This window comes from Triticum urartu, chromosome 3A (assembly GCF_056163025.1).
Source record: "Triticum urartu cultivar PI428250 chromosome 3A, HENAU_Tu73, whole genome shotgun sequence".
In the NCBI taxonomy this organism is placed as follows: Eukaryota; Viridiplantae; Streptophyta; class Magnoliopsida; order Poales; family Poaceae; genus Triticum; species Triticum urartu.
This window is the reverse complement of record NC_141875.1, coordinates 729,125,878-729,197,966: the sequence shown is the minus strand read 5'-3', so window position 1 is coordinate 729,197,966 and position 72,089 is coordinate 729,125,878. Positions and strand designations below refer to the sequence as shown.

The following is a 72,089-nucleotide window of genomic DNA, read 5'->3' as shown; positions in this document are numbered from 1 at the left end:
TACCATAGACCTTTGGGTCCATAGTTATTAGCTAGATGGCTTGTTCTCTCTCTTTGGATCTCAATACAATGTTCTCCTCGATCTTCTTGGAGATCTATTCGATGTAACTCCTTTTGCTGTGTGTTTGTCGAGATCCGATGAATTGTGGGTTTATGATCAAGTTTGGTTTGTCCTACTAGATTGATCTTTCTTGCAATGGGAGAAGTTCTTAGCTTTGGGTTCAATATTGCGGTGTCCTTTCCCACTGACAGCAGGGGCATCAAGGCACGTATTGTATTGCTGCCATCGACGATAAAAAGATGGGGTTTATATCATATTGCTTGAGTTTATCCCTCTACATCATGTCATCTTGCCTAATGCGTTACTCTGTTCTTATGAACTTAATACTCTAGATGCATGCTGGATAGCGGTCGACGTGTGGAGTAATAGTAGTAGATGCAGAATCGTTTTAGTCTACTTGTCGCGGATGTGATGCCTATATACATGATCATGCCTAGATATCCTCATAATTATGCACTTTTCTATCAATTGCTCGTCAGTAATTTATTCACCCACCGTAATACTTATGCTATCTTGAGAGAAGCCACTAGTGAAACCTATGGTCTCCGGGTCTATCTTTTATCATATAAATTTCCAATTTAGTTTGCTATCTTTACTTTCAATCTATATTATAAAAATACCAAAAATATTTATCTTATTATCTCTATCAGATCTCACTCTCGTAAGTGACCGTGAAGGGATTGACAACCCCTTTATCGCGTTGGTTGCGAGTTTCTTATTTGTTTGTGTAGGTACGAAAGACTTGCGTGTAGTCTCCTACTGGATTGATACCCTGGTTCTCAAAAACTGAGGGAAACACTTACGCTACTTTGCTGCATCAACCTTTCCTCTTCAAGGGAAAACCAATGCAGTGCTCAAGAGGTAGCAAGAAGGATTTCTGGCGCCGTTGCCGGGGAGGTTGCACCAAGTCAAGTCAAGATTTGATCTCCCGTCAACAAGCCATTTCTGGCGCCGTTGCCGGGGAGATCTACGCACAAGTCAAGACATACCAAGTACCCATCACAAACTCTTATCCCTCGCATTACATTATTTGCCATTTGCCTCTCGTTTTCCTCTCCCCCACTTCACCCTAGCCGTTTTATTCTTCCTCTTTTTCCTTTCGCCTCTTTTTCGTTCGCTTCTTGTGTGCTTGTGTGTTGGATTGTTTGTCATGATGGCTCAAGATAATACTAAATTGTGTGATTTTTCCAATACCAACAATAATGATTTTATTAGCACTCCGATTGCTCCTCTTACCGATGCTGAATCTTGTGAGATTAATACTGCTTTGCTAAATCTTGTCATGAAAGATCCGTTCTCTGGCCTTCCTAGTGAAGATGCCGCTACCCATCTAAACAGCTTTGTTGATTTGTGTGATATGCGAAAGAAGAAAGATGTGGATAATGATATTTTTAAATTGAAGCTATTTCCGTTTTCATTTAGAGATCGTGCTAAGGTGCAAAGGTGCTAAGAAGAAAGATGTGGATAATGTGGATAAAGAAGAAAGATGTCCTTGCTTAAAAATAGTATTCATTCTTGGAACAAGTGCAAAGGTGCTTTTATCTCTAAGTATTTTCCTCCCGCTAAGATCATCTCTTTTAGAAATGATATTATGAATTTTAAGCAACTTGATCATGAGCATGTTGCACAAGCATGGGAGAGGATGAAATTAATGATACGTAATTGCCCTACACATGGTTTTAATTTGTGGATGATCATACAAAAATTTTATGCTGGATTGAATTTTGCTTCTAGAAATCTTTTAGATTCGGCCGCAGGAGGCACTTTTATGGAAATCACTTTAGGAGAAGCTACCAAAATCCTAGATAATATTATGGTTAATTATTCTCAATGGCACACCGAAATATTTAGTAGTAAAAAGGTTCATGCTATAGAAGAAATTTATGTTTTGAGTGGAAATATGGATGAACTTATGAAACTGTTTGCTAATAAGAGTGTTTCTTCTGATCCTAATGATATGCCTTTGTCTACCTTGATTGAGAATAATAATGAATCTATGGATGTGAATTTTGTTGGTAGGAACAATTTTGGTAACAACGCGTATAGAGGAAACTTTAATCCTAGGCAGTATCCTAGTAATTCCTCTAATAATTATGGTAATTCCTACAAAAATTCTTATGGAAACAATAACAAGATGCCCTTTGATTTTGAATCTAGTATTAAAGAATTTATTAGTTCGCAAAAGAGTTTCAATGCTTTGATTGAAGAAAAATTGTCTAAGATTAATGAGTTGGCTAGGAACGTGGATAGAATTTCTCTTGATGTTGATTCTTTGAAACTTAGATCTATTCCACCTAAGCATGATATCAACGAGTCTCTCAAAGCCATTAGAATTTCCATTGATGAGTGCAAAGAAAGAACCACACTAGGATGCATGCCAAAAAAGATTGCTTTATAAAAGCGTGTTCTTCTAGTTTTGATGATAATAAGGATGAAGATCTAAAAGTGATTGATGTGTCTCCTATTAAATCTTTTTTTTGCATATGAATCTCGATAATTATGGGACTGGAGACGAGTCAACTTTAGTTAAAAGGCGTCCCAATGATTCAGAGTTTTTAGATTTTGATGCAAAAAATTAATAAAAGTGGGATTAAAGAGGTCAAAACTTTACATAGTAATGAGCCCACTATTTTGGATTTCAAGGAATTTAATTGTGATAATTGATCTTTGATAGATTGTATTTCCTTGTTGCAATCCGTGCTAAATTCTCCGCATGCTTGTAGTCAAAATAACGATTTTACCAAATATATCATTGATGCTTTAATGCAATCTTATGAAGAAAAACTTGAATTAGAAGTCTTTATCCCTAGAAAACTTCATGATGAGTGGGAACCTACTATTAAGATTAAAATTAATGATCATGAATGCTATGCTTTATGTGATTTGGGTGTTCACGTTTCCACGATTTCAAAAACTTTGTGTGATGTGTTAGGTTTCCGTGAATTTGATGATTGTTCTCTAAATTTGCACCTCACGGATTCCACAATTAAGAAACCTATGGGAAAGATTAATGATGTTCTTATTGTTGCAAATAGGAATAATGTTGGGTAACGTAGTAATTTCAAAAAAAATCCTACGCACACGCAAGATCAAGGTGATGCATAGCAACGAGAGGGGAGAGTGTTGTCTACGTACCCTCATAGATCGTTCGTGGAAGCGTTATATCAACGCGGTTGATGTAGTCGTACGTCTTCATGTCCGACCGATCCAAGTACCGAAAGCACGACACCTCCGAGTTCTGCACACGTTCGGCTCGGTGACGTCCTCGCCTTCTCGATCCAGCAAGAGGGGCAAAGTAGTAGATGACTTCCGGCAACACGGCGGCATGGTGATGATGTTGGTGAAGAACGATCTCCGCAGGGCTTCGCCTAAGCACTACGAAAACTATGATGGAGGATAAACTAGAGGGGACGGGGTTGCCGGCACACGGCTTGGTGTTTCTTGATGTGTCTTGGGTGCTAGCCCTACCCCTCTATTTATATGTTGAGCCTTGGGGTCAAAACTTGGAGTAAAAGCCTCCACAAAGTCGGTTTCACCCGAAAGGAAACAGTCCTTCTCGGACTCCAGGGCCAGATGCCAGGGTTCCCGGCGTCTGGACCCAGACGCCAGGGACCCTGGCGTCTGGCCCCTGGACTCCGCAAAACTTCCTTTTGCGCTTTCCAAAAACCTTGTGGGATTTCCCCTTTGGCCCAAATAAAGTGTTCTCGTACCCAAACATTTCGGGAAACATCCGGAACCCCTTCCGGTGATTTCCGGAACCCTTCCGGTGACCAAACACTATTATCCCATATATCAAACTTTATCTCCGGACCATTCCGGAGTTCCTCGTCATGTCCGTGATCTCATCCTGGACTCCGAACAACATTCGGTCATCAACATACATAACTCATAAAGTACTATATCGTCAACGCACGTTAAGCGTGCGGACCCTACGGGTTCGAGAACTGTGTAGACATGACCGAGACACCTCTCTGGTCAATAACCAATAGCGGGACCTGGATGCCCATATTGGCTCCTACATATTCTACGAAGATCTTTATCATTCAGACCGCATAACAACATACGTTGTTCGCTTTGTCATTGGTATGTTACTTGCCCGAGATTTGATCGTCGGTATCTCAATACCTAGTTCAATCTCGTTACCGGCAAGTCTATTTACTTGTTCCGTAATACATCATCCCGCAACTAACTCATTAGTTGCAATGCTTGCAAGGCTTATAGTGATGTGCATTACCGAGTGGGCCCAGAGATACCTCTCCGACAATCGGAGTGACAAATCCTAATCTCGAAATACGCCAACCCAACAAGTACCTTTGGAGACACCTGTAGAGCACCTTTATAATCACCCAGTTACGTTGTGACGTTTGGTGGCACACAAAGTGTTCCTCCGGTAAACGGGAGTTGCATAATCTCATAGTCATAGGAACATGTATAAGTCATGAAGAAAGCAATAGCAACAAACTAAACGATCAAGTGCTAAGCTAACGGAATGGGTCAAGTCAATCACATCATTCTCCTAATGATGTGATCCTGTTAATCAAATGACAACTCATGTCTATGGTTAGGAAACTTAACCATCTTTGATCAACGAGCTAGTCAAGTAGAGGCATACTAGTGACACTCTGTTTGTCTATGTATTCACACATGTATTATGTTTCCGGTTAATACAATTCTAGCATGAATAATAAACATTTATCATGAAATAAGGAAATAAATAATAACTTTATTATTGCCTCTAGGGCATATTTCCTTCAAATAATGTGCGCATAGATTTCATTGTTCTTGATATTGATTGCAATCCTACGTGTCCTATTATTCTTGGTAGACCTTTCCTTAGAACGATTGGTGCAATTATTGATATGAAAGAAGGGAATATTAGATTCCAATTTCCATTAAGGAAAGGCATGGAACACTTTACTAGAAAGAAAATTAAATTACCTTATGAATCTATTATTAGAGCCACTTATGGATTGCATACCAAAGATGATAATACCTAGATCTATTCTTGCTTTTATGCCTAGGTAGGGGCGTTAAACGATAGCGCTTGTTGGGAGGTAACCCAATTTTATTTTTGTTTCTTGTTTTTTGATTTTGTTTAGTAATAAACAATTCATCTAGCCTCTGTTTAGATGTGGTTTTATGCTTTTAATTAGTGTTTGTGCCAAGTAGAGCCTTTGGGGAGACTTGGGGGAAGTTTTAGCGATCTTGCTGTAAAAAGTAGAAACATTAGCGCTCACGAGATTTGCTTCCATTTTTACTGGAGAGTGCGATTAGGTTTATTATTTTTGCAGATGATTAATAGACAAATTCCTCACTTCCACAAATTTATTTCATAATTTTTGGGGTTACATAAGTATTCGAAACCTACAGATTACTACAGACTGTTCTGTTTTTGACAGATTCTGTTTTTCGTGTGTTGTTTGCTTATTTGATGAATCTATGGCTAGTACCGGAGCGTATGAACCATAGAGAAGTTGGAATACAGTAGGTTTAACACCAATATAAATAAATAATGAGTTCATTACAGTATGTTAAGTGGTGGTTTGTTTTCTTATACTAACGGAGCTCATGAGATTTTCTGTTGAGTTTTGTGTTGTGAAGTTTTCAATTTTTGGGTAAAGATTTGATGGATTATGAAATAAGGAGTGGAAAGAGACTAAGCTTGGGGATTCCCAAGGCACCCCAAGGTAAAATTCAAGGACAACCAAAAGCCTAAGCTTGGGGATGCCCCGGAAGTCATCCCCTCTTTCGTCTTCGTCTATTGGTAACTTTACTTGAGGCTATATTTTTATTCACCACATGATATGTGTTTTGCTTGGAGCGTCTTGTTTGAGTTGAGTCTTTGCTTTTTAGTTTACCACAATAATCCTTGCTGTACACACCTTTTGGGAGAGACACACGAATTGGAATTTATTAGAATACTCTATGTGCTTCACTTATATCTTTTGAGCTAGATAATTTTGCTCTAGTGCTTCACTTATATCTTTTAGAGCATGGTAGTGGTTTTATTTTATAGAAATTATTGATCTCTCATGCTTCACTCATATTATTTTGAAAGTCCTTTAGAACAGCATGGTAATTTCCATCATTGCTAGCCTCTTCGGTACCGTGCATTGCCCTTTCTCACCTTGAGAGTTGGTGCGAACTTCGCCGGTACATCCAAACCCCGTGATATGACACACTCTATCACACATAAACTTCTTATATCTTCCTCAAAACAGCCACCATACCTACCTATCATGGCATTTCCATAGCCATTCCGAGATATATTGCCATGCAACTTCCACCGTTTCATTTATGACACACTTCATCATTGTCATATTGCTTTGCATGATCATGTAGTTGACATCGTATTTGTGGCAAAGCCACCATGCATAATTTATCATACATGTCACTCTTGATTCATTGCCCTTCCCGGTACACCGCCGGAGGCATTCATATAGAGTCATATTTTGTTCTACTATCGAGTTGTAGTCATTGAGTTGTAAATAAATAGAAGTGTGGTGATCATCATTATTAGAGCATTGTCCCAAATAAAAAAAGAGAAAGGGCAAATAAGAAAAGGGAAAGGCCCAAAAAAAGAAAAAGGAAATAAAAAGGGACAATGCTACTATCCTCTTTTTCCACACTTGTGCTTCAAAGTAGCACCATGATCTTTATGATAGAGAGTCTCTTGTTTTGTCACTTTCATATACTAGTGGGAATTTTTATTATAGAACTTGGCTTGTATATCCCAACAATGGGCTTCCTCAAATGCCCTAGGTCTTCGTGAGCAAGCAAGTTGGATGCACACCCACTTAGTTTCCTTTGTTGAGCTTTCATACATTTATAGCACTAGTGCATATCTTTCTTGGAAATCCCTACTCCTTGCATTGACATCAATTGATGGGCATCTCCCTAGCCCGTTGATTAGCCGCGTCAACGTGAGACTTTCTCCTTTTTTTGTCTTCTCCACATAACCCCCATCATTATATTCTATTCCACCGATAGTGCTATATCCATGGCTCACGCTCATGTATTGCGTGAAAGTTAAAAAAAGATTGACATTACTAAAGTATGAAACAACTGCTTGGCTTGTCTTCGGGGTTGTGCAAGACGAGAGCATTCTTGTGTGACGAAAATGGAGCATGATCAAACTATATGATTTTGTAGGGATGAACTTTATTTTGCCATGTTATTTTGAGAAGACATGATTGCTTAGTTTGCTTGATGTATTATTATTTTTATGTCAATATTAAACTTTTGTCTTGAATATTTCAGATCTGAATATTCATGTCAGAATAAAGAAAATTACATTGAGAATTATGCTAGGTAGCATTCCACATCAAAACTTCTGTTTTTATCATTTACCTACTCGAGGACGAGCAGGAATTAAGCTTGGGGATGCTTGATACGTCTCCAACGTATCTATAATTTTTGACTGTTACATGCTATTATATTATCTGTTTTGGATGTTTAATGGGCTTTATTATACACATTTATATTATTTTTGGGACTAACCTACTAACCCAAGGCCCAGTGCAAATTGTTGTTTTTTTGCCTATTTCAGTGTTTCGTAGAAAAGGAATATCAAACGGAATCCAAACGGAATGAAACCTTCGGGAGAGTTATTTTTGGAACAAACGTGATCCAGGGGACTTGGAGTAGACGTCAAGAAAGAAACGAGGTGGCCACGAGGCAGGGAGGCGTGCCTGCCCCCCTTGGGCACCCCCACCCTCGTGGGCCCCTCGCAGCTCCACCGACCTACTTCTTCCTCCTATATATATCCATATACCCCAAAAACATCCAGGAGCACCACAAAACCCTATTTCCACCGCCGCAACCTTCTGTACCCAAGAGATCCCATCTTGGGGCCTTTTCCGAAGCTCCGTCAGAGGGGGAATCGATCACGGAGGGCTTCTACATCAACACCGTAGCCTCTCCGGTGATGTGTGAGTAGTTTGCCACAGACCTTCGGGTCCATATTTATTAGCTAGATGGCTTCTTCTCTCTCTTTGGATCTCAATACAATGTTCTCCTCAATCTTCTTGGAGATCTATTCGATGTAACTCTTCTTTCGGTGTGTTTGTCGAGATCCGATGAATTGTGGGTTTATGATCAAGTTTATATATGAACAATATTTGATTCTTCTCTGAAATATTTTATGTATGAATGGTTATCTTTGCAAGTCTCTTCGAATTATCAGTTTGGTTTGGCCTACTAGATTGATCTTTCCTGCAATGGGAGAAGTGCTTAGTTTTGGGTTCAATCTTGCGGTGTCCTTTCCCACTGACAGCAGGGGAAGCAAGGCACGTATTGTATTGTTTCCATCGAGGATAAAAAGATGGGGTTTATATCATATTGCTTGAGTTTATCCCTCTACATCATGTCATCTTGCCTAATGCGTTACTCTGTTCTTATGAACTTAATACTCTAGATGCATGCTGGATAGTGGTCGACGTGTGGAGTAATAGTAGTAGATGCAGAATCGTTTTGGTCTACTTGTCGCGGATGTGATGCCTATATACATGATCATGCCTAGATATTCTCATAATTATTTACTTTTCTATCAATTGCTCGACAGTAATTTATTCACCCACCGTAATACTTATGCTATCTTGAGAGAAGCCACTAGTGAAACCTATGGCCCCCGGGTCTATCTTTTATCATATTAGTTTCCAATTTATTTTGCAATCTTTACTTTCAATCTATATCATAAAAATACCCAAAAAAATTATCTTATTATCTCTATCAGATCTCACTCTCGTAAGTGACCGTGAAGGGATTGACAACCCCTTTATTGCGTTGGTTGCGAGGTTCTTATTTGTTTGTGTAGGTACGAGGGACTTGCGTGTAGTCTCCTACTAGATTGATACCTTGGTTCTCAAAAACTGAGGGAAATACTTATGCTACTTTGCTGCATCACCCTTTCCTCTTCAAGGGAAAACCAACGCAGTGCTCAAGAGGTAGCAGTGAGCAGATGTGATATGTTCGTGGCAGCTAGGGTTAGGAGACACCGCACACTTACATAGGCGCAGCAGCGTGGAGAGACATGGGCTCGACCCACGTTTGAGTCCGTGACAGCCCACGATCCGACTTCTCAGATCATGGCCCAGCTGTCAGAAACTCTCTGTTAGTGACTGGCAAAAATAAGCGCGTAGGTGTGGCCTCGTCTCGGCTCAATCCCGTAACCCGCGGTGCGTCGTGACGAGGCGTGGCGGGCAGCGGAGGAGGAGTGCGCGAGGGCCTCTTCTATTCTCAAGCTCCAATAGCATGTAGAAGATAAACCCTTATAAAGAGGTCCAACTCCTTCTCCACTAGCGGGGTGGGACTAAACTTCCCACTACACCTAGTGCCATATAACCCACATGGGCCCTTAGAGATTTTTCAGAAATTGCTAGATGGGCCTAAAGCCCACCCCAAATTTCAGCATCTCACACACTCCATTGTGGTGGGGATGGCTAACCTCCCTTGGTACGCACTAGAGCAACATTACCAAGACGCACAACATAACGTGATAAACCTATGGAAACAAATGCTAGACCTAGAGAAATAGATTTGGGGACACACCTGTAGGATCGAAAGTATGTCTATAGGGGGGTGATTAGACTACTTGACCAAATAAAAATCTAGCCTTTTCCAAATTTTAAGTCTTGGCAGATTTTAGCAACTTAACACAAGTCAAGCAATCAACCTACACATGCAAGTCTAAGAGTGTAGCATTGGAATGTAAAACTTTGCACATGAAGGTAAAGGGAGGACTTTGGAGGGAGCAAACGCAATGTAGACACGGAGATTTTTGGCGTGGTTCCGATAGGTGGTGCTATCATACATCCACGTTGATGGAGACTTCAACCCAAGAAGGGTAACGGCTGCGCGAGTCCACGGAGGGCTCCACCCACCAAGGTTCCACGAAGAAGCAACCTTGTCTATCCCACCATGGCCATCGCCCACGAAGGACTTGCCTCACTAGGGTAGATCTTCACGAAGTAGGCGATCTCCTTGCGCTTACAAAATCCTTGGTTCAACTCCACAATCTTCACGAAGGCTCCCAAGTGACACCTAACCAATCCAGGAGACACCGCTTTCCAAAAGGTAATAGATGGTGTGTTGATGACGAACTCCTTGCTCTTGTGGTTCAAATGATAGTCTCCCCAACACTCAACTCTCTCTCACAAATTTGGATTTGGTGGAAAGATGATTTGAGTGGAAAGCAACTTGGGGAAGGCTAGAGATCAAGATTCTTTTGGTTGGATTGGAATATCTTGGTCTCAACACATGAGTAGGTGGTTCTCTCTCAGAAAATGACTGGTAGAAGTGTAGGCAGGTTCTGATAGCTCTCTCCACGAATGCAGAGTGGGTGGAGGGGTATAAATAGTCTCCACACAAAATCTAACCGTTACAAAAAATTTATCAAACTCGGTGGGACCGAATCATGAAACTCGGTCAGATCGATTTAGTTCAATATGTGAACGTTAGGATTTTCGATGGGACTGACATGTCAACTCCGTGAGACCGATTTCATTAGGGTTAGGGCATAACGTAATCTCGGTGAGACTGATCACATAAACTCGGTAGGACCGATTTCTATAATAGGCAAACAGAGAGTTGGTCAGGCAAGCTCGGTGGGACCGAATCGCTGATTTCAGTGAGACCGAAACGTTATGAAAGGGAAACAGAGAGTTTGCATTGCGAACTCGATGGGACCGATCACTCATCTCGGTTGGACTGAAACGTTACAAAGGGAAACAGAGTGTTTGCAATCCCATCTCAGTGAGACTGAGATCCCTATCGGTGAGACCGAAATGACTAGGGTTTCTGGCAGTGGCTATGTTAAGAGAACTCGGTGGCGCCGGATAGATAATTTCGGTGGGGCTGAGTTTGTCTTTTGGTTTGGGACATATGTGGATATGAGAAAGTGGTTGAGGGCTTTTGGAGCATATGACTAAGCATTTTGAGCAAGCAAGCCATTAAGCAACACCTCATCCCCTTTTAATAGTATTGGCTTTTTTGAGCTTGAGCCAATGTGTGTCCTTAGCATTTTGAGGGGTCCACATTCCTAATCCATGACATGCCAATCCTTGAACTTTATGAAATGATCATCTTGAAATAGCATTAGTTCAATGGGCTACATGTTTTTAGGAATTACCAAAACCACCCAGGGATAGTTGCATTTCAATCTCCCCCTTTTTTGTAATTGATGACAACATACAGATTAAAGCTTTGACAAATGATAATAAGATTGAAATACATTGTCGCTTTGAGAAGTATGTGATAAGCTAGAGCTCCCTTTAAATTTGTCCATTATCTGATATTTGCTTTTGAATGCAAATGCACAATTGATTAGGATCATGGGTTACTCTTCCATGTCACATACATCTTGGTGGAGCGCTCAAAATGATATAAAGTAAAAACATGCACTCATCACCAAGCAAAGTGAATGATCATATATGAGATATAAAAGATAATATCACCCAAAAAGCATTAAGGTATGATATGATCAAACACATGATCATACAAGTATATCCCATACAAACATAAAGAGTATTAAACAAGCGCACACAGAAGTATCAACCAAATAGCAAAAGACCAAAGAGGCAAAAACACTCTCTCTCGAAGCCTATTATCTATACATTTCTCACCTTTGGCAACAAGTTACCAAAAAGTTTGAAAATGCATAGTTCTATGCATCTCTAGGCTTGGTCTTCGGGAGGTGGTGCTGAGAGGACTCCAAGGACGAAAGCATCTGTAGACGTTGTTGGAGCTGGTGGAGTGGCAACTGGAGGTGGCACTGAAGCTGTAGCTGTTGGTGCTGAAGTAGTAACTCTAGTGTCAGCGATGGGCACTGCAGTAGACCTCTGGCCTCTGGGAACTATCTGAAAGGCATCTGTGGTAGCACTACTAGGGAAAACCTTATACACATAACTTTAGTAGTAAAAAAGCACGCTAGTGCTAAGTAGCAGTAGCGCGTTTGCGTAAACAGCGCTACAGATACAATTGCAGCAGTAGCGCACCTGAAGATAAAAGCGCACACTACTAGGGAAAACCTTACCAGTAGCGCTGGTTTTTGAGCTACTGGTAGCACGGGCGCCAGCGTTACTGCTACGGCGCTACAGCTATTTCATAGCAGTAGCGCTTGTTTAGGCCAGCACTACTAGTAAGTTCAGATAGTAGTAGCGCGACACTGAAGAGCACTACTGGTAAATGAGCGCTGCTGGTAATATTTTGGCCCGCGTCACTGCTAAAATTTATGTTTTTTAGCATTTTGGCGTTGTACATGTTTAAACAGATATGTCTTTTATACAATAACAACTCATCATGAACTACTCTGTTTAAATAACATATTCATTACGAGTTGTCATCACCACCAAACAATGTTCGTCAATGAGACATCATATAACAAGTTGGTCACTAGTCATAATCACAACTCCTCCTCCTCATCATCATCAACTCTAACACATTGTAGCACATAATAACACATTCTAGCTACGACCTACTCCTCTCATAGGACCTACTCTACCCTCTCTTGGGTAAAATATCATAAAACAAGATAGGCATTGACTCTCCATTAAGGAAAATTGACTCTCCATAATAAAGAATGGAGATCATCCTGTCTCCAAGTCTTGGCCTACGCACAATGTTGCTTCCAAGTAGCTCTCTACGATGGTACAAACATTTTTTGAAATCATTTATTATCATGGCTTCCTCGCTTTTAGAAATCTGGTATGGACAGGAGTGATGTGGATACTGCACCTGACGTGGCCGTGGTGGCCCTAAGCTCATAACATCAACGTAGTAATAACATAGTAATAACTTTGTAGTTAGCAATGTAGTTTAGTTTTAGAAGAATTTATGCAAAATATGCACGGATGCCGTAATAGTAGAAAATCTTACCATGCTATCTCCATTGATGTTACCGTAGTTCAACACGTGCACTAGTGGCACGTCTTGACCATAATGTGGAGGATTTTTATAATAGCTATTATAATTCTCAAGATTAGTAAAAATGTGATAAGACCATCATTCTCCTTATAAGTTAATTGTGCTTCATCAAAGTAGTAGTAGGTTCTGTCTACCATTTTCCGTACATTTTTTGAAGAATGAAAATAAGTTGTCAAATATTTTGAAATAAACAATATAAATTACTTAATAAATATGTTTGAGAAACTCACACAGCGGTAGAACTGGAAGCGTGTCAACAAGGATCCAAATGGTCATATTATTTTCGTCGATGTTAGGATCACCAAGATCGAAGGTGAGAAGCATAGCCTCATGAAAATCATACGCCTTGCAAAGGGCTTCCCAATTCAGGCAACCAAAATTGGATGAGTTCACAGAATTTTATAGATTTACAGCAAAATCATAACCATGATGGGTCCTTAGTTGAATTATCTTTGTCTCCATCCTTTCATGATCTTCAAAACCCATCTTCTCCAAGACATAGCATCTTGCATGGCATGGGATAAGCTAGTCGAATTGTAAAAGACGGAAATTACACGTTGAAGAAGCAGACCTTGGAGCTTCATGCTGAAGCGCCGACCTTGGAGCTTCATGCTGAAGCGCCGACCTTCTACCAGGTGAGGCCTGTCGCACAGACCATGCTCATCTTCGCAGTACTCGCACATAGCAAATTCCCTTTCATCGTCAGTCATTTCCTAATAGGTAATTAATAATCCATCATCGAATACATATATAGTAGTTTGTAGCAAAGATCATCATATAACAACTAAAACACCTAAAATTTGTAGTTTGTTGTAGTTTGTAGCAAAGATCATCATCGAACCTAGTTTGTAGCAAAGATCATCATATAATCCATCATCGAATACATATATAGTAGTTTGTAGCAAAGATCATCATTTAATATGACTAATACATCTCGAATAATAGCTCATCTAGGTTTAGTGGGCCGCGGTGGACACCCAAAGAGAAGGAACCATCACTGGATCATAGCTCCGGTGAGATCCCCAAAGAATCTACCAGGTATTGGAGAACTGGCCGTTTGCCAACGCAACCATATAGCGTTGGACGTGTGCGTTCTCCTCCATGACACGGTGCTGTACCACCTGCGCGGGGGACTCAAGCCTCTACACCGATGCAGGCCCACATGACTGCCACCAAAGAAGCTCCGGGTCGATGACGGGCTGGCTCCTCACTAAGCTGCGCTCACCAGAAGGTAGCACAACCCAGTACCAGCCCGGCGGAGCCCATTCCCGGACATGGCCCCTCGGCTCAAGCAGGAGTCCTCCGCCGAGTCGACGACGAGGATGCGGGATAGCATCATCGACGTCGAGAACAAAATGCTTAATTATGAAAACAAAATTAATAAACACTTAGCAAAATTCGGCATGACCTTTGCTAAAAGCAGGACATATCGAGTGCCTGAAATTTGCCAGAACGTAAACGAATCGACATTTCTGGCAAAATATAGGCCACTCGGAAAAATATGACATGTTCAAAATATGACATGTCCACTGCAAATTTGCATATAACAGGAAAATTTGCTTTAACTAAAAAAATAACAACAATTGCTTTAACTAAAAAAATACCTAGAATTCTGTTAACTACACCTAAAACAACTAAAACAACTAAAATTCCATTAACTACACCTAAAACAACTAAAACACCTCAAACTCTTTTAAATACACTTAAAACACCTAAATTCTGTTAACTACACCTAATTAAAAACCTAGCTAAATTTCTGTCCTAACTTTAAAACCTAGCTAAATTTAAAAACCTAGGCTTCATACGAATTAACTACGCTTCATACCTAATCTGTCCTAGCTAGGGTTCGATCATAACCTACATTATTCTAAGAACCTACATTTTTTCAACTATATAGGATTCAAACCACCATCGCCCGACGCCCGCCGCACGCTCTCCCGTCGCTCTCCGCACACCCTCAACGCCGCCCCCGACCGTGGATTCGACGCCGCCCCCGTCCCCGACCTTGACGCCGCCCTCCGCCGCGCGCCCGAGCCCCGAGCCCGATGTCGGTGTCAAAACCGGCGGATCTCGGGTAGGGGGTCCCGAACTGTGCGTCTAGGCCGGATGGTAACAGGAGGCAAGGGACACGAAGTTTTACCCAGGTTCGGGCCCTCTCGATGGAGGTAAAACCCTACGTCCTGCTTGATTAATATTGATGATATGGGTAGTACAAGAGTAGATCTACCACGAGATCAGAGAGGCTAAACCCTAGAAGCTAGCCTATGGTATGATTGTATGTTGTAGTTGTTGTCCTATGGACTAAAACCCTCCGGTTTATATAGACACCGGAGAGGGTTAGGGTTACATAGAGTCGGTTACAATGGTAGGAGATCTAAATATCCGTATCGCCAAGCTTGCCTTCCACGCCAAGGAAAGTCCCTTCCGGACACGGGACGAAGTCTTCAATCTTGTATCTTCATAGTCCAGGAGTCCGGCTGAAGGTATAGTCCGGCCATCCGGACACCCCCTAATCCAGGACTACCTCACCCGACCTCGATGCTGCCAGCCCCTCCTTCGTCGCAGGCACCCGAGGTGAGCACGCCTGCTCCTCCCCCTCCCCTACCTCTGCCTAGGGTTCTTCAATTTTTAATTGCATCAAATGAGTTATGGTTCATCTAGGGGTGGAAACGAATCGGATGCGGATCAGATAGTGCTCTGACCACTTCCGTTTTGATATTTGCAAAACGAATACGAATGCAAATACGGATGTTATCGGATACGGATGCGGCTCGGATGTTTTCTTTATTCGGAACGGGTACGATTAATAGCGACATATTGCTTAAGTGTATTAGTCAATAGCTAGCTATGTGACATGAAGTATTCAACTAGTGACATATAATAAGTCAATGATAAATAGGTTTGTGAATAAACACTATTGTAATGCATAATAATTTCTAAGATTAATCATAAAAAGAGTAAAATTTGACCACTTATTTGACTTTTAAGTTGGATAATTGGAATATCCGATCTTGTATATGCTGCTCACTGTCGTTTTGGTCGTTTTTCTTTTTTTTGTTGTTACGAAAAAGGGAGGTGGAAAGTTAGTGCCAAATGCATGGCAATCCTTGGTCGAGCTTATTTATGATTTCGTGCTGAACCTGGTAAACGAACAAATAGGTGGTCTTTCCGGAAATGTGAAACAAAAGTAAATACGAATATCAGATATTTCGGATTATCCGCTATCACTTTCCACCCCTAGGTTCATCAAATTAGATGGTAATTAGGGTAGTAGTTCCTAGGTACTAATTAGTTAGCAAAAACTAGGTACTAATTAGGCACTAGTTTATTTTTATTTATAGTAAGTTTATTTTTAGTAAGAAGTAGTTGAATTAATAGAGCTAGTTGAACATGTCACATTTGTTGTTATTTTTTAGTTAAAGCAATTATTCCCACATCGACGTCGACGATGCCTATCCGGCAACCTCATCGTTGACTCGGCGGAGGACACCTGCTTGACCAGATGGGCCATGTCTGGGACTGGGCTCCGCCGGCCTGGTACTGGGAGGTGCTACCTACCGGGGGCGCAGCTTGGTGAGGAGTCAGCCCGTCGTTGACTCGAACCTTCTTTGGTGGAGGTCGCATGGGCCAGTGACGACCCAGAGGCTTGAGGACCCTGCGGAGGTGGTACGTCACCTTGCCAGTGAGGAGGACGCGCACGTCCGTCGCTACTTGGTTGCGTTGGAGCACAGGTTCTCCAGGGAACTCACTGGAGCTATGATCCTGTGATGGTTCCTTCTCTTTGGGTGACCACCGCCGGCGCCGATACCCGTCGTTCGCTAGGGTTTTAGTTGTATTAGTGATGTTATATGCATGATACTATTCGGGATGTATTAGTGATAATATTTGACGATGTATGGACGCAAGAGATGATTTACTTTTGCTTATTGAACGCATGCTAATTTGAATACTTCTTTATTTTACGATTTGGTTTTGCTTATTGAATGCTCATGTAACAATATGAGTCCAATAAGATATTTTGAAATGTATATCTTGTGTTGCTCAAATAGGATATGTGCTTTCCCAAGTGGCCGGTCATGTTTGCAGGTTACACCTCCGAGTGGCCTATGTTTTGCCGGAGTGTTGATTCATTTCCGTTCCGGCAAATTTCAGGCGCTCGATATGTCCTATTTTAGCAAAGGTCATGCCGGATTTTTCCGTGAATTTTGGCATGACTTGTGCCAGAATATGTAGGAAATATCAAGTGCCCCGGATTTGTGTGTTGAGTATCCTGGTAGTTTCCTTCGATCGATTTTCAATTAATGTTTTAACTATGAACATAGGAAATGTCTGACGACGAAAAGGATTTCGGTATTTGCGAATACTGCGAAGACGAGTGCAGCCTGTGCGACAGAATCTTCCTAGATGATGATAGGCGCTTCAACATCAAGCTGGACGAGAACTTCAAAGTGGATACAGTAAGTCACAATGACAAGTCTTTTTTCGTAATTAAGCATGACATCTGCTTCATTTGCTTCAACTTTAATTTAAATTTTTTTACTATTCTACTAGCGTATCCCCTGCCATGCAAGAGTTTTTGTCTTGGATAAGATAGGTTGCAGTCCTATGAAAACTACTATGGAGGTAAAGAGAGTTTACTTGAAGATTGAGCATGGTTATACTTTCCACAAAAAATTATACAACGCAAACACCTACACCTATTTTGAATGCAAAACTTGGCAAGCATTCTGCAAGACTTATGCATTTGAGCCTGATATGGTTATCACCTTTTATATTCGTCCGAAAGATGAGATTGAAGGTAATATTGACATCTGGGTCGATGTGCAGATGCCTCCAGTTATACTATTATGTGAGTTTCTCAACCATATTTATGTCTTCGATATTGTTTATTCAAAAGTAGTTGACAACTAATTTCTATTAACAGCTTATTTACATTCAAGCAAACATGTTCGGTGCTTGGTAGGCATGACCGTCCACTGTCCTGGGGCTGAACTAAACTGTGAGCAGATAGGTCATTATGTTTCATGGCTTGAGGATCTTCATCCTGTCAAGAGAAATTATTTTCCTGGACTTAAAAATCTTAGTACTCAAAACATGTGACCAATAGTGTTCGTATTGAACTACGGTCACATCTATTTAGGAAAGATGGTAAAATGTTTACTATTTGTCGTCAGTGCATCTTTTGCATACATTATTTTTTAAGCTAAACTTCATTGCTAAGTATGTCACTATGCGATGTTCTTCAACAAGGACTCCCGATGAATGTTGTGCCTCATTGGATCGAGACTAAAGGTCGCATGAGAATGGTTAGCTTATGGCCAAGACATCCTACAATGCACTTTAGTGCATTCAAGATTTCTAAAAGCGAGGAATGCTTAATAGTGAAGGACTGGAGCAAAATTGTGAATGATCGCAGAGAAGTACTAGGGGCAGTAATCAGAAGCGCGGCCAACGATTAGGAGACAGGTTCATCTGCATGCTCCAACATGATGAAGTGGGAGTGCTACACATGTTTTATGCTTTTTTACCTGAGAGAGGGGAGAAGGAGTGATTAGCTAGCTAGAAATGAGTTTGAAGATGATGATGTGCTACACTATGACTATGATGATTAAATAGCTAGTGTTGGTGGTAATGACTATGATGATTATTAGTAGCTAGTGTTGGTGGTGATTAGATAGCTATCGCAGCTAGTGTTGGTGGTGATTAGCTAGCTAGAATGAGTTTGAAGATGATGATGTGCTACACTATGACTATGATGATGAAATAGCTACTGTTGGTGGTAATGACTATGATGATGATTAAATAACTTGTGTTGGCGGATTAGATTCAAGTGGAGGCAACATGTGGTGCACATCGAAAGTACTACGAGTCCAAACTAGATCAAGTTTGGATTAGTAGTATACTTTTGACATGCACCACATGTTGCCTCCACTTGAACCTAATCCACCTTCATTTGACACACTGTTATGGACATAATGATATGACAACATCATAATTGGTATTGTACCAAAATTTGTATAACGGCGTATAAATACACTAAAAATGAAAAAAAAATACTAGTAGCGATGGAGAGTAAACATGCTACTACTAGCTATATTAGTAGTAGCAGCGCGGGAGTGAACAAACGCTGCGGCTATATGTCTTAGCAGTAGCGTGTGTCTCACGCGCTACTGCTAGGGAATAGTTGTAACACCTTACTAGTAGCGCGGTGTCCCGCGCTACTAGTAGGCATTAAACCCGTGCTACTACTAGGGTTTTCCCTAGTAGTGTAGCCTGCCCTTTCCTCTCCTCTGCTTCCTCCTAGAGCTGCTCAACAGTTGTCTGCATCTCAGTCACTTTTAGATAAAGATCATAGAATTTAGTTTCAATGATCCTCTTCAAACTCTCCTCATTTTTTTTCAGGGTGGCCAAGCCCTTCTTAATCCTCAAAGTTGCTTGAATCATATAAGCAAACTAATCTTGTTTTGACTTTAAGAACACTTCAGATGCCTCCTCAACACTTGGCATCTTTGCAGCCTTCTCATCCTTTGCCTTCTCTCTCTTTTCTTGTGCTTGCACAGATGTGGGATCATCCTCATTCATCACAACAGTGTTGTCCTCAAACTCTGGTCCCAAAGGTAGATGCTTGACGGTGTCTTGGACTAGGGGGTACTCACCATGTCGTCTCCCGACTAGGTGGATAGGGACGAGGACCCCCATGGCGGTTTACTCATGGGACACTTCGGGAAATCCATGCCACATACAAGGAATATTTCACAAAACTTGATGATCAAGATAAGGACTCATCTCCACCGACGTATTCGACTAGGACTCTTGTTATCCTAGGCCTCCGGTACATTATATAAGCCGAGGCCAGGCTAGTCGATAGAGGAGGATGACATTATTCACCATACCCTTAGGTTCTATACCACAACATATGATCTCGAGGTAGATCAACTCTGTGCTTGATACTCCATCAATATAAACAAGAGCAGGACGTAGGGTTTTACATCCATCAATAGGGCCCAAACCTGGGTAAAACATTGTCTCCTTCGTTCCTGTTACCATTGATCCAAGAATCCACAGCTTGGGACCCCTACCCCGAGATCTACCGGTTTTGACACCGACAATGGTGCTTTCATTGAGAATTCCGCTGTGTGATCGGCAAAAGATCAATGGCTCGCCTACAGATCAACTGCAACGTCGGCGTCTTCGTCATCGGCTCGACTGGTCACCTTGGCTTGACCGAGGACTGTGCCCTGCCTCCAATCGTCATGTTCGGACGAGGGACTTCATCAACATCAACTCTGATCTCTATCATGATCATGGAGTAATCATCCATGGAGCTCGGGGGCTCAACGTCAACATTGCCCTCGGGCGACCGTGCTGTTTTTCCGAACAACGAACTTGTATCCGCTACCACCACCTCCTTGAGAATCTCTTTAATGATTCCTTCGATGAAATTGTGCGGAACTGAGTCTACAACAACACTGTAAACTTTCGTCGCGTTCCGATGGACCAATCTCCACCGATCTCCGATATATTGTAGCCCTATCGAATCTAGACGGGAATCTGGATGAGTTTGGAGCATGGTGTCCAACATCTAGCTCGGACTTCCTTTGGAAGATCCAACCATTGATCGGCTGCGGAATTCCTATATCAACCACCCCTCAAATTTTCAGTTTGATCCGACCGTTCAAACTCCAGGAAGCCTACGATGAGCGCATCTATTTTCATATATGTTTTCTGCGTGAGAACGAATCCGACCCGAGTTCATCTTTTTTTAAATGAACGGGATTTCTGATATCCTTTTTGAAGGAAGTTTTGTCTGGGGTATTGTGTTTTGTTCTCAAACACATCCCACTAATTTTAAAGTCTTTTCCAATATAATATTCGCCATCGCCACAGTGTCAAACTAGCCCGACAACGTTGATGCATGGCTGCCGACCTTCTCCACACGGATCATCCCTTCATCGACCGAGCCCAATCTTATCAGATCATCATCTCAGAAGCCGAACAAGAGTTTGGGATCGTGAAGGCTAAATCATCACCAACATCATCGCCAGACATCGCTGCATGGTCACTTCAGCAAGCGAGCATCGACCGCGTCACAAGATCCGGCCTGCGTCGGCATCGCCGCACTATTGCTTCCTCAAGCCTGAATGCGACCTTTATGTCCAAAGATCGGGAGTCAATTCCGGCCGGACTCACCTCTCTTGTCCTGAATCCATCTTCAAGTCTGGACGCGACTTCGGCGTCTGAACACCAAGAGTCAACCCTGGCCGGGCTCGCCCCTCGCACCATCGTACCGGAGGACGACTCCGAAGAAATTCCGGATACTTATTCGGCCAACCAAGCCGATGTCCACCACGCTGACCTGCTTCGACACCTCGTCCAGCATGGTGCTGCAAACATCACACTATTGATCTGCCCCGTCACCTCCGCTAGACCAGGGGCTTCGCCATCTCTTCATCAACCTACTCCGGTGACTTCGACGTCACCAGCCGACCAGCTTCGTCACGTTAGCTGGACCGAGGGCTTCGCCTCGCCACATCGACTGTGCGGCATCCCCACCTCATCAAATCGAGCTCCTCGCTCGGCCACCTCGGGCTTGGGGGCTTGGACCTTGGCTGGGCTACGGACAACGTCTTCGTCCCGGCACGAGCTCGGACCTCGTGAAGAATACCGAGTACATTAACCAGCTAAGTCGCCTCCATGCTCAATTTTTTTATTTTAATTTATTAATTTTTGTTTGGTTCAACCAAAAATTATACTTGTGTTAAACAATAAAGTAGTTCGTTCAAACATTGATTGTTGAACACTTCTTTTTTCTTCACCTCGGTCATGAGGGTTTTCGTCACCTCGGCTGCACCAGGGGCTTCAACTCGTCACATCGACTGTGCGGCATCGCCACTTCATCAAGCCGAGCTCTTCGCTTGGACATCTTGGGATGGGCTTGGAGGCTGGGACCTTGACCCACTGCAAGTTCAACCTGCGTCATCAACGCCGAACACATTAATCAGCTAAGTCGCTTTTGAAGGAAATATGCCCTAGAGGCAATAATAAAGTTATTATTTATATTTCCTTATATCATGATAAATGTTTATTATTCATGCTAGAATTGTATTAACCAGAAACTTAGTACATGTATGAATACATAGACAAACAGAGTGTCACTAGTTTGCCTCTACTAGACTAGCTCGTTGAATCAATGATGGCTATGTTTCCTAACCATAGACATGAGTTGTCATTTGATTAACGGGATCACATCATTAGAGAATGATGTGATTTACTTGACCCACCCGTTAGCTTAGCACGATGATCGTTTAGTTTTTTGCTATTGCTTTCTCCATAACTATACATGTTCCTATGTATGTGAGATCATGCAACTCCCGAATACCGAAGGAACACTTGGTCTGCTACCAAACGTCACAACGTAACTGGGTGATTATAAAGGTGCTCTATAGGTGTCTCCGATGGTGTTTGTTGAGTTGGCATAGATCAAGATTAGGATTTGTCACTCCGATTGTCGGAGAGGTATCTCTGGGCCCTCTCGGTAATGTACATCACTATAAGCCTTGCAAGAAATGTAGTTAATGAGTTAGTTACAAGATGTAGCATTACGGAACGAGTAAAGAGACTTGCCGGTAACGAGATTGAACTAGGTATTGAGATACCGCCGATCGAATCTCATACAAGTAACATACCAATGACAAAGGGAACAACGTATATCGTTATGCGGTTTGACCGATAAAGATCTTCGTAGAATATGTAGGAACCACTATGAGCATCCAGGTTCCGCTATTGGTTATTAACCGGAGACATGTCTTGGTCATGTCTACATAGTTCTCGAACCCGTAGGGTCCGCACGCTTAACATTCGGTGACGATCGGTATTACGAGTTTATGTGTTTTGATGTACCGAAGGTAGTTCGGAGTCCCGGATTTGATCACGGACATGACAAGGAGTCTCTAAATGGTGGAGATGTAAAGATCGATATATTGGAAGCCTATGTTTGGACATCAGAATGGTCGAGACGTAAAGATCGATAATGAGCGCCGTCAAACCCAGACTAGTGTGATCCCTAAAGGAGTCGGATAAACACTGGGTCGAGGAACTCGACTCCGTACTCTGTGGGATGTGGACCACGCCCAACCGCACGACCGGATACACACCATTCTTCATGGTGTACGGTGCAGAGGTTGTCTTGCCCTGCGACATTATTCATGATTCACCTCGAGTGCGCATGTATGAAGAGAGAGAGGCCGAGCTCGATCGGCAGGATGACTTAGATGGCCTGGAGGAGGAGCGCGATGTCGCAAAAGCCCGTTCCATAATCTATCAACAACAAGCTCGAAGATACCAAAGCAGAGAAGTGCGGGCAAAGACTTATAACGTCGGTGAGCTCATTTTACGCCTCCCAGAGAAGAAAACGGACAAACTCAAACCAAAATGGGAAGGTCCCTTCATTATAGATGAAGTTCTCACTGGAGGAGCCTACCGCCTTCGCGATGTGTCAGATAATCATCGCGAAGGTTTCATTCCTTTTGGAATCCGTTTGGTATTCCTTTTCTGTGAAACTCTAAAATAGGCAAAAAAACAGAAACTGGCACTGGGCCTCCGGTTAATAGGTTAGTCCCAGAAATAATATAAAAGAGCATATTAAAGCCCATTAAACAAAAACAGATGATATAATAGCATGGAACAATAAAAATTTATAGATACGTTTGAGACGTATCAAGCATCCCCAAGCTTAATTCCTACTCGTCCTCGGGTAGGTAAATGATAAAAACAGAATTTTTGATGTGGAATCCTACCTAGCATAATTATCAATGTAATTTTCTTTATTGTGGCATTAATGTTTAGATCTGAAAGATTCAAGACAAAAGTTTAATATTGACATAAAAATAATAATACTTGAAGCATACTAACAAAGTAATCATGCCTTCTAAAAATGACATGGCCAAAGAAAGTACATCCCTACAAAATCATATAGTTTGGCTATGCTCCATCATCTTCACACAAAATATTCAAATCATGCACAACCCCGATGACAAGCCAAGCAATTGTTTCATACTTTAGTATTCTCAAACTTTTTCTACTTTCACGCAATACATGAGCGTGAGACATGGACATAGCACTATAGGTGGAATAGAATGGTGGTTGCGGAGAAGACAAAAAGGAGGAATATGGTCTCACATCAACTAAGCATATTAATAGGCTATGGAGATGTCCATCAATAGATATCAATGTGAGTGAGTAGGGATTGCCATGCAGCGGATGCACTAGAGCTATAAATGTATGAAAGCTCAACAAAAGAAACTAAATGGGTGTGCATCCAACTTGCTTGCTCACGAAGACCTAGGGCATTTTGAGGAAGCCCATTGTTGGAATATACAAGACAAGTGCTATAATGAAAATTCCCACTAGTATATGAAAGTGACAAAATAAGAGACTCTCTATCATGAAGATCATGGTGCTACTTTGAAGCACAAGTGTGGAAAAAGGATATTAGCATTGTCCCTTCTCTCTTTTTCTCTCTTTTTTTGTTTGGCTTCTTTGGCCTCTCTTTTTTTCCTCACACGGGACAATGCTCTAATAATGATGATCATCACACTTCTATTTATTTACAACTAAAGGATTACAACTCGATACTTAGAACAAAATATGACTCTATATGAGTGCCTCCGGTAGTGTACCGGTATGTGCAATGAATCAAGAGTGACATGTATGAAAAAATTATGAATGGTGGCTTTGCCACAAATACGATGTCAACTACATGATCATGCAAGGAAATATGACAATGATGGAGCGTGTCATAATAAACAAAACGGTGGAAAGTTGCATGGCAATATATCTCGGAATGGCTATGGAAATGCCATAATAGGTAGGTATGGTGGTTGTTTTGAGGAAGGTAAATGGTGGGTTTATGGTACCGGCGAAAGTTGCGCGGCACTAGAGAGGCTAGCAACGGTGGAAGGATGAGAGTGTGTATAATCCATGAACTCAAAATTAGTCATAAAGAACTCATACTTATTGCAAAAATCTACAAGTCCTCAAAACCAAGCACTACGCTCATGCTCCTAGGGGGATAGATTGGTAGGAAAAGACCATCGCTCATCCCCGACCTCCACTCATAAGGAAGACAGTCAAAGAAACACCTCATGCTTCAAATTAGTTACACAACGGTTACCATACGTGCATGCTACGGGACTTGCAAACCTCAACACAAGTATTTCTCAAATTCAAAACTACTCAACTAGGATGACTCTAATATCACCATCTTCATATCTCAAAACAATCATAAGGAATCAAACTTCTCATAGTATTCAACGCACTTTATATGGAAGTTTTTATTATACCCATCTTGGATGCCCATCATATTATGACTAGTTTTATAGCCAAAGCAAATTACCATGCTGTTCTAAAAGCCTCTCAAAATAATATAAGTGAAGCATGAGAGATCAATAATTTCTATAAAATAAAACCACCACCGTGCTCTAAAAATATATAAGTGAAGCACTAGAGCAAAATTATCTAGCTCAAAAGATATAAGTGAAGCACATAGAGTATTCTAATAAATTCCGATTCATGTGTGTCTCTCCCAAAAGGTGTGTATAGAAAGGATGATTTTTTTAAACTAAATAGCAAAGACTCAAATCATACAAGACGCTCCAAGCCAAACACATATCATGTGGTGAATAAATATATAGCCTCAAGTAAAGTTACCAATAGACGAAGGCAAAAGAGGGGATGCCTTCCGGGGCATCCCCAAGCTTATACTTTTGGTTGCCCTTGAATTTTTCCTTGGGGTTCCTTGGGCATCCCCAATCTTAGGTTCTTTCCACTCCTTATTCCAAAATCCATCAAATTTTACCCAAAAACCTGAAAACTTCACAACACAAAACTTTAACAGAAAATCTCATGAGCTCTATTAGTATAAGAAAATAAACCACCACTTTAAGGTACTGTAATGAGCTCATTCTTTAGTTATATTGGTGTTAAACCTACTGTATTCCAACTTCCATATGGTTCATACCCCCCGATACTACTCATAGATTCATCAAAATAAGCAAACAACATGCGAAAAACAGAATATGTCAAAAACAGAACGGTCTGTAGCAATCTGGAGGTTTCGAATACTTATGTAACTCCAAAAATTCTGAAAAATTAGGAAGACCAGGATAAAAAGTATGTTGATCTACTGAAGTTGGAATTGTTATTTTATCGCTCTCTGGTAAAAAATGATAATTATTTTCGTAAGCGCATACTTTCTATTTTTATCAGCAAGATCAAATAACAATCACCCAAGAAGATTCTAAAGGCTTTACTTGGCACAAACACTAATTAAAACATAAAAAACACAATCATAACAGAAGCTAGATTAATTATTTATTACTAAACAGGAACAAAAAGCAAGAAAAAAATATAATTGGGTTGCCTCCCAACAAGCGCTGTCGTTTAACGCCCCTAGCTAGGCATAAAAACAAGAATAGATCTAGGTGTTGCCATCTTTGGTACTGGGGAAGAAAAGAGAAAATTTCTTATCTATAGCATTTATCTTTCTGTTTTGTGAGAGCACATGGCCATTGATAGTGGAAGAAAGATTAAGTACGTTAAGTATCGATGGCATCCCCTCCAAGAAAACCGCTTTCAAAAATAGAATCCAAAACTTTCTTAAAAGAAGGGGGCAAAATAAAAGCTCTTTAAGTAAACCTCAATTTGATATTGGGGCACATAGCTGGCTCGAATCTTCAACAGCCGATCCCAAGCGTCCTTCAAAGATTCATCAAGCAAATAGCAAAAAATTCCGGGATCATCTTCCTCAAGATTGAAATCCTCCTCAACTGTCCCAGTAAGTTTTTCCATAGCATCATTATTTACGAGCTTGGAAAGGATAGATGGGTTATCCAAGATACTTGGTCCTGAGAGAAAACACAAAGTTCCTCTAGATTCGGCCATGGAGAAAGAGATAAATAAAAAAGGGAAGCAAGGGCAAAGAGAAGGCAAAGGTTTTCAAAAAAAATTTAGAAGTGGGGGAGAGTAAAACGAGAGGCGAATGGCAAATAATGTAATGCGAGGGAGAAGAGTTTACGATGGGTACTTGGTATGTCTTGACTTGGCGTAGATCTCCCCGGCAACGGCGCCAGAAATCCTTCTTGCTACCTCTTGAGCATGCGTTGGTTTTCCCTTGAAGAGGAAAGGGTGATGCAGAAAAGTAGCGTAAGTATTTCCCTCAGTTTTCGAGAACCAAGGTATCAATCCAGTAGGAGACAACGCACAAGTCACCTAGTACCTACACAAACAATCAAGAACCTTGCAAGCAACGCGATAAAGGGGATGTCAATCCCTTCACGGTCACTCGCAAAAGTGAGATCTGGTAAAGATAGTAAAGTAAATATTTTTGGTATTTTTGTTGTATAGATTGGAAAGTAAAGAATGCAAAATAGTAAACGAGATGCGAAATAAATAAAAGAGATGCAATATAATAAGAAAGAGACCTGGGGGCCATATGTTTCACTAGTGGCTTCTCTCAAGATAGCATGTATTACTGTGGGTGAACAAATTTTTGCCGAGCAATTGATAGAAAAGTGCATACTTATGAAGATATCTAAGGCAATGATCATGAATATAGGCATCACGTCCGTGTCAAGTAGATCGAGACGATTCTGCATCTACGACTATTACTCGACACATCGACCGCTATCTAGCATGAATCTAGAGTATTAAGTTCATAAGAACAGAGTAACACATTAAGCAAGATGACATGATGTAGAGGGATAAACTCAAACAATATGATATAAACCCCATCTTTTTATCCTCGATGGCAACAATACAATACGTGCCTTGCTTCCCCTACTGTCACTGGGAAAGGACATCGCAAGATTGAACCCAAAGCTAAACACTTCTCCCATTGCAAGAAAGATCAATCTAGTAGGCCAAACTAAACCGATAATTCGAAGAGACTTGCAAAGATATCAAATAATGTGTATAAGAATTCAAACAAGAACCAAATGATCATAGATGATCTCGTTCATAAACCCCTAATTCATCGGATCTCGGCAAACACACCGCAAAAGAGTACTACATCAAAAAGATCTCCAGGAACATCGAGGAGAACTTTATATTGAGAATCAAAGAGAGAGAAGAAGCCATCTAGCTAATAACTATGGACCCCGAAGGTCTGTGGTAAACTACTCACGTTTCTTCGGAGAGGCTATGGTGTTGATGTAGAAGCCCTCCGTGATCGATTGCCCCTCCGGCAGATCGCCGGAAGAGGCCCCAAGATGGGATCTCACGGGTACAGAAGGTTGCGGCGGTGCAAAGGTGGTTTTGTGGCTCTCTGCGGTCGATCTAGGGTATAAGAGTGTATATAGGCGAAGAAGTATGTCGGTGGAGCTATGAGGGGCCCACGAGGGTGGGGGCGTGCCTACCCCCCTGGGCGCGCCCTCCTGCCTCGTGGCCGCCTTGCGGAGTTCCAGACTTCAACTCCTAGTCTTCTGGATTGCTTTCGGTCCAAGAAAGATCATCGCGAAGGTTTCATTACATTTGGTATTCCTTTTCTGCGAAACACTAAAATAGGCGAAAAAACAGAAACTGGCAGTGGGCCTCCGGTTAATAGGTTAGTCCCAAAAATAATATAAAAGAGCATATTAAAGCCCATTAAACATCCAAAGCAGATAATATAATAGCATGGAACAATCGAAAATTATAGTTATGTGGGAGACGTATCAAGAGGCAAGTGGCAAATAATGTAAATTGCGAGGAGATGAGATTTGTGATTAGGAACCTGGTATATGTTGAAGATCCTCCTCGACAACAACGCCAGAAATTATCCTTGATGGCAGCTAGAACTACGTCGGTATTTCCCTGGAGAGGGAGGGATGATGTAGCACAGCGACGATAGAGTATTTCCATCAGTTATCTAACCAAGGTATCGAACCAGTAGGAGGACCAATCAACACAACGTAAACAGCACCTGCACAGAAATAACAACACCTCGCAACCCGACATGTTAAAGAGGCTGCCAATCCCTTTCGGGTAACGGCGCCAGAAATTGGTGCGTGACGGTAAAAAGTTTGTAATAGATTGGATAAGTAGATCGCAAATAAAATAAAGTGCCGCAAAGTATTTTTGTATTTTTAGTTTAATAGATCTAAAAATAAAACCAAGGAAAAAGTGGATCGCAAAGGCAAATATATGAGAAATAAGACCCGGGGTCGTAGGTTTCACTAGTGGCTTCTCTCGAGAAAAATAACAAACGGTGGGTGAACAAATTACTGTTGGGCAATTGATAGAACTTCAAGTAATTATGACGATATCCAGGCAATGATCATTACATAGGCATCACGTCCAAGATTAGTAGACCGACTCCTGCCTGCATCTACTACAATTACTCCACACATCGACCGCTATCCAGCATGAATCTAGTGTATTAAGTTCATGAAAAAACGGAGTAATATAATAAGAACATGACAGTAAATATAGATCTCATCTTTTTATCCTTAGTAGCAACGATACATACGTGTCGGTTCCCTTTCTGTCACTGGGATCAAGCACCGTAAGATCGAACCCACTACCGGGCACCTCTTCCCATTGCAAGATAAATAGATCGAGTTGGCCAGACAAAACCCAAATATCAGAGAAGAAATACGAGGCTATAAGAGATCATGCATAAAAGAGATCAAAGAAACCCAAATACCTTGTCATATGCTTTTTCAAAGTCAATTTTGAATACTGCTCCACTCATGTTTTTCCGGTGCATTTCATGAACGGTCTCATGCAGGATTACAACCCCATCGAGTATATTCCTACCTTGCATGAACGTCGTTTGATATGGTCAGAGCACATGTTCAGCCACCGAGTTTAACCTATCCGTGGCCACTTTTGGTAAAAATCTTAAAGCTACCATTAAGGAGGCATATTGGTCTGAACTGTTGGATCCATAACCTTCAGCAACAAGACAATCTCGCCAAAGTTAAGTCTTGATAGGTCAAGTCTGTCGGCATGAAGAGAACTGAGTAATTCCAAAAGGTCAGTATTGATGATATCCCAGAAATTTTGATAGAATTCTGCGGGGAAGCCATCGGTCCTGGAGCTTTGTTGTGTTCCATCTGGAACAACGCCGCTCTCACCTCCTCTTCTGAGAATGGTGTTGTAAGGATATCATTGTCTTCTGTCATGACTTCTGGAATATCTTCTGTCCGAGTCTCGTCAAGGGTGATGTTCCCTTCAGCCGTCGCCCCGAACAGAGATTTGTAGTATTTTGTGATATACTTTTGGAGCTCTTCTTGACCTTCGATCTGCCCCTCATCTTGTTGGAGACCATAAATACATTTCTTCCTATGTCGCCCATTGGCAATCAATTGGAAGTATCTTGTATTATTATCACCCATCAAAATGAAGTCAGCTTTGGATCTCTGGTAGTATTTGATTCCTCTTCTCGCAAAAGCCTAACCACCTTCTCATTAGATTGATTTTTCAATTCAATCTCTTGTTGAGATAAGGTGCGCGTCTCTGCAATCTTGTCGAGGTCATCAATAATGGTGGAGAGCCTTTGTTTTTCTTTTTTATATATTCGTTCGTGTGTTTCTCCCATCCAGTGAGGTGTTCCCTCATGGCCCTTATTTTAAAGTTCCATCTCTGAATAGGTGTACGACCACTGGCAGACCACTCCCAAACATTCTTAACCATGTCCACAAATCCTTCCCGATGCAGCCATCCCAATTCAAGTTTGAAGGGGTGATGCCTCGCTACGCTCTAGGGCAGGCATAGTTATGAAAGAAAATTTTAATTCCCATTCAGTGTCCATGAGTGCCCTATCAAGCTTCTCGTATGTCGTCATAGTTCAATTATTAGCACAGGTGAACTGCCACCCCGACATAATGGCCTCTCGAAGATCCAAGTTGTCTATCACATCATTGAATAGAAAAGGCCAATGGGTGTCGAAGCAGTCATTATTTTTCTCTTGCTGGTACCAAAGGATATTAAAGTCCTCTCCAATAAGCAAAGTTACCAGCTGGTGGAAGGTCTGGTTTCGACTACATGTGACACAGTCTACCAGCTCGTGGAAGGTCTGAAGGACCCTCCAGACCTTCCACGAGCTGATAGACTGTTCAACATGTAGTCGAAACCACCTGATATGCGATCAAGGACATGTGGGTGAAAGTCACACTTACCAGCCTCGGAAATTGCCACAAAATCCAATCCATGTTCCCAAACATAATCACCGATGTGTTTATGTTTAGCCAAGTCTGAGAGACCTCTGCTATTCCAAAACATGTCTCTCATTTGGAAACTCATGTTGGTGTGGAGCTCTTCGCCATCTTGGACGGTTTTTTTTAGAGGATTGTGATTTAGATTTCCGCGTGGACACTATGAATTCACAAAATATGGCCCTAGATCTTGCATCATCCAATCCAACCTCGGTAACCTCACCAACCAAGTCGGATCATATTTGGCATCCGCTTCATCATCCTCATCGGTTTCGGGGTCCGGTAATGTGGTAGAACACTTTGGAGAAACCTTTAATCGGTCGATCTTCATATGTTTAAGTACCCCAACAGACAGATTAATTTCATTTTCATTATTTCCCATAGATACACCAACATTCTTTAAGGTAGAACAAATGCGAGTTTCTGAAAAGGAAAGGAAAAAATGAGCGGACAAGGTACCTAACGTGGGGTCCCAGTTCCTCAAAGCCTGGCGTCGCATCGCCTTTGCCATAGAATGCTAATTGGTCAGAGAACAACCATCAACAGAGAGAGCCGGAGACTTTGGCAGTGGCATCGTCAAATAAGTTGGCACGCGCTTGAACCGAAACTGAGTCAACAGTATGGGCTGGCGGCGCGTCCGAACTCCGAACCCACTATCGGCTGCAGCAGCGCTGGGGCAGCAGCATTGGTTGCATGCGCTGCATGCACGGCCTCAACCTCCAAGGAGCATACACGTTATTTGAGACGTGGCTTAATAAAGTAGACGTACATTTAGCTAAACATATTCGGATAGGAGTATGTGCATTATTTTGGGCTATATAGAACACTAAAAATGATATGATTTTTAATGAGGCACAATTCATCAATTTTTTGCAGGTTATCTATAGAGTTACAGCTTGGATCCATATGTGGTCCTTACTCACTCATGCGGACTTCAGCGAGCCTTTGGTTATTGGGTGCAACCGTTGGGAGACGGTAGCACGGGCTATCTTCAGCTGATTTAGGTAGCGAGCTAATAATAGTCTAGGTGTGTAGGTATCATAGCTTATTATTCTATCGCCGGATGTGGCACTTTTTTAGTTCTATATCACCGGGTGTGACGCTTTTCAGATTTATTTGCTTTTGACTTCTATACTCAGTTTATGAGCTTCTTTAGACCTTATCATTTTGTTACGTTTTTATTTAATAATATAAATGTATGCATCGATTTATGCAGAGACCAGGGGTATTCTTTTAGAAAAAAATGCACGACACTCGCTGGCTGCATGTGAGCCATGCTCACGCGAGCAGCAGCCGCAGGCAGCGCAGTGCGGCGAGGAGCCGTGGACCGCTCCGGCCCGGCATTTGCCTGCGTGGGACATGCATCCGTGGATGCCATAGACCGCACCTGGTCTTGTGCGTATGTGTGAGCAGTATCAACTGCTGGCCGTCCCGCTGCAGGCAAGGCCCCAAGGGACATGTCCGCATGCGCAAGTGCCCAAGGAGCAGTAGAAAATTGAGTCGTCTCCATAGGAATCGCGGACACTGTATTAGCCAGAGGCGTGGTTTTTTCACCTTCCGCCTGAACGTTTTTTGCCCTCTTGCTCACATCCTCGTCAAATATGTCCGCATCCCAGTTAGCATCGTCATCATGCCCGTTGTCATGGTTTTCCCAGATCTTAGGAATGGAGTCATTGTCAGGGACAAAATCATTCTCCTCTAATATAAACTGAAATGCAAATCCATTAAGCTCTTAGAATTGGGGCGGCTGAGCGACGGCGGCCATAACACGGCGTTTGAATCGAGGCGGCGGCCGCGGGGCAAAAGTTGTGCGGCGGGGCGGCGGTGGGTGCGGGGGGCTGGGCGGTGGCGAATGATCAGTGGCGACAGCTGAAACGGCGGCGGGGACGGACCGGGCGGCAGCGGTGGTGTGGGGGAAAATACAGTCGATTCATAGCGTGCAAGGCGGAGCGGTGGTGCGCCAGTGGCTCGGCGGGCGTGCTTCGTGGTCTGGTGGTGGCTGCGGCGAGGACAAACCGGATGGCGGCGGTGGAGCGGCAAAAAATATGGCTGATTCGCGGCGTGCGGGCGGAGCGGCGATGCAGTAGTGCCAGGGATACGCCGCGGGGTCGGGGATGGATGGATGGGCGGTGACGGTGACGGTGACGTTTCCGGGCACAAATAGCCAGCGGCGGATGTGGGCAGTCGTTGGAGTGGTGGACTCAAATCGGCTTACGTACTAGTATGATTTTTCTTGGGTTAATTATCCTTTTGCCCTCACTGGTGTCCATGTACTCAGTTTTGCCCTCACATGCGAATTGTGCTTAGTTTTACCCCTAGTCCGTGTGCACCGACTCGTTCTGTGAACTCTGCCGTCTCCGTCAGGTCAACCTTTTGACTCGGCCCTTACAGGTGGGACCAGGCGGCAGAGACGGCCAATTTTATTCAGACCGTTGCACGCATGGCTTGTGGGACCCAGCAGAGAGTCGTTGCGGGTGTGCTATATAAGTGGGCGACAGCGGCGGTGACCATGGCGACAGAGAGCACGGCGGTGACCACGGAGAGAGAGAGAGAGAGAGAGCGCGGCGGTGGGAAGCTAGCTGTGCAGGGCGCGGCAGTGGGAAGCTAGCTATGGAGGGCGCGGCGGCGTTGAGATCCCCTTCGGCTCCGAGCTCCGGAATCGTCCGTTCTACGTGTGCAGCAAGAATGGGGTAAGAATCGGGGCAATTGCGCCATTTTTATGGTCGGGATCTTTGAGCAATGGGCTGATCTGTTTGGTGTTCATGCAGGTGACATGCTTCTTTCTTTGGGTTGATGATCTGGCCAAGACTCTGATGAATGAACTGCAAGAAGAGCATGAAGAATGGTTGTGCATGCTGCCACAAACGGCAGCGGCCGCAGCACGAGCTCCGGAAGAAGAGATGAAGGGCGAAGCACGCACTGACAGAGAGTTAGCTGTTGAGCTTAGGATGTTGAAGAAGAAGGTTAGGAAGCTTGAAGATCAAGCACTACCAATACCCATTTGTAAATACTTTGGGGCATTTGTAGATATGGTAATCGCACTGGTTGTAATGTTTTAAATGTATGGAAAGTCATGAATTATGAAGGAATTTGTAATCTTGAAATTGTATAAGAAATTCACCTAGTTTAAATGTTGGTCAAAGTTGTTTAAATGTTGAAAAAAAGAAGAAGTGACCAACATTTAAATATGTTGAAAAAAAGAGAAGAAATGAGGAATTCAGAAATTTTTTATTAATGAAATGCAGCTCTCTGCTGCCTTTCTGTCAAAAAAAGGTTGCTCTTGGGCCAAATTCAGAGCGTAGAGCCAAGTGCAGGCTAGACTAATGGGCCAACTGCATCCAATTAGGCCCATTCGGGGGTTCTCTTGCGTGTTTTTCTGTTTTCTGTTCTGATTTAATTTAGGCAGTAAATTATAATGCTGAAACTTTTTGTGGAAGCTAATTCAATTATTCCAGAGCCAAACAATTAAGATTAGAAATTTTTTGGAGCTGTTAAATATTTAATAGCAATTTAATTAATCCAATTCAAATACATCGTGATTTAAATTAAAGACCAAAATGTCATGGAAAATGTGCCTCAGCTCTGGGAGAGGTTTACACCTGGTGCCAAAATAAATGAACATTTTTAAGGGCATTACATTGAGAAAAAATAATTTGTCAAAAAAATGAAGGGTGGAAAATGCACAAAAAATTGGTGCGGCTGGGAACTCGAACCCAGGACCGCGTGGGTTTGTGGTGTTTAGGGCTGCGCTGGTAACCGCTAGGACAGATGGCAAGACTTTGACATGGGTAGGGAAGGAAGGTATACATAGTGAGACCGTGAAATTTGTCAAAAAAATTAGTGAGACCGTGAATGTTTGCACACACGCGAGAGTGATTTTCCTTTGTTTTGCACTGAAATTTTGGAGGGTTGGAAGGTTGAAAACGTATGTTTGCACTGCCACATGATTTTGGTTAGAGTGGCACTTGGTTTAGGGTTAGAGTGGCACTTGGTTTAGGATTTAAAGGGAATAAATTTGCATGTTAGTTCATGACTTTTTTGAATGAAACAGAGGGCTTCTCACCCCCTCTGATTTTCGTTAATGAAAACCACAAGTTCTCGAATTTCATGACTTGGTTTAGGGAAAAAATGATATGTTTGGGCACGGACATTTTTTAACACACATAATAAACCCTAATAACTTAGATAAGATGCAACACACCGTACCCTTACAATAATAAGTTCATGGACACATGACGAAACATGACACGACACGACACGACATAGAAAAGCAAAAAAATATAAACGAAACATGACGAGCTTGACTCCGGGCTTGAACATCTTCATCTTGACCTCCTTCTTCCACCTTTGTCACGCGCCCCTTAAACACCGTCTTCATCTTCACACCTCCTCCTCGTCGTCGTAGGGAAGGGAGTGCATCTGGCCTGGAGTGGGGAAGATGCTCTCTAGTTGGTGTAGATGTTGTACACGGTAAAGAAGATGGCCTCGCAGGCGCACCAAAAGACTTGGCCGAGGAGCTCGCGCGCGTCAAACGGGTTGGTGAAGGTGACCATGAGCAGTAGGAGGATGCCGTGGCGGTCACGAACCTCGTTGAGGGTGAACATCCTAGGTGAGCCCCGTGGGAGGTGGGCATAGCCGGCTCTGAGGAAGGCGCGGGTGAGTTCGACGGAACCCCTCCACCTTGAAATAGCCCACACACGTAGCTCCCTCTCCATGAGCATGCCCGGTGGGTAGCGCAACTACGGCATGACAGGCGGACGGTTGAAGGTCGGCCCGTTGAATTGCATCTTCACTTGGTCTCGCTTGGGGAGGGCTCGGTCGCTTGGGTGTTTGAAGTTGGAGAGAATGGATCGGATCTGGCTTGTGGGTGGGAGAGGAAGAGAGGCACCCCATTTATAGGCATGTGGGTGGGAGAGGAAGAGAGGAAGGATGAGAACGGTGCGTGTGTGAATCCGGGCGCGTGTGTGTATCCGTTACATTTTGCACTCTTTAATTTTGCATGAAAATGATGCATGGGGCGCGTGCGTGCATCTGAATCACTGATAGCTCTTTGACCGGGCGGTGCATCTGACTCGCTGCCCTGAACCACTGCCCTGAACCACCTAGCTCGTCTCGCTAGCCTAGCTCGCCTAGCACGCCTCGCTCGCATGCATGCACGTCCGCCTCCTGCGCATGCAAACCCACATCGCCGCCTCCCATGCATGCAAGGCCTGGAAAGGCTGAGACGGGCTATTTACTGCGGTCTCAGGCCCAGACAACGAGACGGCCCAACGGTCCATCCAGTGCGCCCGGTATTTGTTTAAAAAAACAATCTCCTAGCCAATCAGATTGCATCTCGCGGATCGCCCCCCTCCTCCTCGCAGATTCCTTCTAGAAGGGTTAGATCGACGGCCCTTGATCGCCGCTAGGGTTAGATGGACGGTCCTTGTTCAGTGCTAGGGTTAGCGGGGTTTGGAGCAGTCAAAGCTATGTTTGACCAGATTTCAAATGAGCATAATAAATTAAATAAAAATCAGAAAAATAGAAAACCTGCGCACATAGTCTTCTTATGTCATATACTAACGATTTAAGTTGATAAACAAGGTTTACATACATTTAAACGATAAGTTCATGTGTATTGTGTGATATCTCGAGTATCTCAAACTCTCTTGTGTGAAGTGAAGAGAAGTGTTTTGGGAAAATGAACATGAAAATTTCAAAAAACTCACCACAGCTTCATTTTGGAGTGACTAAGAAGGATCCAGGCTTAGTTTTTTATTTTGATGTTTTACACTTGTTTAAATCTTGGTCAAAGTTAAGTTTGACCAGAATTCAAATGAGCAAAACAAATTTAAAAAACATCAAAAATGGAAAAACCAGCGCACATACTTTGTATATATAGAATATATGTGTAGGGAAAGTTATTTGGCTGATTTAGATAAGGTCAAAAGAAACCTTGCTTAGAAATGAGGTCGTTTACCCTACCTTTAGATCCCTCTTTTGAGCACATTTTTCATGAAAATTTCAAAAACCTCACCACAGCTTCATTTTGGTTTGACTAAGAAGGATTCAGGCTTAGTTTTTCATTTTGATGTTTTAGACTTGTTTAAATCTTGGTCAAAGTTAGGTTTGACCAGAATTCAAATGAGCAAAACAAAATTCAAAAAAATCAAAAAAAGGAAAAACCATGTGCTCATTCAAACATCATCCAACATATTTAAACATCATGTCAAACATAGGTCCAACATCATTCAACAGAAATACAACATTATTCGTAATGTTTCATAATTATTCATAGGGTAACCCTTATTCATAAATAGCGTTGGGGCTTCTGTCTGTTCCTTGAGCTTCTTGCCATCACTTTGCTCCTCGTGCACCTTGTGCTTATTGCTTATTCTCTTCTCCTCTTGGTTGTCGATATCTTGCGCGTCTTCTTCAAACCTATCATAGAGCTGTGCAAAACATAAAGGGTAATGAGATCATGTCAAGTGGTAAATGTATAGTAGTATTTGACCCTTGCAAGATTTACATACCTAGCAGAACTCACAACAACAGAAGGTTGGTCACCATTTGGAGCCTCACTTGGATCATCATTTGGAGCCTCACTTTGATCACCATGATCACCATTTGGAGCCTCACTTGGATCACCATGATCACTATTTGCAGCCTCACTTGGATCACCATTTGGAGCCTCACTTGAATCATTATTTGGAGGATATTTTGGATCATCGTCAAAATCATGTGGCTGTTGACCATCATCATTTGGAACCTCATCAAAATCCTCATCTGATGCAACTGGCTGTTGACCATCATTTTCATCATCTGTTGAGGCAACCCGCTGATGACCAACATTTTCATTGAAAGCCTTCATCGAAACTCTCTCCGAACACTGGATCTACTGTGTTATCACAATACTTACCAAAATGACCAGACCCACCACCCCTTGTGCACTTACGCTTCCTCGCTCCAAGTCTAGCTCCTTTGTTGCGAGGTCTAATTCGACTCTTCCTTGGTCTACCTGCTGCTCTCTTCAGAACTGGAGCGCAAAGCTTGAATCCAGGGTCCACCATGTCCTGTTGTTGTTTTCCCTCCATAGCGGGCAAGGCATAACCATATGTGGCTTTGAACCTTGCAACTGAGTAGTAATCATGCACATACTGCTGTATGTTCCCTGCTGGACCTGGGAGAGAAGTGATGAAAAACAAGACATGAATGCATGGCAACCAAGTTATTTGCCATTGCCTACAACTGCAAGTTCTAGCTTCTAAATCCACTGGATATCTCCATTCCCTCTTCTCTTTATCCAAATATGATATGTCTGCTGTGGTACCCGAGCAAAGAGTCATGTTCATTTTCAAGCATGTTGTTTTCTGCTTCAGTTCATTCATCACGGCAGGGATGATAATGTGGCCCATGAATTTTGCCTCGGCTATTCCTGCACGATAATGAAATTTATGCATGTATTCTATCCTGATCCTGTCAAGCAAATCCACCACATAATGACCCTTTACTTTCTGGATCGTTGAGTTGAAAGACTCTGCTAGATTATTGTGCACATAGTCAACTTTGTTCGGTTCACTGAATTGGCTTCTAGCCCATAACTTGGAGTGGTGTGTTTCCAAGTATTCTTTCACTTTGGGATTCATGTATAACTGCCTCAAGTGGTAGTTGTGCTTCTTCACACTGCAAGTCAAAGATGCTGGCCATAAATTGTTGGTATACACCTTTCCTTTGAATTTATTCATGAAATTTGCAGCAAGGTGACGCATGCATTCACTATGCTCTACTCCAGGGAACACATTGTCCACGACCATTTCTAAACCTTTGCAGGCATCTGTATGAATTACCAACCCATTGGGATGTGCAATAGTCCGGCGCAGATTATGCAAAAACCAAGTCCAACTCTCCTCGGACCCTGTCTCTAGCACACTGTAGGAAACTGGAAATACAAAACTTGTGCATCAACTGCACAAGCTGCTACTAACTGTCCTTTAAACCTCCCTGTGAGAAAAGTGGCATCAATATCCAAATAAGGCCTGCAGCCTGCCAAAAAACCCCGGCAACAAGCCTCAAAGCAGACAAAAACCCTCCTAAAGCATTCCTTGGTCTTTGTCACTCCCCTGAATGTGTACTCCACGGTGTGGTGATCAATATCTACAATACTACCTGGGCTTGTCCTCTCCACTTCACCTTTGAATGAATACAACAATTAAAAACTTTCCTGTCAGTTACCGTAAATAGAATTCATAGCATGTTGTTTACCATTGAACAACCTCGTGTATGGTAAATCTATCTTGAACTTATCTTTGATGTTCTTCTGCAATTCCTTTGGACCAACTTGCTGGTTTTCTTTCACCCACTTCTTTACTTCTTCTGCCACCCATCTTGACTTGGCTCTACTGATTGTATCCTTCCTAAGGGTTGATTCCTGGCATGTGTGCTTAAAAGGGTTCACTTTGACCTGAACATTAGTGCTATTTCGCATTTTAGATGCGAGTAGCCTCCATGGACAACCCTCAGTCGGACAGTGCACTCTGTAACGTACTTGATCGCTCTTGTCAACTTTGAAAGTACGTTCTATCTTGATGCAGTATGTCACAAGTGCATTTCTACACTCATTCATGGATGCAAAAATTGTACCTTCTTCCATATGAGGGTTCAAAGGGTCCCATTCAACAACTGCAAGGTCTTTGTCCTCACCCACCGTGTCATCATCCACATGGACTGCATTGTGAGCCTCACCTTGGTTTTCAGCCCGAGGTGCCCGTCGTAAATTCCGAATAACATCAAAATATAGGTTCTCTTCATCAACCCCAGAATTGTAGTCATTGGGCTCTACTTCAAGGGGGACCCTACTGCTGTTGCCCACACTTGTTGAGCCACCACGTCGCCGTGCACCAACTGAACTGTTCTGGCTAGAGATGTCATTACGACGACTTGGTTCCCCCCGAGATGTTGCACCTGTCATCCTAGGTCCAAATGCCTGCTCAAGCACATCAACTTGCAGCCTCACATGAAAATTATCTTTCTCTTTATGCCTAACAAACATGGTAGCTAGCTCTTCATCATTACTAACTGTCAGCCATTTCTTTTCCCCATCATAGTATTTGTATACCACTTCATCAAGCAAACCCCAAGGATATTGGCTACAAATTACATCCCCAAATTGTCTGAAACTCCAATTACTAGCCATTGGCAACCGATAATCGAAACCTCCTTGGTATTTTCTTCTTATCCTTTGCATCGAACATGTACCGATCCCTTCTAATGTGCACCAAGAAAGCAAACCGCAACTCCATCCTAACCGGCGAAAAACGAAGACGCAATCAGCACACTAATTGGGCAAACCTACTCGAATCGAGTGTTCAAAAGCACAACTAAGCTCAATCTAAACAGGAGGCGAGACTTACCCCTCGGGAACCCAGTCATGGACGCGGCGGATCTCCGGCCCGATGCCTGCCTCGCCAAATACTACGGGGTCGCCGCTGCTCGCCATTTCGCCCTAGGGTTCTTCCTCCTAGTTCAAACAGCTCCAGCAGCCCCCCACCTTTGAGTGCTCCGGCCGGGCGAAAGGAAGGAGGCCGTGCCGCGGGTCGAGCAGGTGGCGGGCGCCCCACCCGTGGCGTCGCAGGAAGGTGGCGGGCGTCGCAGGTAGCCGTGGAGCGTAGGCGCAGGACGGTAGCGGCGGAGCAGGCCGTGTAGCTGGTGGCGGGGCAGGTGCTGGTCGTGGCGCAGGTGGCGGCGGCGGCGATGCAGGACAGCTGACCGGTGGATGGGCAGAGTGAGCTAGAATCCTACGAATGATTTGGTGATTTAGTTGCACGGGCCTACATGTCAGCTCCGGACCCACGTCCACGCGGTCCCATGTGTATGCTCCGGACCCACAACCACTAACGCCGGCGGACGGAATGGACTCAAATATGGCCGTTTGGCCTCGTCATAGTAGTTGTGCATGGACTAGGGGCAAAACTGAGCACAATTCGCATCTGAGGACAAAACTGAGCACATGGACACTGTTGGGTTTCGTAGTAATTTCAAAAAAATTCTTACGCACACGCAAGATCATGGTGATACATAGCAACGAGAGGGGGAGAGTGTGATCTACGTACCCTTGTAGATCGACAACGGAAGCGTTAACTTGGTTGATGTAGTCGTACGTCTCCACGGCCCGACCGATCAAGCACCGAAACTACGGCACCTCCGAGTTCTAGCACACGTTCAGCTCGATGACGATCCCCGGACTCCGATCCAGCAAAGTGTCGGGGAAGAGTTCCATCAGCACGACGGCGTGGTGACGATCTTGATGTTCTACCGTCGCAGGGCTTCGCCTAAGCACCGCTACAATATTATCGAGGACTATGGTGGAAGGGGGCACCGCACACGGCTAAGAATATGATCATGTGGATCAACTTGTGTCTCTAGGGGTGCCCCTTGCCTCCGTATATAAAGGCTCAAAGGGGGGGCTGGCCGGCCAAGAGGAGGCGCGCCAGGAGGATTCCTACTCCCTCCGGGAGTAGGACTCCCCCCCTTTCCTAGTTGGAATAGGATTCGCGGAGGGGGGAAAGAGGAGAGAGAGGAGGAAGGGGGGCTGGCCCCCTCTCCTTGTCCTATTCGGACCAAGGGGGGGGGAGGGGCACGCGGCCCATCTATGGCCACCTCTCCTATCTTCCACTAAGGCCCACTAAGGCCCATATACCTCCCGGGGGATTCCGGTAACCTCCTGGTACTCCGATAAAATCCCGATTTCACCCGGGACACTTCCGATATCCAAACATAGGCTTCCAATATATCAATCTTTATGTCTCGACCATTTCGAGACTCCTCGTCATGTCCGTGATCACATCCGGTACTCCAAACAAACTTCGGTACATCAAAATATATAAACTCATAATATAACTGTCATCGTAACCTTAAGCGTGCGGACCCTACGGGTTCGAGAACAATGTAGACATGACCGAGACACGTCTCCGGTCAATAACCAATAGCGGAACCTGGATGCTCATATTGGCTCCTACATATTCTACGAAGATATTTTATCGGTCAGACCGCATAACAACATACGTTGTTCCCTTTGTCACCGGTATGTTACTTGCCCGAGATTCGATCGTCGGTATCCCATACCTAGTTCAATCTCGTTACCGGCAAGTCTCTTTACTCGTTCCGTAATACATCATCCCGCAACTAACTCATTAGTTGCAATGCTTGCAAGGCTTCAGTGATGTGCATTACCGAGAGGGCCCAGAGATACCTCTCCGACAATCGGAGTGACAAATCCTAATCTCGAAATACGCCAACCCAACATGTACCTTTGGAGACACCTGTAGAGCACCTTTATAATCACCCAGTTACGTTGTGACGTTTGGTAGCACACAAAGTGTTCCTCTGGCAAATGGGAGTTGCATAATCTCATAGTCATAGGAACATGTATAAGTCATAAAGAAAGCAATAGCAACATACTAAACGATCGGGTGCTAAGCTAATGGAATGGGTCATGTCAATCAGATCATTCAACTAATGATGTGATCCCGTTAATCAAATGACAACTCTTTGTCCATGGTTAGGAAACATAACCATCTTTGATTAACGAGCTAGTCAAGTAGAGGCATACTAGTGACACTTTGTTTGTCTATGTATTCACACATGTATTATGTTTCCGGTTAATACAATTCTAGCATGAATAATAAACTTTTATCATGATATAAGGAAATAAATAATAACATTATTATTGCCTCTAGGGCATATTTCCTTCAGTCTCCCACTTGCACTAGAGTCAATAATCTAGATTATACTGTAATGATTCTAACACCCATGGAGCCTTGGTGTTGATCATGTTTTGCTCGTGGAAGAGGTTTAGTCAACGGGTCTGCTACATTCAGATCCGTATGTATCTTGCAATTCTCTATGTCTCCCACCTGGACTAGATCCCGGATGGAATTGAAGCGTCTTTTGATGTGCTTGGTTCTTTTGTGAAATCTGGATTCCTTTGCCAAGGCAATTGCACCAGTATTGTCACAAACAATTTTCATTGGACCCGATGCACTAGGTATGACACCTAGATCGGATATGAACTCCTTCATCCAGACTTCTTCGTTTGCTGCTTCCGAAGCAGCTATGTACTCCGCTTCACATGTAGATCCCGCCACGACGCTTTGTTTAGAACTGCACCAACTGACAGCTCCACCGTTTAATGTAAACACGTATCCGATTTGCGATTTAGAATCGTCCGGATCAGTGTCAAAGCTTGCATCAATGTAACCATTTACGATGAGCTCTTTGTCACCTCCATATACGAGAAACATATCCTTAGTCCTTTTAAGGTACTTCAGGATGTTCTTGACCGCTGTCCAGTGATCCACTCCTGGATTACTTTGGTACCTCCCTGCTAGACTTATAGCAAGGCACACATCAGGTCTGGTACACAGCATTGCATACATGATAGAGCTTATGGCTGAACCATAGGGACCATCTTTCATTTTCTCTCTATCTTCTGCAGTGGTCGGGCATTGATTCTGACTCAACTTCACACCTTGTAACACAGGCAAGAACCCTTTCTTTGCTTGATCCATTTTGAACTTCTTCAAAACTTTGTCAAGGTATGTGCTTTGTGAAAGTCCAATTAAGTGTCTTGATCTATCTCTATAGATCTTAATGCCTAATATGTAAGCAGCTTCACCGAGGTCTTTCATTGAAAAACTCTTATTCAAGTATCCCTTTATGCTATCCAGAAATTCTATATCATTTCCAATCAGTAATATGTCATCCACATATAATACCAGAAATGCTACAGAGCTCCCACTCACTTTCTTGTAAATACAGGCTTTTCCGAAAGTCTGTATAAAACCAAATGCTTTGATCACACTATCAAAGCGTTTATTCCAACTCCGAGAGGCTTGCACCAGTCCATAAATGGATCGCTGGAGCTTGCACACTTTGTTAGCTCCCTTTGGATCGACAAAACCTTCTGGTTGCATCATATACAACTCTTCTTCCAGAAATCCATTCAGGAATGCAGTTTTGACATCCATCTGCCAAATTTCATAATCATAAAATGCGGCAATTGCTAACATGATTCGGACAGACTTAAGCATCGCTACGGGTGAGAAGGTCTCATCGTAGTCAATCCCTTGAACTTGCCGAAACCCTTTTGTGACAAGTCGAGCTTCGTAGACAGTAATATTACCGTCGGCGTCAGTCTTCTTCTTGAAGATCCATTTATTCTCAATTGCTTGCCGATCATTGGGCAAGTCAACCAAAGTCCACACTTTGTTCTCATACATGGATCCCATCTCAGATTTCATGGCTTCAAGCCATTTTGCGGAATCTAGGCTCACCATCGCTTCTTCATAGTTCGTAGGTTCATCATGATCTAGCAGCATGACTTCCAGAACAGGATTACCGTACCACTCTGGCGCGGATCTCACTCTGGTTAATCTACGAGGTTCAGTAGTATCTTGTCCTGAAGTTTCATGATCATTATCATTAGCTTCCTCACTAATTGGTGTAGGTGTCACAGAAACAGTTTTCTGTGATGCACTATTTTCCAATAAGGGAGCAGGTACAGTTACCTCGTCAAGTTCTACTTTCCTCCCACTCACTTCTTTCAAGAGAAACTCCTTCTCTAGAAAGTTTCCGAACTTAGCAACAAAAGTCTTGCCTTCGGATCTGTGATAGAAGGTGTATCCAATAGTCTCCTTTGGATATCCTATGAAGACACATTTCTCCGATTTGGGTTCGAGCTTATCAGGTTGAAGCTTTTTCACATAAGCATCGCAGCCCCAAACTTTCAGAAATGACAACTTTGGTTTCTTGCCAAACCATAGTTCATAAGGCATCGTTTCAACGGATTTTGATGGTGCCCTATTTAACGTGAATGCGGCCGTCTCCAAAGCATAACCCCAAAACGATAGCGGTAAATCAGTAAGAGACATCATAGATCGCACCATATCTAGTAAAGTACGATTACGACGTTCGGACACACCATTACGCTGTGGTGTTCCGGGTGGCGTGAGTTGCGAAACTATTCCGCATTGTTTCAAATGTACACCAAACTCGTAACTCAAATATTCTCCTCCACGATCAGATCGTAGAAACTTTATTTTCTTGTTACGATGATTTTCAACTTCACTCTGAAATTCTTTGAACTTTTCAAACGTTTCAGACTTATGTTTCATTAAGTAGATATACCCATATCTGCTTAAGTCATCTGTGAAGGTGAGAAAATAACGATATCCGCCACGAGCCTCAATATTCATCGGACCACATACATCTGTATGTATGATTTCCAACAAATCTGTTGTTCTCTCCATAGTACCGGAGAACGGCGTTTTAGTCATCTTGCACATGAGGCACGGTTCGCAAGTACCAAGTGATTCATAATCAAGTGGTTCCAAAAGCCCATCAGTATGGAGTTTCTTCATGCGCTTTACACTGATATGACCTAAACGGCAGTGCCACAAATAAGTTGCACTATCATTATCAACTTTGCATCTTTTGGCTTCAACATTATGAATATGTGTGTTACTACTATCGAGCTTCAATAAGAATAGACCACTCTTCAAGGGTGCATGACCATAAAAGATATTACTCATATAAATAGAACAACCATTATTCTCTGATTTAAATGAATAATCGTCTCGCATCAAACAAGATCCAGATATAATGTTCATGCTTAACGCTGGCACCAAATAACAATTATTTAGGTCTAATAATCCCGAAGGTAGATGTAGAGGTAGCGTGCCGACCGCGATCACATCGACTTTGGAACCGTTTCCCACACGCATCGTCACCTTGTCCTTAGCCAATCTTCGCTTAATCGGTAGTCCCTGTTTCAAGTTGCAAATATTAGCAACAGAACCAGTATCAAATACCCAGGTGCTACTGCGAGCATTAGTAAGGTACACATCAATAACATGTATATCACATATACCTTTGTTCACCTTGCCATCCTTCTTATCCGTCAAATATTTGGGGCAGTTCCGCTTCCAGTGACCAATCTGCTTGCAGTAGAAGCACTCGGTTTCAGGCTTAGGTCCAGACTTGGGTTTCTTCTCTTGAGCAGCAACTTGCTTGCTGTTCTTCTTGAAGTTCCCCTTCTTTTTCCCTTTGCCCTTTTTCTTGAAACTAGTGGTCTTGTTGACCATCAACACTTGATGCTCCTTCTTGATTTCTACCTCCGCAGCTTTCAGCATTACGAAGAGCTCAGGAATAGTCTTATTCATCCCTTGCATATTATAGTTCATCACGAAGCTCTTGTAGCTTGGTGGAAGAGATAGGAGAATTCTGTCAATGACGCTATCATCCGGAAGATTAACTCCCAGTTGAATCAGGTGATTACAATACCCAGACATCTTGAGTATATGCTCACTGACAGAACTGTTCTCCTCCATCTTGCAGCTATAGAACTTATTGGAGACTTCATATCTCTCAATCCGGGCATTTGCTTGAAATATTAACTTCAACTCCTGGAACATCTCATATGCCCCATGACGTTCAAAACGTCGTTGAAGTCCCGGTTCTAAGCCGTAAAGCATGGCACATTGAACTATCAAGTAGTCATCAGCTTTGCTCTGCCAAACGTTCATAACATCTGGTGTTGCTCCAGCAGCAGGCCTGGCACCCAGTGGTCCTTCCAGGACGTAATTCTTCTGTGCAGCAATGAGGATAATCCTCAAGTTACGGACCCAGTCCATGTAATTGCTACCATCATCTTTCAACTTTGCTTTCTCAAGGAACGCATTAAAATTCAACGGAACAACAGCACGGGCCATCTATCTACAATCAAACATACATAAGCAAGATACTATCAGGTACTAAGTTCATGATAAATTTAGGTTCAATTAATCATATTACTTAAAGAACTCCCACTTAGATAGACATCCCTCTAATCCTCTAAGTGATTACGTGATCCAAGTCAACTAAACCATGTCCGATCATCACGTGAGATGGAGTAGTTTCGTTGGTGAACATCACTATGTTGATCATATCTACTATATGATTCACACTCGACCTTTCGGTCTCCGTGTTCCGAGGCCATATCTGTATATGCTTGGCTCGTCAAGTATAACCTGAGTATTCCGCGTGTGCAACTGTTTTGCACCCGTTGTATTTGAACATAGAGCCTATCACACCCGATCATCACGTGGTGTCTCAGCACGAAGAACTTTCGCAACGGTGCATACTCAGGGAGAACACTTCTTGATAATTAGTGAGAGGTCATCTTATAATGCTACCGTCAATCAAAGCAAGATAAGATGCATAAAAGATAAACATCACATGCAATCAATATAAGTGATATGATATGGCCATCATCATCTTGTGCTTGTGATCTCCATCCTCGAAGCACCGTCGTGATCACCATCGTCACCGGCGCGACACCTTGATATCCATCGTAGCATCATTGTCGTCTCGCCAATCTCATGATTCCACGACTATCGCTACCGCTTAGTGATAAAGTAAAGCATTACAGCGCGATTGCATTGCATACAATAAAGCGACAACCATATGGCTCCTGCCAGTTGCCGCTAACTCGGTTACAAAACATGATCATCTCATACAATAAAATTTAGCATCATGTCTTGACCATATCACATCACAACATGCCCTGCAAAAACAAGTTAGACGCCCTCTACTTTGTTGTTGCAAGTTTTGCGTGGCTGCTACGGGCTTAAGCAAGAACCAATCTTACCTACGCATCAAAACCACAACGATAGTTTGTCAAGTTGGTGCTGTTTTAACCTTCGCAAGGACCGGGCGTAGCCACACTCGGTTCAACTAAAGTTGGAGAAACTGTCACCCGCTAGCCACCTTTGTGCAAAGCACGTCGGGAGAACCGGTCTCGCGTAAGCGTACGTGTAATGTCGGTTCGGGCCGCTTCGTCCAACAATACCGCCGAACCAAAGTATGACATGCTGGTAAGCAGTATGACTCATATCGCCCACAACTCACTTGTGTTCTACTCGTGCATATAACATCAACACATAAAACCTAGGCTCGGATGCCACTGTTGGGTTTCGTAGTAATTTCAAAAAAATTCTTACGCACACGCAAGATCATGGTGATGCATAGCAACGAGAGGGGGAGAGTGTGATCTACGTACCCTTGTAGATCGACAACGGAAGCGTTAACTTGGTTGATGTAGTCGTACGTCTCCACGGCCCGACCGATCAAGCACCGAAACTATGGCACCTCCGAGTTCTAGCACACGTTCAGCTCGGTGATGATCCCCAGACTCCGATCCAGCAAAGTGTCGGGGAAGAGTTCCGTCAGCACGACGGCGTGGTGACAATCTTGATGTTCTACCGTCGTAGGGCTTCGCCTAAGCACCGCTACAATATTATCGAGGACTATGGTGGAAGGGGGCACCGCACACGGCTAAGAATATGATCACGTGGATCAACTTGTGTCTCTAGGGGTGCCCCTTGCCTCCGTATATAAAGGCTCAAAGGGGGGGGGCTGGCCGGCCAAGAGGAGGCGCGCCAGGAGGAGTCCTACTCCCTCCGGGAGTAGGACTCCCCCCCTTTCCTAGTTGGAATAGGATTCGCGGAGGGGGGAAAAGAGGAGAGAGAGGAGGAAGGGGGCCGGCCCCCTCTCCTTGTCCTATTCAGACCAAGGGGGGAGGGGCGCGCGGCCCATCTATGGCCACCTCTCCTCTCTTCCCCTAAGGCCAACTAAGGCCCATATACCTCCCGGGGGGTTCCGGTAACCTCCCGGTACTCCGATAAAATCCCGATTTCACCCAGAACACTTTCGATATCCAAACATAGGCTTCCAATATATCAATCTTTATGTCTCGACCATTTCGAGACTCCTCGTCATGTCTGTGATCACATCCGGGACTCCGAACAAACTTCGGTACATCAAAATGTATAAACTCATAATATAACTGTCATCGTAACCTTAAGCGTGCGGACCCTACGGGTTCGAGAACAATGTAGACATGACCGAGACACGTCTCCGGTCAATAACCAATAGCGGAACCTGGATGCTCATATTGGCTCCTACATATTCTACGAAGATATTTTATCGGTCAGACCGCATAACAACATACGTTGTTCCCTTTGTCACCGGTATGTTACTTGCCCGAGATTCGATCGTCGGTATCCCATACCTAGTTCAATCTCGTTACCGGAAAGTCTCTTTACTCGTTCCGTAATACATCATCCCGCAACTAACTCATTAGTTGCAATGCTTGCAAGGCTTCAGTGATGTGCATTACCGAGAGGGCCCAGAGATACCTCTCCGACAATCGGAGTGACAAATCCTAATCTCGAAATACGCCAACCCAACATGTACCTTTGGAGACACCTGTAGAGCACCTTTATAATCACCCAGTTACCTTGTGACGTTTGGTAGCACACAAAGTGTTCCTCCGGCAAACGGGAGTTGCATAATCTCATAGTCATAGGAACATGTATAAGTCATGAAGAAAGCAATAGCAACATACTAAACGATCGGGTGCTAAGCTAATGGAATGGGTCATGTCAATCAGATCATTCAACTAATGATGTGATCCCGTTAATCAAATGACAACTCTTTGTCCATGGTTAGGAAACATAACCATCTTTGATTAACGAGCTAGTCAAGTAGAGGCATACTAGTGACACTCTGTTTGTCTATGTATTCACACATTTATTATGTTTCCGGTTAATACAATTCTAGCATGAATAATAAACTTTTATCATGATATAAGGAAATAAATAATAACTTTATTATTGCCTTTAGGGCATATTTCCTTCAGACACCACTGGGGGCAAAATGATAATTAACCCATTTTTTTTGGTAAGATGGCGGTCTAGCTAGTTTAAACTTGCCCTTGCAGCTGCTAGTACTAGTAGTGGTCCAAGTAGAAGCTTCGTCTAACCCTGAGAAATGAGAACATCTGTGACTAGGCAGACTCCAGATATATTTGCTGCCTCTAAGGTTGCCTCCAGATGTATAAAGGGGGAAAATATCAGGTGATACCATGCCTTAGGTGCTTCCATGATACGAGCTTCTGGTCCGTCGGATCTTAGATCCAATGGCTCCTAGAAGGTTCTGAAAGGTTGCCGTACTTGTTCACAATTTTTAGACTTCAAAAGGTCTTTTTCATAAAATGTTGAAAGCCTTTCGAAAGCCGTTGGATCTCCTAGAAGCTCGTATCATGGGAGCATCTAAAGCTCCGTATCACCTGATACTTTCCCTGTATAAAGGTTGCCTCTATACATTGCATCCCCAGCCTCTAAGAGAAAAAAGGCTTAGAGACGCCTCCAACATCAGCGCCCGTCTCTAACTCTCCCTTCCGAATAAAATATTTCAGTGTCCCCACTTGTCAGCCACTTAGTTGTATGTGGAAGTCATGAGTTGCTAGGTAAAGGCAACATATAATATTCAGTTATAGGTACAGTTCTGACACTAGAACAAGAGGCAGGACCATGGGTCCCAGTTTAGAGGCAACCTTGCCTCTAGACACTGTGGATGCTCTAGCCTTGAAGTTTCCCACCGACGAAACCCCCTACGTACTGCTAATGTATGAGGGACGATAGAGTGACACGTCGGCGCATGGTTAGTGCATGGACGATACATCCTCCTCCATCTCAATCAAGCGTTGTAGCATAGTGGCGCAGGTTGCATCGTACGAGGTCCATTTATACCCTCCGCAATAATAGTACTCTACTATGCAGATGCAGATGCAGATGCTTGTGGTAGCATCGTACATCCCACGTGGTGCACGTCAAGTGAGGTGGGTCATGTGGACGGACGAGGTTTAGAGAGAGCCCCATTGATGCCAGCTTGATTGCTACGTGTGTCGTCCTTAGGCTGAGGTAGGTAGACGGACGCAGTCAAGGGAATCACTAGTGCATGCCTTGCCTTGCCTTGCCTTTGCCTTGTATAATTAAGGACCATCACTAGTTCTTCTCCCGCCAAAGGTATTGGATCCTCTTCTTCCATTCCAGTTAAGGTCAGCCGACGTACCTCCTTGATCCTCTTCTTCTCTGGCTGATGCATGCAGTTGCGCTCTCTCTCTCTATATATATATATAGATGGGCATCACGGTGACGGTGAGGCGGGCAACCATGGTGAGGCCAGCCAAGGAGTTGCCGCGGTCTCGGCTATGGAACTCCCACCTCGACCTGCTGGTGCCGCGCTTCCACACGCCAAGCGTCTACTTCTACCGCTGCCCTGAGGAGGCTGCCCCTGAGGAGGGGCCGCCGGAGGGGTTTTTCGACGCCGACCGGATGCGGCGAGCGCTGGCTGACGCGCTCGTCACCTTCTACCCCATGGCCGGCCGCCTCGCCCGGGACAAGGACGGGAGGATTGAGATCGACTGCAACGGGGAGGGAGTGCTCTTTGTCGAGGCCGACGCGCCCGACGCCACCATCGCCGACTACGGTGACTTCGCGCCCACCATGGAGCTCAAGCGACTCATCCCGGCTGTCGACTACACGGACGAAATATCCTTCCCACTTGTCCTACTCCAGGTCAGCTCATTTTCTTATGCCAGTTTATAATTATTGGGAGCTTGGCGCATCTGCAACATGCCAGTTACAGTTATTGGGAGCTTAGCGCATCTGCAACGCTCGCCCACAAATTTGCTTCAGCGTCGTTTGTCCGCGGACACGGACCAGTCTACGGATATGGATGCGGGAGCCGACCATTCAACGCTGCCCGCATATATTTCAACCACTGTTTCAATTAAATGGACGATATCCATGCAAACACGGTGGATTTTATTAAAGTTTGGATAAAATTTACATAAAGCGAATGATATTTCCACCGTTCAACTAGAAACTCTAAAAATAAAACCTAAACCATATACCGGACGACCACCTCGTACGCATGGCCACCCGGTCCTGCCGCACCGCCATCGTCGTCCGTCCAGCGGCGGAAGGGCTCGTGGATGCCTGCTGCTCCCAGAGGAGCCGCCTCGCCTCCTGTTGCGTGGTGCGGTGGGCCGCCTTGGCCACTGTTGATGGCGCCGGCGAAGCCCCGGCGGCGGCCTTGCCCCTGCCGGCGTTGCCGGAGCCGTCGTTAAGCGACCGCTCCTTGCGGATTTGGGGGAGCTCACCCTCAAAGCGGTGGCGGCGCCTAACGGCCGCCACCGTGGTGGTGACAGAGCGGTCGAGCGCCCACATGGCAGCGAGGTCCCCCATTCCGGTGCCACGTCCGTCCTGGCAAATGCGGAGCGGCGAGCGGGGTTGCGGCGGTCGTACCGTGCCTGCTGCCTCGCCGCGCGCTCTGCCTCGGATACGACAGCCCTCGAGCCTGAGGCACCACCATAAATGCCTCCTCTGAGGTAGTGAAAGATATGGCCACGCACCTTCGTGACCGCGGGCGGCAGCTCCTTATTTATCGGGTGGCGGCGATGTCGACGAGTGACCGTCAATTCGGGCATAACTGTTGTGCGACGGGAGGCTCCACTGGCTCGTCCTTGATGCGGTGGAGGCACTAAGGACGCGGGCTCCTCCTTCACGCGCCGGAGTGGGGATGTTGGCTCCCGCTTCATGCGAACGCGCATCATGGACTGGCTCCTCCTTCACGCGTGCTGGCGATGGTGGTGCCGGGCCCATCTGACAGACGATCGTCCCTCAGAGCCACCTCCACGAGGAGATGTGGCTGCTGCAGCTGCAGCTACTTGTCCTCCTCCTCGTCGAAAGAGATGACTACCTCTTTCTCGCTGGTGGTCCCAGAGAGCGAGGACGGCGCGATGATCCACCTGAGGAGGGACTTGTACCACTTGCGCCTGCTGGCACGGAGAACCAGGACTTCGGCATTGCCGCTGGGCTCAGGATCGGTGACTGGGAGGGGGAGAGGACGGTGCTCGTGGAGGGGTAGTGCGCCTCTGTTCGTCGCCGGCACATGGCTTATATAGGCACGACCATACTAGACAAAGGGACGGTTAGCCTGCTTCAATGCAACGTAGAGGCCGGAGTTGGTTTCTCAGGACGTGGCATCCGCATTGAAGCACCGACGGCCGAGAGGTCATGTCCGTCAGCGCCGCCCTCCCATCCAGTCAAATCATTGGCATTAATGCCAGCCGTTGCATGCTCTGAGCCAGCGTGAATGTGGCTCGGCAAGCGACGCTGGCGTTCGATGGGAAGGGCGGGGGAGGCGGGTGGGATTTTTGGGTGGGTCTGGTCAGTCAGAAGTAGACATGGCAGCGGTCCGGACGCCAGCAACCCCCCCCCCCCCCCCCCCACTTTGTCTCCGATTTGCGGAAAAAAGTGTGTCCGGGCCACCGAATGGAGCGATATAGACCCGCGTTGGATGGCTTCCAGGGTTCAGACCACGCGATCAAGATTTGCGCGGGCCGTTTGATGATCGGCGTTGAATATGCCCTTAGAGTACAACCAGTTGTTGGCTCCATGCAGCTGTCCGGGACCATCAGCGTAAAGCCAAGCATAAAGAATACCATGCAGCCGGATGAACATAACAAAAAGTAAAAGTTGAGCACTGCCATAACCAAGGTCTAAGGAGGGTGGAGATTTTCTTTTATCACTTGGTGCAAATCTATGATTTTTCATATATTTTTCAAGAAACTAATGTAGCTAGCTTGTGTCATTGAATGCACATCGCCAGAAGGTCTGAAATAAATCTAAAAAAATATGAGCACCAGTGTCAAGTCTAAGACTTGAACTTTGGTGAACTGGGGATAACATTGCCCTCCTAACTATCGAACCACATGTTGGTTCGATGGCTGAGTATATAATTGGAAACTGGAGAATAAGTCCTAACCATAGAAATGTGATTCACCAATGTCTGATGGACTCTTTCAACATACAAATTGATCAATTTTTTGGTGTGCGCGGCTAATGATATAATAGCTGCTACTCCAGTTAAAGTAATATATACGGCGAGATTCAGGTGGTCCTTGGTCCATCATTGGGATTTGAGGCCACACAGCCCAACCACCTTGGAGGTTGCCTTTATTAGAGAAGCTAATAACATGAGTTGGTACATACTTCCTCCGTCTTGGTTTATTGGTCTTCTACGTATTTAGTGTAAAATTTTGGCCATAAATGTAACTAACAGAATGTCAATGAATGTCATAAAAAATTATGCCATTGAAAACTATGTGCAAATACGAATCCAAGAATATAATTTTTGATGACATGTATTAATATTTTGTTAGCTAAATCTATGATCAAAATTTGACACAAAATAGGGGACTAATAAACCAGGACAGAGGTAGTACTGTTTTGTGTTTTTTAATGAATTTGGTGTGTTTGCTGGCACATACTACATACTCCCTCCATGTAAATATATAGTGCATACATACTTTTGCCCCGAATCAAACTTTGTAAACTTTGAAAAAGGTTATTAAAAATTTATCGACATCTACAATGCCGATGAAATATATTGCCATGCCTCTTACCTATTTGGTATTATAGATATTCATATTTTTTCCTATAAAACTTGAAAAAAAATCTAATATGTACTGTATATTGAAAAAAGGGTGTGTAAAATTCCTAAGCTGAAAGGTGTGATTATTACATGGTCCTCACTAGCCAAGCATAAAGAATACTACCATGCAGAGCTGGACGAAGATAACAAAAAGTAAAAGCTGAGCACTGACATAACCAAGGTCTAAGGAGGGTAGATAATTTCATTTATCACTTGGTGCACTTCTATGATTTTCAAGAAACTAATGCAGCTTGTGTTTTGATCCTTGCATTTTTTACTGTACACCAGGTGACCTATTTCAAGTGTGGAGGTGTCTCCCTCGGTGTTGCCACACAACACCATGTCGCTGATGGCATGTCCGGCTTGCATTTTATTAACTCATGGTCCAACCTCTGCCGTGGAGCTCAAATTGCAGTCATGCCCTTCATTGACCGCACCCTCATCCGCGCTCGAGACCCTCCGACTCCATGTTACCCACATGTTGAGTACCATCCATCCCCGGCCATGTTGTCATCCAAGCCCCAGGATCTCTCTTCTAATTCTAAGCGAACATCGCCTGACATTGCTGTTGACATCTTCAAGCTCACCAGCTCAGACATTGGCCGCTTACGCTCGCAGCTTCCCACCGGCGACGACATGCCACGGTTGAGCACGTACACATTGCTGTCTGCGCATGTCTGGCGTTGTGTCTGTCTTTCACGTGGCCTGCCATCTGATCAGCCCACCAAGTTGTATTGTGCCATTGATGGGAGGAAACGGCTGAAGCCGCCGCTACCGGATGGTTTCTTAGGCAACGTTTTGTTCACCGCCACGCCGATCGTCGAGGCAGGCAAGGTGACCAGAGGGCTGGCGGATGCAGCAAAGATAATCCAAATGGAGCTAGATAGGATGAACGATGACTACTGCCGCTCAGCATTGGACTACCTTGAGCTGCAACCTGATTTATCGGCCTTGGTCCGAGGAGCACAAACCTACCGTTGCCCTAACCTCGGAATCACCAGCTGGGTGAACCTGCCCGTCCACAATGCAGATTTCGGATGGGGCCGGCCGGTGTTCATGGGTCCTGGCGGCGTCGCATTTGAGGGGCTCGCCTACGTCCTCCCAAGCGCACACAATGACGGGAGTTTGTCCATCGCCATCTCTTTACAAGCCGACCACATGAAGAAGTTCCGACAGTTGATCTTCGTACTGTAAGCTAATTGGCATTACTTAACACATGCCAAAATTAGTTGCATGCATGACAAGAAATTTGATTTTGGATCTGTAATCTATTATTTTGAGCTTCCCTTTTGCTAGGCCAAATTTGTTACTCCTGATTTCCTGCACAATAAAACACCCATTTGGACCTTGTTTTGAGCAGTTCCCCAACACGCACTGGTAGCTACAAATAATGTGAAACAGACCCCGTCAGGATCGGATCGCACGAGGCGATCAGGGGGCGACGAGGCCCTTGCGCGCCACCGGTGACACCTCCGGTTCCCTCTCGCTCCATCGGCCACTCCGGCGGCGGGAGGGAGGGAGAACCTCGGGTCTGTTCGCTAGGTGGGTGTGTGATAGGGTTAGGGTTCAGGGAGACGCTGCCGAGGCCGTTGCGGTGGTGTCGTGTCAGAATAAGTTTCTCCGGGCTCCGTTCGCGTTCAGGCGAGGCTTTTGTCTTTGTCTAGGAGCCAGTGGATTTGGGATCCCCGGGTCTCGTCGAGGTTTGCGGGCTTTGGTGGCTGGAGGTCCATCGGCACTGGCCGTTTGGGTCCTCAGATGGGCGATGTATTCAGGGAGACGAAGACCCTTCTTCTTGTTTGTTGGTATGATTTGCTGCCGCTGTTCTTCTCCTTCCTCTGTGCTGATACTGATGGGAGATCCTGCTTTGCCCGGGCCGATGGCCCGGCCGCGGTGCTGGACCGGTCGGATGACTCGAGTTCTCTTCCTTCCGGAAGGGACACTTCTCGCGGTACTCAAAGCCAAAGATGATGACGGCTGTTGCAGGTGTGTTGGATTGATGTCCATGCCCTCTCAGCGCTGGTGTCAAGAAAGGAGGAACCAGCGTGGCGGCAATTGTACCGTGGTCGAAGATGACGACCTGTTTGCGACTGGTTGCATATCCTTCTGTTGCAGAGGTCTTCTCTCAAGATTCAGGGATGATGACACAGGGCTCTGGAGAACTTTTTGTGTTATGGTTGTTTTAGGGTACTCTAAGTGTTCATGATCCTTTGTTTTTACATTTCAGTGTGCTTGTAAGGGTCACCTACTCTGTACTGATTCGTGATTTGAATGAACAATTTCTTAAAAAAAGCTACAAATAATGTGAATATTCCACTGGTAGCTATCAATCTCTTATATTTACTAATTGGAGGCCCCATATGAGCCTCCACATCATTAAAAATATCTTAACCGTTCGATTTACGTAGTTGATCTATCCTAACACCATAATTTACGTTACTGTTGCATGAAAAAAAGACCCAACCTGGCCCAAACTGCACGTAAACCTGACCCAACCTAGACGTAATTAGCAGTGGACACAATTCATCACCAGCGTTCAGATCTTATATCTAATGAGAGAAAAATTAAAAATAGAAACCATCTACTTTGAGGAACTCCCCATGTTTTCTAAGGGCATCTCCAGCCGCGCTCCCAGAAAGGCCTTTTCAGGCGATTTTTTCGCGCCGGCGCCGAAAAAACGGCCCAGTCGCGCCCGAGGAGCCCGATTTTCGCCGGCTTGGGCCGAAAACAGCGCCGGCGGAATCAGGCCGAACCCGGCGCGCTGGGGGGCGCCCGGGGGCGCTGGGGCGAGCTGTTTTGGCGCGAAAAAGCCACGGGCCAGCCGCGTCAGCGACTCGGCGCCTCGTCTTCCCCCAACGGCCTCGGTTCCCGCGGGGAATCAATGGCAAGGCTGCCGCCGGTCAGCCTTGCCATTGATTCCTCACGGGCGGCGCGTCACGGGACGGCGCGCCGACGCCTCCCCTCCCTCGCACGCGTACATACGGGCGCGGCGCGGCTATAAAAGCCGATGGCCTCCACTCGCCTGTGCCCACACCAGCCCCGTCCCTCGCCGCCGTCCAGCCCCTCCCTCTCCCTACCTCTCCCGAGCGCCGCCGCCCAGCCCCTCCCTCTACCTCTCCCGAGCCCGCCCAGCCCCGCCGTCGCCATGGCAGAACGCTTCCCCGGAGACGAGGCGGCGGCCAACGGCTTCGGCCGCCAGTCGCTCCGCGAACAGGAGTCCTGACTCCTGTTCCAGGCGAACATCCCGGCGCCGCCGGACATGCGCGCCGGGCCGACGGGGTGGAGACTCAGCGCCGGGGGAGTGCCCATTCCCCCGTTGCCTGACGCCGTGGCGAAGCCGAAGTACTTTGCCGAGGAAGTCGAGGTCGTGCGCGCCTCCCTCACCGACGCGCAACTCTCCCTCCCCCAGTACGCCGCCGACAACCATGCGGCATGGGCGGCGTATTTCGAGCACCGCCAGCAGCAGCGCTTGGCGTCCACCAACGGCGCACCGGTGGTCGGCGGCCGGCAGAACAGCGAGGGGTACCACCTGTGGTGGGGCGTCCCCGGCCGCACACTCGAGGGCGTGCTCATGTACCTCGAGGGCGGCAACGACCCGCCGTTGGCGTACCCCCTGGCGAGGGTGGCCGCCCCGGCGCAGCACCGACGCGCCGGGCCATGGGCGCCAAGGAGGTTCGGGGCCTCCTCCTCCTCTTCCTCCTCCCGATCCTCATCGCACTCCTCCGGCACTCCGGCCCTGCTCGGCGTCAAGGCCGAGCCGCTCGGCCGTCGCACTCGCAGCGCCGGCATCGTCATCAACGAGGGCGGCCGGCGCCTCCCCCTCGTCGGCTCCTCCGCGCTTCGTCAAGCCAAAGACGGAGCCGGGGCTGGCGCCGGTGAAGACGGAGTTCGAGGACGACGACGCGGCCCTAGAATGGGCGCGCCAGGACTCCATTGCGATGGAGAAAGCGCGCCGGGAGAAGGAGAAGGAGCGCCAGTGCACCGCCCTACGCCGCTTCGAGGAGCGCCGATGCGGCCGCGGTGAAGGCGGGGTCGTCGTCTTATGCGACAGCGACGACGACGACGACGCGCCGCCGCCAGTCCGCCATGGCGACGCCGGGCAGGGGTCCAGCAGGGGCGCCCGCGTCAAGGAGGAGAAGGCCGACGACGACGATGGCGGCGACGACTTCAGCCCCTTTCTTTTTAAGATTAGGTTAATGTAATGAAAATGCGCAAAATTCGCCGAAATTTGCCATGTTTGGCCGAAATTTAACTAGTTTTTATCATAACTTCGCCGAACGGTCCTTCTTGTTGTCCTCAATCCCCAAAGGACTGATGGAAACTCGTCGACCCATGCACCTGCTGCGTGCTTGAGATCGCACATCAATCGAGGTTTCAATCCATTGAGAATTAGGCCGTTTGCTCTTTCCGCTTGTCCATTCGACTGGGGGTGAGCGACTGAAGCATAGTCGACTCGTGTGCCCTGAGAGGCGCAAAAGGCCCTGAATTTGTCGGAATCGAAGTTTGACCCATTGTTAGTGATGATGCTGTGCGGAAATCCACATCTGAATATCAACTCTCTGATGAAACTGATAGCAGTGCAAGCATCAAGATTCTTGATAGGTGTCGGTGTCAAAACCGGCGGATCTCGGGTAGGGGGTCCCGAACTGTGCGTCTAGGCCAGATGGTAACAGGAGGCAAGGGACACGAAGTTTTACCCAGGTTCGGGCCCTCTCCATGGAGGTAAAACCCTACGTCCTGCTTGATTAATATTGATGATATGAGTAGTACAAGAGTAGATCTACCACGAGATCAGAGAGGCTAAACCCTAGAAGCTAGCCTATGGTATGATTGTTGATGTGTATGTTGTCCTACGAACTAAAACCCTCCGGTTTATATAGACACCGGAGAGGGTTAGGGTTACATAGACTCGGTTACAATGGTAGGAGATATGAATATCTGTATCGCCAAGCTTGCCTTCCACGCCAAGGAAAGTCCCTTCCGGACACGGGACGAAGTCTTCAATCTTGTGTCTTCATAATCCAGGAGTCCGGCTGAAGGTATAGTCCGGCCATCCGGACACCCCCTAATCCAGGACTCCCTCAATAGGCTTAGCTTCAATCCATTTGGTGAACTTGTCAACTGCTACTAGCACATGAGTGAAGTCGCTCCTGCCCGTTCTCAGTGGTCCAACCATGTCCAGCCCCCAAACAGCGAAGGGCCAGACGAGTGGAATGGTTTTCAGGGCTGACGCGGGCTTGTGCGACATATTGGAGTAATACTGACATCCTTCACATTTGTCGACTATCTCTTTTGCCATTTCATTGGCCCTTGGCTAGTAGAATCCCGCTCGGTATGCTTTAGCCACAATGGTCCGATAGGACACATGATGACCACAGGTCCCCGAGTGGATATCATCAAGGATCATCTGACCTTCTTCTAGTGTTACACACTTCTGACTGACTCCAGTCGCGCTTTTTCTATACAACTGTCCCTTTATGACTGTAAAGGCCTTGGATCGACGGACGACCTGTCGAGCCTCTTCTTCGTCCTCTGGGAGTTCTTTCCTTAGGATGTACACGATGTACGGTATTGTCCAGTCGGGAGTGATGACCAAGACTTCCATGATCAGGTCGACCACAACTGGAACTTCAACTACAGTGGGATCCGTGGCGCTTTTGGGCTGCGGGGCCTCTTCAGTGAAGGGATCCTCCTGAACTGATGGTGTATGGATGTGTTCCAAAAACACATTGCTAGGAATGGCTTCTCTTTTGGAACCTATTTTTGCCAAATCATCAGCTGCTTGATTTTTCAGTCAGGGTATGTGATGAAGCTCTAACCCCTCGAATTTCTTCTCCAGCTTTCTCACTTCATTGCAATAACCAGTCATGGCTGGACTTCTGACGTCCCACTCCTTCATCACCTGATTAACCACCAAATCTGAGTCGCCATAGACCATGAGGCGACGGACGCCGAGTGAAATGGCCATGCGCAACCCATATAAAAGTGCTTCATATTCTGCCTCGTTATTGGAGGAATCAAAGTGGATTTGAAGAACATATTTGAGCTTATCTCCTCGGGGGGAGACCAACACCACCCCGGCACCGGAACCATTCAGCATTTTTGAACCGTCGAAGAACATGGTCCAATGCTCCGAGTGAACCTGAGTTGGTAATTGCTGTTCAATCCACTCGGCGACGAAATCTGCTATTGCCTGGGACTTGATAGTTTTCTTTGCCTCAAACTTGATATCTAGAGGAAGGAGTTCAATCACCCATTTTGCCACTCGACCAGTTGCATCTCTGTTATGCAGGATCTCTGACAATGGAGTGTCGCTGACGACTGTAATGGAATGATCAGAGAAGTAGTGAGCAACTTTCTTTGTGGTCATATAAATCCCATATACAAGCTTCTGATAATGAGGATACCTTTGCTTCGACGGGGTCAAAACTTCAGAAATATAATATACTGGGCGATGAACTTTGAAGGCTTTTCCTTCTTCTTCCCGCTCGACCGTAAGTACCGTACTGACGACTTGTCCCGTGGCTGCGATGTAAAGCAGCAAAGGCTCCTTGCTGATTGGGGCAGCAAGCACCGGCTGGGTGGAGAGCAGAGCTTTGAGCTCTGCAAACGCTGTATCAGCTTCGGGAGTCCACTCGAACTTGTCGGACTTCTTCATCAATCGGTAAAGAGGTAATGCCTTTTCACCGAGATGAGATATGAATCGACTTAAAGCGGCCAAGCAACCAGTAAGCTTCTGGACGTCGTGCACTCGCACAGGACTTTTCATTCGGAGTATAGTACCGACTTTTTCTGGATTGGCGTCAATTCCCTGTTCGGAAACGAGAAAACCGAGTAATTTTCCGCCAGGAACTCCGAATGTGCACTTTGATGGATTAAGCTTGATGTCATACCTCCTGAGGTTGGCAAAGGTTTCAGCAAGGTCAGTCAGCAGGTCGGAACCCTTCCGTGACTTGACCACAATATCATCCATGTATGCTTCCACATTCCGACTGATTTGAGTGAGCAAACACTTCTGAATCATCCTCATGAACGTGGCTCCGGCATTCTTGAGGCCGAATGGCATGGTAACATAACAGAAGCACCTGAATGGAGTGATGAAAGCTGTTTTGATCTCGTCAGGCCCATACAGACGGATCTGATGGTACCCGGAATAGGCGTCTAAAAAAGACAGTCGCTCACATCCCGCAGTTGAGTCGACTATCTGGTCGATGCAGGGGAGAGGAAAATGATCTTTCGGGCAGGCCCGATTGATATGTTTAAAGTCAATGCACATGCGAAGTGACTTGTCCTTCTTGGGGACCATGACAACGTTGGCGAGCCACTCGGAGTGGTAGATCTCTCGGATGAACTCCGCTGCTAAGAGTCGAGCCACCTCCTCGCCAATAGCCTTTCTCTTCTGGACGGCGGACCGTCGGAGATGTTCTTTGACAGGTTTTATTTTTGAGTCGACTCGTAGGCGATGCTCAGCCAGCTCCCTGGGAACACCTGGCATGTCAGAAGGCTTCCATGCGAAAATGTCCCAGTTCTCACGGAGGAACTGGATGAGCGCTTCTTCCTATTTGGAGTCGAGTGTTGTTGAGATATGAGTTGGAGCAGCGCTGGGATCGGTCGGGTGGATGTGAGCTGTCTTCGTTTCGCCAGACGACTGAAAAGCTGATTCTGTAGCGGGCTTCTTGGCTCGCAACAAATCACTCGGGTCTGCAGTCTTCTGGTATTCCTGCAGCTCCACCACTGCCATCTGAGCGTCAGCAATCTTTGAACCTTTCTGAAAAAATTCTTCTGCTTTCTTCTGATTGCCCGTAACAGTGATCACACCTTTGGGGCCAGGCATCCTCAATTTAAGATACACATAATACGGTCGGGCCATGAAGCGTGCATAAGCCGGCCTGCCCAAAATAGTGTGGTAGGCACTCTGGAAGTCTACAACTTCAAATGTCAACCTTTCTTTGCGGTAATTCTTGGAATCACCAAAAACCACATCAAGAGCAATCTGGCCGAGTGATTCAGCCTTCTTCCCAGGAATGACTCCGTGGAAACTCATGTTGCTGGCGCTGAGTCTGGACATCGGAATGCCCATCCCTTTCAATGTCTCAGCATACAATATGTTCAAACCACTGCCACCATCCATCAAGACTTTGGTCAGTCGAGTGCCTTCAACCACTGGGTCGACCACCAGAGCTTGCCTCCCAGGGGTGGCAATATGCGTTGGGTGATCGGACTGGTCGAACGTGATGGCAGTCTGGGACCATTTCAAATAACTTGGTGTCGCCCGAGCAACCATATTCACCTCTCGGTTTATGACTTTCAGTCGACTTTTGCTCTCAACATCAGCAAAAATCATCAAGGTGGAATTGACTTGAGGGTATCCGTCGTCACTGTCCTCTTTGTCCTCGACCTTGTCCGACTCCTTTTCCTTACCTTTGGGCTGCTTGCCCTGGAACTGCTGGATCAAGAGTCGACACTGTCGAGTGGTATGTTTCGGGTAAATGAAATTACCCTCTTCATCTTTCTTGGTGTGGATGTGACATGGCAAATCCAACACATCATTTCCATCTTGGTCTTTAACTTTCTTGGGGTTCCAAGGTCCTTTGGGTTTCCCCTTAAACTTTCCTTGAGTTACAGCCAAGGCTTCCCCAGGAGCAGCCGGCTCGGCTTTCCGCTTCTGTTTCCGATTGGAATGTCCTCCGGTTTCTTGAGCGACTGAGTTGAGCTTGCCACTCTTGAGTCGATCCTCATCTTCACCATTAGCGTACTTGGTGGCGATTTCCATCATCCGATTTAGAGACATATCTCCGGTTCGACCGAATTTCAGATTTAGTTCCCTGTACTTGACGCCTTCTTTGAAGGCACAGATTACTTGGTGGTCAGGCACATTCTCTACCGTGTGATGTAACGTGATCCATCTCTGGATGTAATCCCTCAAAGTTTCATTCGGCTTCTGCACGCAAGACCGCAATTCCGTCAGCCCTGCCGGTCGCTTGCATGTTCCTTCAAATGTGGTGACAAACACTCGGGCGAGATCTTCCCAAGTGTAAATGCTGCTGGGTGCTAACTGGTTCAGCCACGCTCTGGCCGAGCACTCCAACATGAGAGGAAGGTGCTTCATGGCCACTTCATCACTGCTGCTGCCAATCTGGACGGCCACTCGGTAGTCTTCAAGCCAAGTATCGGGCTTGGACTCACCAGTGAACTTACTGACTCCAGTCGCCAACCTGAAGTTGGGAGGAATCACTGCGACCCTGATGGCTCTACTAAAGCACTCTGGCCCCGAAACATGTACTCTGTTGCTGGCAGGTGCATCTCTGTCGTGACCTTCTTGGTGAGCTCTGTTCCTGTCGACCAAACCTTGAATGAGAATAGATCTCGCATCAAAGCCTGGCTCCCTGGGGTCGACTGGAATCCTTCGCCCAACACTATGAGGGCGCATGTCATCCTACTGTCGAGGCGCATACGACCCGCTCCTCGGGGGAGGGGTGGGCACTCGACGTCGATCGTCACGATCGAATCGGTGATCATATTGCTCACAGTTCCCGTACTAATTCCGCCGGTCCCCACGTCCCTCACGCCTCGGGGGCGATCTTGGGCTATGAGCTGACTGGACTGTGTCTGCGGCAGTGGATCTGCTATGAATCCTGTTCCGCGACTGAGAAACAGCGGAATTCTGGTCTCCTGCTGCCCGAAGTAACGCTCTGATTTGCAGCAAGCCTCTGCCAGCCTCCGACTGGGAAGGCTGAATCGACTCTGCTATACGGGCTGCAGCTGCTAAATTCTGAATCGGAGTTCGATATACCTGCGGGGGCGGAAAGAGCTCATGTCGACTGGATTCTGGAACCCGTTGTCGTGCACGCTCGTCGAGTGCTCGCGGGAGGTTCTCCAGTCGAGCGCGCTTGGCCAAGTTTGCCAGGCGCGCGTCCTCCAAGGCACGAGCCTCGGGGGTTTCTCCAACGATAGGAGTGTGCAGTGCATCCATGTTCCAGCGACGAAGTTCTTCTCTCTGCAGCGACGTGAGAGGCTCGGGGAGATATTCCTCATGAGGACGCGACGGGTCGCCTCCACCTGCGCCTCCGTCGGTGCGGGGAAAACCGGGAGGACTGGGCAGTCCATCGACCATCAGAACCTCCGCCGCCGGATCACTGCTGTCGCACTCGGATGCGGTCTCTGCGGAGCCAGTCGACAGATCGAACAGGCCGTAGAGGGATTCGTCGGGCTCGATCGCCGCGACTTGAGGGGTGGCTGACTGGCGTACCACCGCGTGTCTCACCCACCGCTGAAGTCTCGACCGACCGGAGCGCTTGCGCCGGCGGGAAACAGGGAGGGAGGACAACACAGGAGCCGACCGGTAGGGGGTCGACGGTTGCCGCAAGAGAACGCCGCGGACGCATGTGCTAAAGTGCGTTGCCCCGCGGACGAGGAGTGCGTCCACGTCGAGCGGAGCCTCCTGAAGCCAAGCGGAGTCGTCGGCGATGAACGTGAGCGCGCCGAGATGGATCTCGCGGCCCTCCACCAAAACTCCGCCAGAAACCATGATGATTTGGATCGGAAAAGATCGCAACTCCTCCAACAAATCGCTAAAACACCAGCCCCACGGTGGGCGCCAACTGTCGTGGTTCTAAGTCTGACAGTAATGTAGGGGGGTAGGTATGGAGAGGCAAGATCTTAGCTATGGAGAAGTTGTAAGCACGCGAGATTTACGAGTTCAGGCCCTTCTCGGAGGAAGTAATAGCCCTACGTTTCGGAGCCCGGAGGCGGTCGACTGGATTATGCGTGTATGAATTACAGGGGTGCGAACCCTTTACACTGAGGAGGGGTTGGCTTATATAGAGTTCGCCGGACCCCTCCGGTCCTCAGTTATGCAGGGTTTTAAATACATTAAGGTCGGGCGTTACTGGTAACGCCCCTAATAAAGTGCTATGATGACCATAAAAGCTACTTAACGACCGACCGTTAGCGTGCGGAGCACCTTTAGGTCTCCTGGCCGTCGAGTGGTTTGGTCTTGGTAGAGTGATTGCTTCTTGGTCGAGTGTATTCAAGTCGATTGAAAGGCGATTTCTTCTAGAGATGTTCTTGGATAGGGCAGTTGGGACAGGTCCATGACCCTACCCTAGGTACATAGCTTCATCAGTTGCCGCACCGCATGAGGTGGGATGCGACCCATGCCCCCGCCGTCTCCTCGGCTTAGCCGACCACCCCTCCTCTGCATTCCTTCTTGTCTCACCGCTGTCGGACAAGAAGGAGTGGACTGGTCGTTGCTGGCGGTGACGCGGAAGGAACGGACTGTCCTCTGTCGAGGAGCGAGGAGCGCCCATCGTAGTCTCTCCCATCTGATACTTCTTTTCACCAGGAGGGGCACAACTGGCCACTCAAGCCGCCATTGCGGGTTCCTCTCTCTCTCTCTCACATGGTCTTGCCTTTCCTTGCAGGTCAACCCCGTCGTGCAGCCATGGACGTGATCTCCGACCATCCCTCATCATAGCTTGCAGTCCAGGTAGATGCCAAATTCAAGTTCCAGGAGGCATTTTTGTGCTGCAACTGCAGGTTCGTGTTCTTGGGGAAAATCTTTGTTTGTTTCTTATATGGTGATGTCGGTGAGTTGATTCTGCCAGATTTGTGCCTTTTCATCTTGATCTGTTTAGCATTGGAACCCTTGAAGCATTTGAATGGAGCACATATAGGCATGCTCTGGTTCATCTTAGATGAATGTGAAGCTCTAGCATCCTTCACAATGTTGAAGTGTGATTTCGTAGCATTAGGCTTGCAATTTAAGAGATCTCCCAATACATTTTTTTTCTGGATTTTGGGGGTGTGTACAGTGTAGAATCTAATCTATTATATATATATAAAGTATTTGACGGGTTAACCAGAAAAAAAAGAAATAGCATAGAAAATATCATATTAATTAGAAATACCCGGCCATCTAAAAAAGAGAAATAGCATAGAAAATCCCGTATTAATTAAAAATAGAAGTCGATAACTGCCACACGTGTGGTATATTCGACATGCGTCCACACATCGTGTGTGGTGTGAGCAGGAGGCAACCCACACGGGCTGTATGTGGGCAGACATTAGAATTGCCCACACGTATGAGCGCGGCTACTTCGTGTCACACGCCCCACAAGTATTACTCATCTCCACCTCACGTGTGTGGCACGAAGCAAAAATGCCCACACGTCCTGGCGCAGCTACGTTAGATACCTCACAGGATGACAATTTAGTTGCCATCCTGGTTGGCAGATGTAGTTATCCAGGATGGCAAGTGTAGTTGTAAAAGCATGGTAACTCTATCTGTTTTGGTTAACTATATATAGTTGCCATGTCTAATTTCTGGTAGTTGCCGCGTGTAATCAAACCATAGTTGCCGTGTGTGATTAACTACTTGCCACATATAGTCAAACAGTAGTTGCCATGTGTGTTTACCTAGTTGCCACGTGTGGTCTAACCATAGTTGCCATTTATTGTTAATCACAGTTGCCATGTGTGTTTATCTGGTTGCTACGTACGCGCAATTGCAGTTGCCTTCTAGCAAAGAATCACAGTTGCCATGTGTGTTTATCTAGTTAACACGTTCGCGTAACTGCAATTGCCATCCATGACGTAGGAGTGTCGTGTAGGCAAAAAGCAATTCGCCCACACGCGCATGAACCAGGTGGTGGCTGTGTTGGCGAAACTAGTTCGCCCACACAGCGAAGCTGGCAAACAGCGTGGTGGGCAAACTCTTCAACGCCCACACACCAGCCCCGTCCTGCGTGGCACACCAAATCTATCTTTTCGGGTCAAGATTTATGCAAAAAACAGTGAACGACGATCGAGACATGTAGGCGAGTTGGAGAACGCCCATACATGTGAGCGTTAGTGTTTCTGTTAAAAATATCCAACCATCTATTATTGGTGGGTTCAGGTTATAAAGGCTGAGATTTACTATCGAAGATGGGTGTACAAGTCCAAAAAAAGGATATGTATGACGTCTATATCTATTTCCATCTATTATACAGTGGGTCCGTGTTATGAAAGTTGAGATTTACTAACCCGATGTATGTATACAAGTCAACCTTTCACGTTAATATTCAAAGCGTTCAGGGGTTATCTTATCTCCAGGAAAAAAAGCATTTCACGTTGCCATTCAATGACCCTTTCACGTTTCCCCCAAAAGAAACTTTCACGTTTCATTTTGTCAAAAAAAAACCTGGCCGGTCACCAGCCTTCGACTTAGAAAAAACTGCCCACGCTACCAATCAATTATACTTGTATGTGCGAATCAATCTGTGGTTGAGTTGGTTAGGTGGACAGTGGCATCTCTAACCCACCAGGGTTCAAATCCTGCTACTCGCATTATTCCTGGATTTATTTTAGAATTTTCGGCGATGCGCTTTCAGTGGGAGGAGACGTTCCCGTCGACGACGAGACGCCTACGGTGACTTCGTAAATCTCAAGATGATACGCCGGCTCAGTCTCTCGGAGGCGCTCATAGGGGTAGGGTGTGCGTGTGTGCGTTCATAGGGATGAGTGTATGCGCGTGTATATGAGCGCTTGTGTTTGTACTGATGCTAAAAAAAATTATACTTCCATGTTTCATGTTATAAAAAAAAAACTGGCCGGTCACCAGCCTTAGAATTTTTTAGAAAAGAAAGAAAAAAATTGGGCGGTCAGAATCAATTAACCAGCTGTGTAGATGTGTTTGTGAATGGTCAGTGACCGAGTTAGTTTTTTTTAATCAAGTTAGCTTTATGTATAACTGGATCACATAGGAATCAAGCCAACTTTTATGTCGACTCGCTGGCCGACTGGCTTCGTCAGTCGGACGGGTGGACGTACCGTAGATAGAGTCCACGTGCATCTCCACTACACGGTTGCTTTGTCGGTCGGCCGAGCAGACGTACCGTAGATAGATTCAACAAGTCTCATGCATGAGGCATCTCCACTACATGGTTGTCTTCGATGAGATCGGCAATGCTTTAAAAATATACTTCCTATGTAAACTAATGTAAAAGCGTTTAGATCACTATTTTAGTAATCTAAACGCTCTTACATTAGTTTATGAAGGGAGTACATATATAAGATTGATTTGGTCATGTATATCATTGGGCACATTAGATTGCTACATTTTCATCCAATCTTATAGGCCATGCATGGCACCAAATCTCTTTAGCAATGCATGGAGTGAACAGCCACCTGGATCCGCACAATACCGTGTCGTCGCAAGCCTACCAGGTCAACGTCCTGAGTGGCGCCGATAACTGATCCCATCGCCCACAAACCAAGAAAGTGGCAGACGGGTGGTGGAACACAAGTGACATGTACCCAAACAGGTTGCAGAGGGAGGAGCGATGGAACCTCCTCGACTTTTCACTCACTAGAAGCAATCTTCACATCATGTGATTTAACATTGTACTCAAAAGCCGCCACACACCGCAAAATGTCCACTGATGGGAAAGGAACCAAGAAAGTATTGTCCCCATGCGGCACCGCTTCCCACTTCCATAAGATCTGTACCGAGGCTATCTTGGCGACCTCGACTTCCACCACAGAAGCAGATAATGTGCCCCCTGTGATCATAATGAAAGTTGTCGGTGTTGGGGACACACACAACAGGTAGGCCCACGAAGGGTCAAAATATCACAAAGCATGGGTCCACACATGAGGTGGGTCTAGATAAATCTCATTCATACTTACTATCCACTCGGACGTATCGACGTACCATCCACTCGAATGGCAGGCAACCACTCGGCAGTATGATTCATATGCGAAGATCAACAGTTGGCAAGGCAGTTGAAGCATCATACTAGTGAAGGAAATATGCCCTAGAGGCAATAATAAAGTTATTATTTATTTCCTTATTTCATGATAAATGTTTATTATTAATGCTAGAATTGTATTAACCGGAAACATAATACATGTGTGAATACATAGACAAACAGAGTGTCACTAGTATGCCTCTACTTGACTAGCTCGTTGATCAAAAATGGTTAAGTTCCCTAACCATATACGTGAGTTGTCATTTGATTAACGGGATCACATCATTAGGAGAATGATGTGATTGACTTGACCCATTCCGTTATCTTAGCACTTGATCGTTTAGTTTGTTGCTATTGCTTTCTTCATGACTTATACATGTTCCTATGACTATGAGATTATGTAACTCCCGTTTACCGGAGAACACTTTGTGTGCCACCAAACGTCACAACGTAACTGGGTGATTATGAAGGTGCTCTACAGGTGTCTCCAAAGGTACTTGTTGGGTTGGCGTATTTCGAGATTAGGATTTGTCACTCCGATTGTCGGAGAGGTATCTCTGGGCCCACTTCGTAATGCACATCACTATAAGCCTTGCAAGCATTGCAACTAATGAGTTAGTTGCGGGATGATGTATTACGAAACGAGTAAAGAGACTTGCCGGTAACGAGATTGAACTAGGTATTGAGATACCGGCGATCGAATCTTGGGCAAGTAACATACCGATGACAAAGGGAACAACATATGTTGTTATGCGGTCTGACCGATAAAGATCTTCGTAGAATATGTAGGAGCCAATATGGACATCCAGGTCCCGCTATTGGTTATTGACCAGAGAGGTTTCTCGGTCATGTCTACATAGTTCTCGAACCCGTAGGGTCCGCACGCTTAACGTTCGTTGACGATATAGTACTATATGAGTTATGTATGTTGATGACCGAATGTTGTTCGGAGTCCGGGATAAGATCACGGACATGACGAGGAACTCCGGAATGGTCCGGAGGTAAAGTTTGATATATGGGATAGTAGTGTTTGATCTCCGGAAGGGTTCCGGGATTCACCGGAAGGGGTTCCGGATGTTTCCCGAAATGTTTGGGCACGAGAACACTTTATCTGGGCCAAAGGGGAAAGCCCACGAGGCTTTTGGAAAGTGCAAAAGGAAGTTTTGCGGAGATCAAAGGCTAGACGCCAGGAACCCTGGCGTCTAGGGGGTAGACGCCGGGAACCCTGGCGTCTAGCCCTGGAGTTCGAGAAGGACTCTTGCCTTTCGGGTGAAACCGACTTTGAGGAGGCTTTTACTCCAAGTTTCGACCCCAGGGCTCAACATATAAATAGAGGGGTAGGGCTAGCACCAAAGACAGATCAAGAAACACCAAGCCTTGTGCCGGCAACCCCGTCCCCTCTAGTTTATCCTCCGTCATAGTTTTCGTAGTGCTTAGGTGAAGCCGTGCGGAGATTGTTCTTCACCAACACCGTCACCACGCCGTCGTGCTGCCGGAACTCATCTACTACTTCGCCCCTATTGCTGGATCGAGAAGGCGAGGACGTCACCGAGCCGAACGTGTGCAGAACTCGGAGGTGCCGTGCTTTCGGTACTTGGATCGGTCGAACATGAAGACGTACGACTACATCAACCGCGTTGATATAATGCTTCCGCGAACGGTCTACGAGGGTACGTAGACAACACTCTCCCCTCTTGTCGCTATGCATCACCATGATCTTGCGTGTGCGTAGGAAATTTTTTGAAATTACTACGTTTCCCAACAACTAGTAGTAGGCTAACATTATGGCATTCGTGCTCCATCTTGTAACATAAGAGGTGAGGGGGGTGGCGCACTCTATATAAGCCACCCCCGCCACTAGACTTGGGGGCAGGCCCTCATTCTTCTCCTCTAACTCTCATCTCTCTCACCACTAGTCTCAGGACTTAGCTTAGGCATTGGGATCCATTCTCCTCTCTCTCGCATATTGTAATCTCCGGATACATACTCAGATAAAAGAAAGTCTCTCCAGAACACGAGACATAGAGCTGTTATCTCCACCGCGGGAGGCCCGCACTCGCTAAAACCACCGTGTCATCCATATACATCTTGATAGATCATGCTCCTTTACCTTATTCCTTGTTATTGACGGAATCGTTCCCACGACAGTTGACACCCACCGTGGGGCATCGCGTCTATTGAGCCATGATGCAAATGATTTTTTCTTGAGTCTTCGGCAGCGGATCAATGACCATCGCCAGAGAAATCGGCCGCTGGATGTCTAGCCATTGCGCCATTCGAACAAACAAAAAGGATCAGGGAAGTATCCATTCGATCTTAATCTTTTTACAATAAATCATCTAACAATGAGTTTGTCTTTTGCTCATGTAGGATCAGACACACCCATGCATGAGCGATCATAAAGCAGAGAAGAAGAGAAGGACAAGTCGTTCCCCATATTTCTTACCTTCTCACAGGTTCAACATCAATGACAACCATCAAAAACGACCACCGGCGAGCGGTCCGTCCCGTCGTCTCCGGCCTCGTCTACGACGCCGTCGGCAGGCTCGTACAAACGCCTTCCAGCGCGGTCCGCCGCGTTGTCTCCGGCCTCGTCTACGACGCCGTCGGCGAGCTCGTACAAACGCCATCCTGCGCGGTCCGCATCGTCTCCTGCCTCGTCTACGACGCTGTCGGCAAGCTCGTACAAACGCCCTCCGGCGCGGTCCGCCGCGTCGTCTCCGGCCTCGTCTACGAACGCCCCTACACACGGCCACCTCCTCTGGTCGGCGTCAAACGCTCGGCGGCTGGGCTTGCGTTTGGCACGCATGCATGCAGACTCCTCTAA

At 45.6% G+C, this 72,089-nt stretch overlaps 1 protein-coding gene across 1 annotated transcript; it reads left to right on the top strand.

The window, feature by feature from the left end:
- The first annotated feature begins 50,869 nt into the window (after positions 1 to 50,869).
- Positions 50,870 to 55,878, top strand: LOC147982306 (hydroxycinnamoyltransferase 1-like). The gene is made up of 3 exons (XM_087514331.1): positions 50,870 to 51,058; positions 51,173 to 51,610; positions 54,822 to 55,878. Exons 2-3 carry the CDS (start codon positions 51,173 to 51,175, stop codon positions 55,725 to 55,727), a joined length of 1,344 nt encoding a protein of 447 aa, XP_087370457.1. The 5' UTR covers positions 50,870 to 51,058; the 3' UTR covers positions 55,728 to 55,878.
- The last annotated feature ends 16,211 nt before the right edge of the window (positions 55,879 to 72,089 follow it).

Bases quoted from the DNA above. Each gene is read 5' to 3' on its own strand.
- LOC147982306 (XM_087514331.1), top strand. From the start codon at position 51,173: ATGGGCATCACGGTGACGGTGAGGCGGGCAACCATGGTGAGGCCAGCC. The intron at 51,611-54,821 runs GTCAGCTCATTT...ACTGTACACCAG, and splicing joins TCCCACTTGTCCTACTCCAG to GTGACCTATTTCAAGTGTGG.